General features: G+C 42.1%; 1 protein-coding gene across 1 annotated transcript; it reads left to right on the top strand.

The window, feature by feature from the left end:
* Positions 1–36,191: 36,191 nt before the first annotated feature.
* On the top strand, positions 36,192–49,553 carry FUNDC1 (FUN14 domain containing 1). Its single transcript, XM_089511898.1, has 5 exons — positions 36,192–36,502; positions 43,217–43,373; positions 44,462–44,537; positions 48,137–48,265; positions 48,938–49,553. The coding sequence occupies exons 1-5, from the start codon at positions 36,376–36,378 to the stop codon at positions 49,013–49,015; spliced, it is 567 nt and encodes a 188-aa protein (XP_089368024.1). The 5' UTR covers positions 36,192–36,375; the 3' UTR covers positions 49,016–49,553.
* The last annotated feature ends 22,536 nt before the right edge of the window (positions 49,554–72,089 follow it).

Genomic DNA, 72,089 nt, shown 5'->3' with positions numbered 1-72,089 from the left:
CCGACTCCTAATCTGATAGTCAAACCACTATACCACACTTTTCAAAACAGAATGACTAAATTCTGAAATCAGTTAAGAGATGACTGATTGTTGAATTTATGTGGTTTCAATTAATCTCTCTCTATGGCTGTGTGATTCTTCACACCCCACTTCTCCCTACAAAGATTGCTAGCTACTTATCCATATATTTTCCTTCACAAGACTGAGACTATAGAGCTTATCGCACTGCAATGGATTGGGGACGGAATGAAAGGGGCTGGGAACGAGTGCAGAATGAGTGGGGGATGCATTTTACCACACACAAAAGTCCCTGTTTCATTCCCTTCCGTTCTGTTCCCCATCCATCCCACAGGAGACAGTTTTTGAGAATGGTTGCTGAACAGTTCTCAAAAATTGCCTCCTGTGGGACGGATGGGGGATGGAACGGAAGGGAACGGGGACTTCCTGTGTGCGGTAAAATGCATCCCTCACTCGTTCCAGCCCCATCCCGGCCCCTTTTGTAACGCACAAGCCCCATTCCAAGAGCCTGTGCGATAACTCTTATGACTATTTGACTGTGAGATCCCAAATCCATGGACTATATAGTATGTCACTGATTGATTGGATCCAGACAAGTGCTGCAGTCCTATATCTGCTTACTTGAATGTATGTCCTACTGAATTCACAGAGTCATGCTTCTAAGTAGATATGTAAATTAAGTGGGCTTAATTCCAATTGAAATCTATGGGGAAAGCTTTTTCTTGCATTAAGACCTATTGATTTCTATGGGAATTAAGTGCAACTAACTTCATCTGGGTCAGTTCCAGACTTATTTGTTTTTCCTCACTCCAAAGACAGAATGCACCGATCCATCTGCACATAATTCTCCACAGCAAAGGAGTTTAACAATAAAATAGATACATTGCAGAGAGGAAAATAATTTAGTTTGTGTCTGAATTAACTGAACATATTCAAACTGATCTCTGATATTACTGCTACTAGTAGTAGTAATAATATTATATTACCAACTTAATGTAACATCCATTATCCTCTGTATTTAGCTAGGCAATTACAAATTTTTGAAGAACACTTTTTTCTGCTCATAAAATAGCAAACAAACGCCACTGTTCCCCATCCATCCCTATTTTTGCAATGACAAAACAGGAGGACACAGATTCTTCTCACTTAGGAAATCCCCACATAAATCTGTAGATTATTTAGGATACTGATGAATAAAAGGGAGATTATCAAAGATATGGACATATAATTCAGAAGGCTAACTAAATTAAAACAATGTGTTAAACAATGTACTGTATGTAATATGTTAAACAGTGTGTTGGCTCAGAATTTAAGATTAAAACAATGTATTTATTGCTGTACAGTCTATATTTGATTGGACATTATAGTGCTCTCTAAGCTGATAAAGGATCATCCAGATGTATTATTTTTGTGAGAGAAAATTACAAAAGCAGCGATACGTAATATATCTAATGATATATTATTAATGCCTATACTGCAGCCATTCACTCAAAACCACAAGGTTGCGAGTTCAAGACCAGCAAAAGGGCCCAAGCTCGACTCAGGCTTGCATCCTTCCAAGGTCGCTAAAATGAGTACCCAGACTGTTGGGGGCAAATTAGCTTACTTGCTGTTCACCGCTATGATCTTTGGAATAGCGGTATATAAATAAAACAAATTATTATTATTATTATTATTATTATTATTATTATTATTATTATTTTACAGCTGTTTCTTGAATAGTAATTTTAAGATCATGAAAATCCCAATAGTCTTAAGGACATGAAAATGTAAGAGCTGTTCTGCATCAGATGAAAAGCCCCTGTGGTTCAACAGCATGTTTCCAAAAACGGTCAGTCATCTGATTCAAGAAAGTCCAACAGGCCAGCAAGGGGCCCTTCCCTGTTGTCTCCTACAGTAACAGACATTCAGAACCATAAATTCAGAGATGGGAAAAGTTACATTTTTGAATTACTATTCCTCAAGTCCCCAGGGCATTTATAAGGTCTTAAGGACATGAAAATGTAAGAGCTGTTCTGCATCAGATGAAAAGCCCCTGTACTGCTATTACCACCACCTCCTCCTCCTCCTAGAAGGAAGCCTTTTTGTTTTCTGTATTTGCCTTGACTCTTGTTTTTTAACCCTATGGCTATTTTCTTGTTTTTGTACATTCCCCAATCTCCAGTATATATTCTGTTTCAGCTTCTCTTATCATGGTTTTACGCATCCTCAACAGATTTGACCCTCTTGGCTCTCATTTACAATTTCTGTTGAACTTTGATCCCTAATAATTTATTTTATTTTATATGGAATAAAAACTATAATTCTTAAGCACTGGATGGGTGATAGCTAACGACACTGCCAACATCCCACTCAAATCAATGGCAAACTGCCCAAAATGTTTAGCAGTGCTTAGCTGAAATTTTCATCAGACTTAAATTATGAAACACAAGCTACGTGGTCCAATGTCTAATAAAGTTGCTTTCTTCCAGTCTTCAGTCAGTGTTTTAATGCTAAACTGAAAATTCTGGAAAGAATCCCTCTAAAAAATTGGATATGCTATAGTGTGAGGCAGCTGGAGGCTAACAAATCTAAGCAGGCCTAGTGGTTGGCGATGGTCTGGGTACAGCAACAGGAAAAACATGAATATTTATGAACACATATGGTGGGATTATCATATGAGAGAAGAAACAAAGGCTACCCAGGAACTTCCAGATAGTGCAGAAAGGGGAGAATGAACAAGTCACATGGAAAATAGTTGAGGATACTGTGCTTACTGATACCTGGCTGAGCATGTCTTACTGTTGGGGACCATACCTGATGCAGATGGACTGGAGCTGTTGATGGGACCCCATGAGTCTACTTGGTTCCCACCACAATAAATCTGTTCACATCACAAACAGGAAAACTAACCTTCTGATCATACATGTTTATACAGAAGTAAATTATAATGGTTTCACCAAAATTCACCCTAAATAAGGATCCCAAGGTAATCTGAGGGAGATTTCTAGTCACAGCAAGGAATGCAGTCTGAACATACAGTTTTTAAACAATCACTTTCATGTCTGTATCCAACCAATGGAGGAGAAAGCAGCCCCATACTTGGGTCTCTACCACTGAGGGAGTCCTTGTGAAATGAGCATATTTAGTACACACCAGGCTGTCTGTTTGCACACAGGGAATGCCTCCTCCTTTCCCCCCTTCTTTGATTTGCTGTCAGATTAAGAAGAAGGACGCTGTTGACACCCAAATCTATTTCTCCGTATCTCGTTCGTCGGCCTCGAATTCTGATGGCATCTCTTCTCTCAATGAATGTCTTCAGGCGGTAATGGGCTGGATGAGGAAAAACAGATTGAAACTGAATCCAAACAAGACGGAGGTGCTCATGGTAGCGGCCCCGAAACCAAGAATTGGGTTGCAACCTCCAGTCCTGGATGGGGTCACACTCTCCTCCAGTGACTGTGTTCGCAATCTGGGGATGCTCCTTGACTCGTCGCTCCTGATGACAAATCAGGTAAATGCGACGGTCAGGAGTGCCTGTTATCAGCTTCGGCTGAAACGCCAGCTGCGCCCTTTTCTGGAAGTAAGGGATCTCGAGACGGTTGTGCACGCGCTGGTAACCTCACGCCTTGACTTCTGTAATGCACTCTACATGGGGCTACCCCTGTGCTTGACTCGGAAATTACAGCTGGTTCAAAACATGGCAGCCAGGCTTGTCTCAGGAACATCTAGGAGGGACCACATTACTCCGGTTTTGAGGTCCCTCCACTGGCTGCCTATCAGCTTCCGGGCCCAGTACAAGGTGTTGGTTATCACCTTTAAAGCCCTAAATGGCTTGGGTCCAAGCTATCTCAGGGACCGCCTCCTCCCGTATAATCCTCCCCGCGCTCTCCGGTCCTCTGGGAGGAACTTACTGCAGCCTTTAAAATCTAGGCTTGCGGCGACCTCCCAGAGGGCGTTCTCTGCTGTCGCCCCCAAACTCTGGAACGACCTGCCAAATGAGATCCGTCAGATAACATCATTAGACAGCTTTAAAAAAGCGGTCAAGACGGATCTCTTCCGGCAGGCCTTTCCAGACTAACCATCCCGGCCCAGGGTCCCTGATTCCCTCATTCCTCCCGTGGCCCCATCTTAGTGATGGTCGAGGATCAACAGAGGGATATCAGGGTTTTTAGTTTAATTGCTGTTTTTATGCTTGATATTGTGTTTTTAATATGTTATACTGTTTAATATTGTCTTAAGGGGGGGAGGGATAAAGTGTTTTTAATTGTTGTATATTATATTTTACTGTTGTCAACCGCCCGGATTGGTTTGCCACAGGGCGGTATATAAATAAATATTATTATTATTGTTATTATTATTAGGAAGAAATGCCCTACTACTACTGCCACAAACTAACAATAACTTTACCACAGGGCCAAATCCATACTACTGTTTGCGGCAGTAGTAGTAGGGCATTTCTTCCTTCTTAATCTGACAGCAAATCAAAGAAGGGGGGAAAGGAGGAGGCATTCCCTGTGTGCCAACAGACAGCTTGGTGTGTACTAAATATGCTCATTTCACAAGTACTCCCTCAGTGGTAGAGACCCAAGTATGGGGCTGCTTTCTCCTTAATGGGGGGAGAAGGGGGATGTTGGAGTTCACCAACCTACAACCTTTGGGAAGGCTACACAAATCCCGCCCTGAAAAAAAAATGAAAAAGAAGACCAAGCCCCCCATTAAGGCATGTTGGGTAGGGCATAAAGCAGGGAGGTGGAGTTAAGAGAGAGAGTGTGATGGGAACTGCAGTCTTGGTTGTGTGATTGAGAGAGGTGTGGTGATATTTGCCTTTAATGCGGTATGTCCCCATATTGTTTTACTAGTGTGACTGTTGTGAGAATGGGGTGTGCAAAAAAGTCCCCAGTCAGCAATTTGGTTACAGCATTACAGATCTGCTGGAGTTTCTGAACAGTTTCCAAATCTTAGCACTCAACTAACTTGGCTTTTCAAAGAGGAATTCCTTCTCATCACTGTGTCTCAGGCAAAATCAAGGTTTGCTTTTGGGATTTTTTTTTAAAATATGTATTTTCAAGCCTTGGATGGTTGAATCTATGGTTGCTGAATTCATGGATAAAACCAGACCTTGGAAATGATACTTGGGGTGGGGGATGTATCTCTCAGAATTTCCTAGACCTCACTGTCCATGCTGGCTGAGGGATTCTGGCAGGTGTAGTCCAAAAGATGTAATATATGTATATGAGGTAATGCAATACTTCTGATATGCTACAAGCAAAGTGACACCCATGACAATTATTCTGCAGAGCCAGAGGATTTAGCTTTGGTGTTTAGAAAGTCCTCCAAAAATCAGTCTGCTGAAAAAAAAATAATTAAAAATGGACCACAATTTATTTCTCCTGTCATTTTGTATTCCTCTCCAAAGAACTGCTTTATCAGCCACTGTTAAAAGCAAGACAGCTGAATGCGTAAGACTCTAATGGAAATGCCAGTGCTAATATTTCTCTATAACAGACTGATAAAATCTAAAGTGAATCAGAATGAGTTTAATATCAAGACTCTATTATTGTGGAGAAAGAGCCAGTGTAAAGGAAGCAAAACAAAAAACAAACCCCAAACCCTGTGACATGTGAAAGCATGTGCACAAAGCACATCATAGACCCTGTTAACCCTGTATGTACCCCTGTATATACATTTTAAAGCTGTAATTACAGTATATAGATGCTTGCATGATCTCCTCCACACAGCATGTAGGTAAGGGGGTTACATACATAAATGGTTGTATGGAGTGTCCATATGTAGGGATACCTCTCCTATTCAGATTTTTTGCTCTTCGTTTATAGCTAAGTGATGGTATTACGAAAAAAAGGCAGGGTTAGCATGCTACCCTCTGTGTGTTATTTCCACATACTTGTCTAACAAGTGAAAAGTTGCTGAAGAATGAGAGAAGGAAATTGCTATTGTACTCATGTGCTCGTTGAATTCCTATACACAATTGGTTGTCAGTAGAAGCCACTTCTGAACATTGCATTGTTTCTCCCTTCTATTTTTCTTCCCCCTTTTGTCCACCAAAATTTTGTCTTGCCAAAATTCCAAAGTGTAAAGCATCCTAAATAGAATAATGAGAATACAGCCACCCCTCCATTCTCGTAGACTTGCAATCTGCAGTCTTGAATATTCACGGAGAGGCGATCTCTGTTAATTTCAATGGGGCATGCCATAGGTTGGCAGGCATATACAGTTAGCCCTCCATATTTGCAGCTTTAACATTTGCAGATTTAATTATTTTTGGATTTGATTAATGTGTTCTCTCTAGGAATCTCTAGGACTTCCAGCGTGACTCTGCCAGAGGTTGAACTTTGAGGTGTGTTGAAGGACCTAGATTACTGGAGAAAACACTTGTATAGGCATTTGTAGTGCTTACACCTTCTGGAAGATCATGTCAACCATAGAATTGCTCTGGAGGATCTAGAGAGTCTTAGAGAGGTGTTTCCTTAGGTTAAAAAAAGTGTTTTTTATTTGCAGTTTTTCCTGTGTCCCTAACCCCAGTGAATGTGGAGGGCTAACTGTACACACAAAGATTTGAACTCTGGTGTAAATGCAAAATTTTAATCCGCCACACCACATTGGCTGTTTTGTATTAGGAGATGAACATATAGGCTGAACCTCAATATTTGTGTCTGCCTATGAAGCTGAAATAATGCGTTTGACACTAATTTGTTCAATGAAATGTTGGCAAGAGGACACACATCAGAGATTGGAACATTGGTTTAAAAAGATTTAACATGCTTCACTGAGTGTTGATGAGCTGAATTATCTAATGTGTTATGTTAATACAGGGTAGTAAAACATTTAGCTCATTAAACTGCCATAATGTTGATTGTTAAGATTAATGTTAGAAACCATTAGAAAAGCAAATACAATAGCCTGTAATTCTTTGGTTAATACCACTGCCTGCAAGTTACACATTATGTTGTTGTCTCCTTTAAAAGTACTCGTTTGGAGGCTTTTGTTGCTGTGCACTGCTGAGAGAGAGTGCTGGGGGCCTGGCACTTTTCAGATTTAGACAAGTTCCTCAATCCAGCTGCTAGCTGGAGGTGATGAAATTTGTAGTCCAAAACAACCCGAAGGTGCCAGGCTGAAGAAGGTTGTCCTAAAGTGAATTAATGTATTTTCTGGTGTATAAGACTACTTTTTACACCAGGTAATCTTCTCAAAAGTCAGGAGTCGTCTTATATGCTGGGTGTTATCTTATAGGGCAGGTGCTGAAATTTCCAAGCCAGACTGGGAGAATCTGCGGTCGCCGCATATGGTGGGAGGGGGAGTTAAAAACGGCCGTGGCTGCATCCCCATCGTATGAAAGCAGCAAGGGCAGCGCTGTACAAGTATGGTAGAAGAAAATCCACTCACTAGGATTCGTGGAAAGAAATGACTTAACACGGTCCTGATGACGAGGTGAGGGGGTGTCTCACCGGGAAGGTGTAAGTGACGGGCGGAGCAAGCTGCAGGCATCCAGGACACCTGAGGTATGGAAAAAGAGCTGTGTTTGCACTACCGCTCTGATAGTCTTGGAGACAGGGAGGGCTGGGCAGGCAGGGAGAGCTGACCAATCCAAGCAGGCTTTGTATACAACAAGGTTTCCTGCTGAGTACCTGCATGTCATAAGCATTTGAATTAAGATTACCATATTGAAATCAAATCTGACATTTTTAAAATTTTTATTTGGTGTGTGTTGGAAGAGGGGTAGTCTTATACGGCGAGTATATCCCAAACTCTATGTTTTAACTGGAAAAGTTGGGGATCATCTTATACGCCCAGTCGTCTTAAACGCCGGAAAATACGGTACATTTTGCTACTGATCTGCTGCATTTGTTTTCTTTCAACTCCAGCAACACGTATTCCATTCTTATCCTTCTAACACTATGGATTGTTTATGAGAAAATGACATATAATTTGGAAAAAAAATCCTATCCAAATGTCTCTAAAATGCTTTAAAATGCCCACTTAAAACATACACTAAAAGTAATTAGAAAGTATTACTTATTTCACCAAAACCTGAAAAGATCCTTTTTGCTCATTATGTTCCTTTTAAAATCTAACTCCATTATGACCTCAATTATCTTCCATGAATTCATTACAGATAACTGCATTACTATTATGCTTCATGTCCAATCTTTTTTCTATTCATTTGTACAAACTAGAATTTGGAACTGTTGTTTTTTGGATTTCAAATCTTAGAGCCTTCCAGCCTTTGGGGTCCAAAAAAGTTAATGTTTCCATGCTCTGGAACAGAAGAAGACCTTGTCTGCCATCCCTTCCAAAATACTTTGCCTGATTGTTGTGCTCATTGCTTGCAGCATTTTCCTGTAGCATCTGATGCTAATGTGCCAAGGGAAAATTCCTCCATCCAACTGGAACTCCCCTTGGCCCCAACTCTCCCAGGCTATAGGGATAAAAACCTAGCAGTGATTTCAATCCTGGAAGACATACCCTACTATTAGTGATCTTCACCTAATTGTAATTCAGCATAGAATCCAGCAATTTCTTATGAATAACACAGTTCAGCTCTTCAGTCTTCTCTTCACAAGGAGAATAATTCCCAGCATTTCTTTCTTTCTTTCTTTCTTTCTTTCTTTCTTTCTTTCTTTCTTTCTTTCCCAGACACCCTTTTGCCTTTTAAGCTTATTTTCAACAGTTATGGAATACATATGATACAACCTCACGCAGCTGGAAAATAGCCAACCAAACTATTTTACAACATGTATTGAAACAATGTCCAGCTAAAAACCTAATAGGCTATATTGGCACTACAGAAATAATCCAGGTTGATATCACTTGAACTGCCCTGGCTCAGTGCTATGAAATTCTGGGAACTGTAGTTTTGTGAGACATTTATCTTTCTCTGTCAGAGAGCTCTGGTGCCACAACAAAGTACAATTCTCAGAATTCCATAGCATTGCGGATGCAGCCTCAATGAAAATATTTTTTGAAAATGAAATAAGCTATTCAATTAAAACACTACATTTCAAAACAGTAAGGAGGATATGTGTAACTAACCACTTTTATAAGACTTTGCTGCTGCTGCTATTGCATATCTTCATTGTTTCTGACTTATGCCAACCCTAAAGCAAACCTTTCACAAGGGTTTCTTGGCAAGATTTGTTCAAAGGAGGCTTGCCGTTGCTTTATTCTGAGGCTGAGAGAATGCACCTTGCCCAGTAGGTTTTCATGGCTAAGCAGGGATTTGATCCCTGGTCTTCAGTCATAGGCCACTACTCCTACCACAACACCACATGTACTAACTACTTATAAAAGTAATTTTCCAAGTTCTCTCTCTAAACTTGTTTTCGTTAACTGAGGCCTGTTACAGACAGCCAAAATAAAGCTGCTTCGAGTCACAGTGGAGGTATGGCGTTTCAATGATGCATGCATCCTAAGAGTCCAGAGGTGTGGCTTCTGGACTCTTAGGACGCATGCATCATTGAAACACCATACCTCCACTGTGACTCGAAGCAGCTTTATTTTGGCTGTCTGTAACAGGCCTGAATCTAAGGGATTTGCAGGCCCCATTCCCACTGGTGGGTTTGCTCCTGAAGGAATTGGGAAATTTCGGGGGGGGGGGGGGCTCCAGAATCTCTCTGTAAGTGAGTGCCCACTACAAAATGAGGGGCATTTTAACCCGAATGCCTTCTTACAGAAATCGGGTTTAACATGAAGGCGCCTGTTGTCAATCAAGCGATTGTCATAGGTGACATTTGCAGCACTCATTGAGGCATTGAAAGTGTGCTTTCCCCCCTCCTTTTTTAAAAAAAGCCAGGCACAAAATGCACACATTTTGTCAAATTTAAAAACATCATATTGTGTGTGTGTGTGTGTGTGTGTGTTGTGGGCATTTTCAATTCCAAAATGCAAGCTAATGAATCCTGTATCCCCCCTCCTTGCCACCCCAGAATGCCTCTTACACATGTAATAATAATAATAATAATAATAATAAATTCATCACCTCAGAAATGGCAGAAAAGGATGCAATTGCCATGCTTTTTTTTTTTTTTTTTGCTCTTAAAAGCAATTCAGGGCTACCCCTGAATTCCTTAGAGACAGTAGCAAAAACATGTATCATTTTGCCAATTGGCCAAATTGACAAGAGCAACAAATGTAACATTCAAATTGTAGCATTCCATTCTCAAGTCTTGCCCATTGTAACATTTCTCCTTTGCTGGAAGCGAGCAAATGAAAGGGAAAGTGAACCAGCAGCAGCTACCCACGTTCTATCCATCTATATATCTGCCTCAAGCAAAAAACATGCACATATTTTGTCAAAAATAATTTTAAAAAATAAAAAAAAGGGGGGGGGGAGGTGCCTGATGCGAGCTCCGTTCGTGCCCTGCCTCTGACCTGAACTGCACTGACCCTTTTCCTCCTGCTTACATTCTCTTCAGAGGAGGTTTGCCATTGCCTTCCACTGAGGCTGAGAGAGAGTGACCTGTCAGTTCCAACTGACCCATGGAATCAATTAGGAATAAAAGGGAAATGCAGTGCAGGCATTCTGACTGTAGCATCCTCATATAACACTAATAATAATAATAATAATCCAGGAGCAAGAGGAAATAAAAGCACAAACAAGCACACAGACATGTCACCCAAAAAATCATGTGCATAAATTGTCAAAAATAAAAGCCTGATTTTACAGCCCGATTTCCCTACATCCCTCCTCCAGCTTGGCCCCGCAGCCCAATTTCCCTTGGCAATCCTCCTCCTCCTTTTTCCTTCCGACCCTCTGGGAGCTGCCCTGGTTCCTTCATCCTCCTCCTCCTGCTCCATGCCCTCCATGGCTCCCTTCTTCCCATGGCTCCTTCCTCCTCCTCCTCCATCACTTTCTCCACTACCCCCTCCCTCTGATAGCCCTTTGCAGCCCCCGTCAGTCACCCTGATTTCCCCTTTTTGCCTCCTGTCACCCTTTCCTCCAGATTCCCCTTTTTCCTTCGGCTCTTTCCTCCTCCTCCTCCTCCGATGAGGGGAGGGAATGCTTTGACCTCTGCCCGCCCTCTGACCTTAATCCCTCCCTGAATTTGCCCTGATCATGATTGAGGGCATGTTCATATTTCGCGGAACCCGGGCCTTTTCAGAAAAGACGAATTTTAGCCCGAATCTCAATAGCCCGCGCTAAGGGGCATTTCCTTGTACAAGCCTTGACATGGATTGTGACAGAATCGGGCCCAATATGAACTTCACATGGAAGAATCGATTTCAAAACCAGATTAAAAGGTAGTATGAATGGCCCCACAGTTTATAATCATATCAATTTTTGGATTTTCCCATTATCTTTATAAGTATGTAATACCAAGATAGTAGAGCTACAGTCTTTTTGTTGAGCAAAAAAGCATTGCTTTCTTCAGTGGTAATTATTAATGTAAGTACTTACAAAAACTGCAGATGGTTGGCAACTTCTTTGAAGATTTATTCCTTTTATAGTTTCTTATAGGATGGAATGCCTGCTGCAACAGAGACATGCAAATAATGTATTTTTCATCAAAACAATTGTTTTAGTCATAAGCAGGTTTATGCAGATATAATCAAAGAAAATTATGGTATTAATAATTGGTAGAGACACCAATTTTACCTTGGCTTTTGAAATGCATCTTTGCTGCTTCCTCTTGCATTAAGTAAGTTTTCAACTGTGCATAAACAGCACTCTGATAAAAGCTTGGTGGCACATTTTATGCTATGTCCAATAACACCTCAAAATTCAGAGATTCTCTGATTAAGTCTATCCATCTAGCATGCAGCCTTCCTCTCTTTCTTCTGTCCTCTACCTTTCCTAGCATTATTGTCTTTTCTAATGAGTCATGCCTTCTCATGATATGGCCAAGGTATGACAGACTCAATTTTGTCATCTTTGCTTCCAGGGAGAGTTCAGGTTTGATCTGTTCAAGGACCCATTTGTTTGTCTTTTTGCTGTCCATGGTATCCTCAACAATCCTCTCCAGCACCACATCTCAAATGTGTTGATTTTCTTCTTATCCACTTACTTCATTGTCCAACTCTCAAATCCATACATGGGAATGGGAAACACAATGCCTTGTACAATTCTAACCTTAGTGCTTTAGTATATCTTTATGGCTTAGGTGGATCTTTTCTAGTTCCTACATAGCTGCCTTCCCCATTCTTAGTCTTCTTCTGATTTCTTGGCTGCAGTCTCCATTCTGATCAATGTTTGATCCAAGGCATGGAGAAATCTTTTACTAATTTGATATCCTCATTGTATAGGTTGAATTTATGTAGCTCCTCTGTGGTAATTATTTTTGTTTTCTTTAATGTTATAATATAATAATATTATACTATTGTTTTAATGTCCAGAAAACATATTCAGGGGTAGCTGTGTTGGGCATGTAGCTAAGTTCAATGACATCCAAAACCCACAAAGCAATAATACCTTTATCGGTCCAACCAATATGCATAAAACACATGTTGCAAGCTTTTAAAGTTCCACTGGCTTGTACAGCCACATCTTGACAAAATGCCAGCTTGTGACAACACTGTCATTCCCCCACCCCTATATAATTTAAAACATATTTGCCTGATGAAGAAGCCAGTGGAGTTTCGAAAGCTTGCAAAATGTATTTTGTGCATTTTGGTTGGCCCAACAAAGGTATCACTGTTTTGTGGATTATACTAAATCTTTATGTGATAGAACAACAAATATTCAGTTCTTGCTGTATATTAATGAACTCTGTTTGTTTTTCTTAAAAATGCATTTATGATCTGATTCCCTAAGGAAGATATTGCAAATTAAATTTGTTTTTTAGATATTTTAATGTTTCATGGCATTAAGTATTATGCAAGTATATGATCATTAAAGCAATATTGCCCCAATGAAGTTTGCTAAAAATATACCTTTGATTTGCTGAATATATTCTCCAGCTGGAGCAGACCTTAATCTCCCCAAGAAAACTGACTTCTGAGAACAGATCCAATTTTACTAACCTAAAGAATGTTTTCTGTGTCTTAGTCTTCTGGAGAGAAAATGTTATTCCGAGATCTGTACTTGAGGAGGAAAAAACAACTACAGAGAAGAACTGGGGCTTTTTGGCAACAACTTTATAACCTGACAACTTCAAGGCTCATACTATTGGCAGTGCATCTGCTTTTAGATTCTAGCAGGAAGTGTCTCTAGGGTCCCTGCAACAAGAAAAGAAGCCACAGAAGATTTTTAGCAGATTGCCTCAAAACACTTAAGTGAGCTAAGGACAGGTCATTGGACTTTTCTCTGTTGCTGGCTCTGAATCACTAGAACAATTTTTCCTCTGTAGTCCGTTTTTAATTAGCAGTGTGCTTACTGATTAGATCTTAGGAACAGAAATCATTTTGTTAGGGTATATGCCAGCTATTCCCTCTCCACAGTTTTGGGCTGGGGATTAATGTAGCAGACTATACTGTCTAAAATACTGAAAGTGGTTTTTGAAGACACTTGGGATCCTAGCCCTTATTCACTTAAGAATAGTGGTAAAAGGGTAAAAGCAGGGAAAGTGTTAGTGACGGGATGGTGGTGGTCTTCTGAGTTTGGAAGGTAAAAGCAACCTAGGTCTTTAAGAAGGTCCCATCATACCAGATGGTAAGGTTGGTAATGTTGGCATTTACTTGAAGGAACATACTGTAACAACACAACAATGATGGGTTGAAAAAGGCATTTCCAACCATTAATTGCCAGAAACTTTCTTCCTCCTGAACTTTTCCAAAGCCTTGAACAAAAGGTCTGTGGTTTGGACAAGTAGCTGATTATGTGCAATGTGTCCTTCTCAAACATAGTTTATAGTTTTATAAATTATTCAGCTTTTATAAACCTGCTTTCTACTGTGAAACTCAGAAGAACGGAGAATTATAAATGTACTGTATATAGATAGGTGAGATGAAAATATAAAATGACCACTGTCCAGTGCTGCTACTAATGAAACAGTAGAAACATCTATCCAAAACAGTTGGACTTTTTCTCTAGCCAAATAAAAACACTTCTACAAAAAGGAGAGTAATTTAAAACAACACAGTGGTAAAATATAGTTTTATCTGTGGTTAGCTTATGATAAATTAGTCTCCGCTCAATATTTTTTTAACTAACTGTAGGCTACTCAGAAGTTAGCATATGGTAGAGGATTCTCTGCTGATCCAGTAAAAATTACATACACTTCAAACTAAAACTTGCCAACTATAATAAAATATTGTATAGTTTAATTTTCAGAGCAGGTAGATAGGATTTTGTACTACAGTGGGTTCTAGGGCATACACCAAAATTATATTTTAAACAGCTGCGTCTAAGTTTCCACTCAAGTTCATGCATTAAATATTTTTTTCTGGCAGCACATCAGGCCTCAGTAATTCCCATGATGATTTTTTAAAGGGAGGTGGAGTTTTAAAAAGAAATATCTCCAAGACCACAAAAACTGTTCTGGGTCTAGAGTTTTCTTCAGTGACCTCTTAACCGCTGTGGTTACAGCAAGCTGCTCTTTTTCTTGAATCATCCATAGTTCCTTTCTTCATAGCAGGAACTCTGCCTTCGCCTTTCTTAAAAAGCACTTAGTTCAGTGTGGGTGAACCCACAATCTAAATAATAAATGAGAATAATAAAGCAGATACAAGGTGATGGGCAAAGATAAAACAAGTTTTCTTTTAAAATTTAACAGAAAGTGCAGCAGACTCAGAGCAGAGCATGATTCACAAAGCATTACAAAATACATTATTAAAATGGAGGGAAAATCACTTTGAACATGCTGAGAAAAATAACTTATTAACCAAAAACAATCAAACTTCTTTTCTAGATGTAGACCTACAGCACATCAGACCACCCTGAATCTCTTCATCAGCTTTGACATTCTGCAGAATTGAATGCCTTGTTTTTATTTGCATAAATTCCCAGGAGGCAGGTGATTTAGATTCAATTTTATCTCAACAACCCAACCTTTATTGAGTTTTGGATTGTCCACGATTAACTCTAATGAGTCACAACAGCCAAACAACTTTCCAGACGAAAACATGATAGCACTTCTTCCACAGCAACACAGTGCTGAAAATGTACATTAATGCAGCAGCATTGGTACAGGTGGCATATATTTATAGAATTGCCTTATTTTAAGTGCTTCACTTCTTCATAATCATTGATGAGCTGAAGAAAAGGTTCTTTTTAGTGAACCCCACAGGAACAGCAATTCATCTTTTTAGATTTGTTAAATGCCAGCACTCAAAATCCGTGCATAGAACAGTCAGTCTATGAACAATGGAATGACACCCAGGTTGCATCAGCAGAAGGCCACTGGCGGGACTGATCTTTCCCTCCCCACCAGTAGTTCTCTGTACACTGGCAGTCTGCAATGAAAGACAAGAATCACCCCAAAACCAAGCAAAAGAAGTATAGTCAGCTGTTTGTATCCACTGCAGAATTAACACAGTTTAACACTGCTTTAACTGTCATGGATCCATCCTATGGAATCCTGGGATTTGTAGTTTATCCGGGCTTTGCCTTCTCTGCCAGAGAGCTCCAGAGCCACGATAAACTACAAATCCCAGGATTCCATAGGGTGGATCCATGACAGTTAAAGCAGTGTCAAACTGTGTTAATTCTGCAGTAACCCAACAGCTTATTTGTACGCAAGCAACTTTCTGCTTGCACAACCTTTGGATACAACCCCATGTTAAAAATTAGCCTAACAATGTGAATATTTTGCAAAATGGTCAATGGATTCCTGGAGAGGAGTTGAAATTATATTTACCTTTTGCCTTCTAAGCCTTTTAAGTCTCTTCCCAAAGTTAAACTTTCAACATGTTCAAGAAAGTGACTGTCCTGTGTTCATTTGTTAACTCATGCTACTATTTTACTACACAGCTACTTTACCACAGGTCATTGTGTTAAAGATTATTTAAGCTGCAGCTGACCCTACATTCACTGGATGCTGCATGTTACTGATGAATATGTCAGTTGGAACCTCTGTTGAAGTAATTCAGGGCAGGTCTCAGAAGCTACCCTAGACATCAGTACACTTGAGTCCCTTTTGGCTGGGGCTGATTATTATTATTATTATTATTATTATTATTATTATTATTATTACTACTACTACTACTATTTCTATCCTGCCTTTTCCCCTTCATTGAAACTCAAAATGCCTTACAACAATTAAAAACAGTGTTAAAATCGACTAAATATAAAATTAAAACACAATTAAACAATCAGAAAAAATTAAAACCAGGATAAAAGACATATCATTAAAACCCACACACCAGCAAAATAATTAGCAATATCTAGCACATTGTGTAAGATGGGCTTATATGATCACTCCTCAAATGCCTGTTGGAATAGAAAAATCTTTGCTTGTCTGCAAAAAGAAAGTAGGGAGGAAACCAGTCTAACTTCTCTGGGAAAGGAGTTCCAGAGCTGAGAAGGTCCTCTCCTATGTTCCCACCAAATGTATCTGTGACAAAGGTGGCACAGCAAGAAGGCTCTCCCTATTAAATCTCAGAGCAAGGGCTGGTTTGTAAGGGAAAATATAGTCATTTAAACAACCTGGATTTGAGCCATGTCTAGCACATAGCCTATCTTTACGCTAGATTATGGTAAATAATTTTAAAGAAAGACATGGTCTCCAGTTGTAGTACAAGATACAGTAAAATTAGTGTGCCTTCAAGTTGTTTCTGACTTATGCCAACCCTATCATTTTATTGGCATGTTTCTTCAGAGGTGGTTTGCCATTGCTATCCTCTGAGAATGCAACTTGCCCTGGGTCATCTAGTAGGTTTACATGGCCAAGCCAGGATTCAAACCCTGGTCCCCAGAGTTGTAGTCCAATGCTCAAACCACTACACAACTCTGTCTCCACAGTAAATATAGGCCAAGTCTATTGGTATTACTCCTCATTCCACATGGCACAGTTTTCCTTCCAGGTTGACCTACATTGGAGTTTATCACACGGGAGAAATTTCTCTTAATTTCGAATGAAAAGAAAGTGGGGCCAGAATGCATTCATGTGAATTCGCTAGTTCAGCAAATCTACATGAATGCGAACTGGCTTCCCATTGCCCCAAAATAGTGTGCCATTGCCCGAAATTGCGTGTGGTAGTCTATCACGCAATAACATGAAACCCCATGATTGCGTTCGGATTGCCATTGGATTATACTTCCAATTTCCCTTGTCTGATAACGTCTATGCTTCCTTGTAGAGAGGGAAAGGGAAAGAAGAAGAAAAAGAAGTGGAGGTAGCAATATAGAAGCGACTCTTTGAAATAAGTCCACACACTACAGGTATAAAATCTTTCTTTAGAGGCAAATGTCTCCTAGGAAACAGCACAATAGGAACAACTCTGTGAAAGACTTAGATAAGTGGATAAAGTCAATACACTATTTATTTCCAGTCCCCATCCCAGAAATGCAGAACAGACTTTACAGTGACAGTGTCCACTAGGGAAAAGAGTGATAAAAAATAAAACTATCCTCATAGTAATCTACCTATAAATGCATGGGTTGACCAAACCTTGTTTTAAATTGGACTCTAAAATATTTGAATGCTCTACCTTGCCATTTTATTTATAATATATTATTAAATGCTACAGCAATATGGATTTTATTTCAAGATGAATATAAGCATTAAGCCTTGAAGTGAAAGGCAGCACAGAATTATTTTAATAAATAAGAGAAATCTATGACTATGGGCATGAAGAAAGCAAACTGTACCACTCTCATAACATTATTAGTTCAGTACCATGAAGCCCTAAATGTTTTCTAAGGATCCACTGTGGTCTTCAGCACTTCTGATAGACTTGCCTGCCAAAGAGTCGGGTATAAATGCTTTGAATGAATGAAGATAAATAACCCTATCTTGACACTGACATTATTTCCCAATAAAGCTGCTTGGGAACAAACCTGGTGGGAGATGATTGTTTTAAAATTAATATACATTTTGGTTTTGCACACACAGACACAAACTGTGATAAGCTGTCATGATTTAGAGAAAGGATAGCATGGAATCATTCATGGCTTAGATTTCACAGCAATACCTAAAAGGGCCAATGCATTTATTTATAGTATAACCTCTTGGTGGGGAATGGTGGCTGACTCATGATTTACTAATGTTTATACTGGCACACATAAGATTCTGGGATCATTTATATAGCACAGAACATTGTTCCAAGCAGAAGTAACTACATCAATTTTCCCATGGGAATTGTTCTCTTAATGTTGTCTGTATGCAACATCCCAGTGAAATACCCTCAGAAAAGGCAATGAATTGTTAAATGTATTAAATAAATAAACACTATGAAAATTAGATCAGTGATACTCATCACTGGACTAATTTCTGCTCTGCTACAAAGTTTGTTTACCTTTTTATTGCCTGTGGTTTTAAACAAATTAATTTTTTTACTTTAAGTTGTTCTGCTAATCTTATAAATGAAAGAATTACAGAATCTAATTGCTGAGAAAGAGAAAGTTGTCCATCTGCATTGCCAGAAAAAATAAAAAATAATCACATGGTCTTAGATCTAGGAACCTCCTGTCATTCAGAAATGCACACTTAAAGCACTTCTGAACTACAGTATTTATTTATTTCATGGATTATATTCCATCCTTCTCCCAAAATGGGATGCCCATAAAACCTCTATTTAAACACCTCCAGAGGCAAGAGTCTTTAACCCTCCAAGGCAATCTGTTCCACTGTTGAACAGTTATCATTGGGCTCATTCACACTAAAAATAACCCCATGTGGAAACCAGGTTATTTCTATGGTGTTCATATTTCACTGAGTGCACTCAGTGCAGTTTGCAGCGGGGGGGGGGGGGTGCTGCATGAAAACCCACTTATGCCGATATATTCAATACTGGATTCTTTTCTGCATGTTTTGAAAACACGTGGATCACTGCAAATGAGAATGTGCTGATGATTTGATTCGGAGCCCTCTGAACTGATTCTTCCAAAACAGGAAGAGAGGAGTTATGTGCAGAGGGGCAGAAGATACACACCCCACCTAGTCTTGCCTTCCCACTGGATCTATAAATCTGGTCAGTATTTCCACCACTGCCTCCATTTCCCTCAGTTAATCATCGGAAGGCATTTTTATACATTTATACACTTTTTGTGTTTGGATTCGAACTACCCACAACAATTGAAGCAGAGTCACATCAGCAACAATGTAAACAGTAGAAGAATGATGAAGATGTGCATCACTTGATTGACATTATAAAAAACCCCAAGAATGATCAAATGCGTTCAAAATGGAGACTCCATTTTAAATTGATATGATGGCCGTGAAAATGGCAATATGGTTAAAATGCCATGGAGAAATCTGATCACAGTAAACGTAGTGGGAACTTCACATTGGTATTGCATCACCAGAGAGATCTGGAACTCCTCGGTATAAAACCATAAGTGTGAATGAGCCCGTTATTTTGTTTCTGTGTGCCTTCAAATCATTTCTGACTTATGAACCTATCATGGGGTGTTCATGGCAGGTTTTTCAGAGGGGATTTGCTATTGCAATCCTTTAATACAGTAAAAAAAATCTTCATAATATTAGGGTAGAATCTGTTTTCCTGTAATTTGAATCCATTGATTGAGGTTCTAGCCTCTGGGGCAGCAGAAAACAAACTCGTTCCATCTGACTTCCCTTCAGATATTTAAACATAGCTATCATGCCACCTCTCAGTCTTCACTTCAAGCTAAACACATTCAGCTCCCTAAGTCATTCAAGGCTTGGTTTCCAGACCTTTGATCATGTTGGTTGCACTACTCAGGACATGTTCCAGCTTGTCAATATCCTTATTGAACTGTGGTGCCCAGAACTGGACACAGTATTCCCAGGGGAGGTCTGGCCAAAGCAGAATAGAGTGGCACTACTATTTCCTTCAATCGGAACACTATGCTTTTGTTGGTGCAGCCGAGAATAGCACTGGCTTTTTTGACTTCTTATCACACTGTTGAGTCATGTTTAGCTTGTGCTCTGCTAAGGTTCAAAACACACTGCAGAAATAATCCAGTTTGAGACTGCTTTAACTGCCCCGGCTCAGGGCTAGGGAATCCAGGGAATTGCAGTTTGCCATAGAACCAGAGCTATCTGACAGAGAAGGCTGAATGTCTCACAAAACTACAGTTCCCAGGATTCCTAACATTAAGCCAGGGCAGTTAAAATGGTCTCAAACTGGGTTTGTCTGCAGTGTTTCAGCTTTTGGATTTTCTGCACTGTTTTGGATTTTTGGACCCATGTGTTGCTTTCAAGCCAGGAGTCCCCTGTCCTGTATTGGTGCATGATATTTTCCTGCCTAAATGTAGAAATTTAGATTTATCCCTGATGAAATTAATTTTGTTTGTTTTGGCTCAGATCCCCAAACTGTGGAATTTATTTGAATTCTGATCTTCTTCTCTGTTATACAGTGGGCCCTTTGCATCTGCTGTAGTTTGGATACCAAAATCCTTGGATGCTCAAGTCCCATTATATAAAATGGCATAGTAAAATGGTGTCCCTTATATAAAATGGCAAAAATCAAGGTTTTCTTTTTGGAGTGTGTGTGTGTGTGTGTGTGTGTGTGAGATATTTTAAAGCCATAGATGGTTGAATCTGTGGATACGGATGGCGAACTGTATTAGCTTATCCCACCCCATCCCAATTTGATGACATGTGCAAATATGATCTAAGTTAGTCATAAAGATGTTAAATAAATAAGGATCTCCACTAGTCTCTTCTCTCCAGGATGAAGAGCAACCATTTATGAATACTCTCTGGGTTTGGTCTGTCAACCAGTTATAGACCTGCCTAACACTGGTGTGGTACAGACAGTGTACCCATGCCGGTATTAGGGTTAGGGAGCGGGCACTATGTACATGCTCCCTAACCCTAGTATGTGCCGGCGGCAGCATAATGGCAGCGCCCTGTGTACACGAATGCTGCCATTATGACATCACGGCTGCACCACGTCCAAACAGTGTGGCACAGGCATGACGTGTTCGTGTCACCCCAGGCCACTTATGGCGGCCTAACAGCGGCCCGAGAAGGAGCTCCAAAATGGAGCTCCTTCGCCTCATTCCCACAGTCACCAAACAGCTGCGGGAATGGCACCAGGGAGAAAGGGGCCAAGCTGCCCCTTTCTCCTCTAGCTGCAGCTGTCGGGGTGTCCAGGGGCATAGGGTCCCAAAGATACCCCTTTTCCAGACCACGGAGAAGCAGGATTTTGCCACTTCTCCATGGCCTGGAAAAGCTCCGGGTTGGAGCCACAGGGGCTGCCGGTGAAACTGCTTCTTCTTCGTGGTCTCTGCGAATCAGACAAATGGGTTTCACTGCGCCTGCGCAGTGCTGTTCGGAAACTTCTGGAATCACTGGGCAAAGTTTACTTTGCAACATATAGAAACTTTTTGGCGGTAACTCCGCCCACCCGTTATAAGGCCCCTGCCTTCCCGCTCTTTCCCCAGTTCCTTTTTTCCGCCGCGCTAGCTGCTTCAGGGAACTTCGCTCGCTTTAGCTTGCATTTGGAATCACTTTCGCTTTTGACCTCGGATCGTCTCTTGACCATTCTTTGTCTCCCGCCCCTGGTAACTTCGAACTCTCGGACTGTTGACCTCGTTTTCTGGACTTCCCTTTCAACTTGTCGACTTCGGAAAATGCCTGCTCCATTTAAGAAATGTGATGTCTGCGGGGGCAAGGTGCCCATCCAGGACCTGCACTCCTCCTGCCTCCTCTGCTTGGGCAAGGAACATGACACAAAGGCTTGCCCGCTCTGCAAGTCCCTCTCATCCCAGGCTCGCAAGAACCGTGAGTCCTGGCTGACCTCGGCCATTGCTTTGGGCAAGGTTCAGGAGGGAGGCCCCGTCCATCATCAGCTCCTTCGGCCCCGCCGCCTGCCTCATCTTCCTGGGCGAGTGTATCCAGCGTGGTGTCTGCCCCGCCGATGGCAGGATCGTCCACCACCACCGATGTGGCCCGTGGTTCGCAAAAACCCAGTGCCACCGACAAGCCCTCCAAGCACCCCCACAAGCAGTCGGGGTCTGAGGGTACCGAGCCCAGGGCAAAATCCGGGAGGAAGCCGTCCCCGGAGGGCTCGCGCGTGAAAGATCGCGTGGAGGCCTCGTCGGTCCCGACTCCGTCCTCCAAGGCGTCGTCGAAGTCATCTCAACACGCCTCCAAGTTGCCCGAGATGGGGGCATCCTCTTCAGGAAAGGCTGCAACAGTGGAAAAGGCGAAGACATCTAAGCCTCAATCCACGGGAGCCGTTGTCCTCCTGGACCTGCCGGAAAACCCTTTCTACCCCCCCGAGGATCGGACCGAGACACCACGATCTTCCAAGAAGAGGCACCACAAGGAGGCGACGGAAGGCTCCACACCAAAGAGGTCTAAGCCCTCCAAGGACCACACCGGGTCGGAGGTTCCCTCCAAGAGAAAGGAACACGCTTCCCACAAGCAACGCTCCCCGATGAAGAAGGCTCCAATACCAGCCTCTTCGCGCCCTGATGGCTCGTCTGCCTCGCATGCGGCCGCTCTCCTGGACACACCGCTACCGTCGACGGTCGACTTTGCCCACGCCGATGAGTTAGCGGCTGAGCTCCCTCGGAGATTGTCACCTTCGCCTTCCATCCATTCGGAGGTCGACGAACCAAGGGAGAGGGACACTGACATGTTTTTTGACCCCGAATCCAGGAGATACTACATGTCAGTGCCGAGGGAGACTGCCTTCAGGGAGTTCACCCGGCTCAACCTGAGCCCGGTGGCCCCCCAAGATGACGAGCCTGCTCCTTCCCATGCGACGGCCTCAGCCTCTGCACCACGCCGCTCCCCAACGGAGCCACCGGCCCTGCAGATCCCAGCGCGTTCAGCAACTCGAGTCAGGGTCCCGGACATCCCACTTACTTCGGACACCGACTCCGAGGGGGAGCCCTTGCTGCCATCGGGGGAGCCCTCGGACGACGACGACACCTCCGTCCACACATCTCCACAGCGGATGCACCACCCGGAGCCTTCCTCCCGACGGATGATGTGCGCTCCTTCAATGAGCACATCATTAAGATGGCAAGGGCCATGGACATTGAGCTCTCCTACCCCGAGGAGGAGGCCCGGGATCCTGTGGAACGTCGGGTGCATGGCCGGGTGCCCACGCCTCCCTCCATCCCACTGCTGCCCTCCCTTGAGTCCATTGTCCGGAGTTCGTGGGAGGCACCAGCTTCCCTCATCGGATCGTCCAGGAAGATCGAGTCCCTCTACCGGATCTCCCCGTCGAGTTGCTCTTGGTTGGCCGAACACCCCAAGCAGAACTCGGCGATTGTAGAGGGGGCTCAGCAGGGCTTCGTCCCCAAACAAGCAACTTCCCCAGTCGACCGGGAAGCTAAGAAGGTTGATGGTCTGGCCAAGAAGGCCTACTCGGCGGCGGCCCTCACAGTCAAGGCCATCAACTATAACGCCTGCATGGGGGCGTACATCCAGACCCTCATGGAGGGGATCTCGCCACTCGTCCCGGACGTCCCAGACAAAACCCAGCGACGCCTGGTAGAGATCCGTGATGAGGACCATTCGATCAGCAGCTGGCTCATCACTGCCTCCAGAAACGTGGCTGACTGTGCGGGACGGGCGATGTCGTCTTCATTGGCTTTGCACTGGCATGCGTGGCTGAGGGGTTCGGACCTCAATGCCAACGTCAAGTCAGCCATAGAGGACATGCCCCTGGATGGTAGCGGCCTCTTCCACGCCGAGACTGACGAGCGCCTGAACCGCAAGTTCAGAATGAAGGCGGCGGCGAAGAAGCACGGGATGTCATCGGCTCTCATCTCGCCCTTCAGAAAGAGGCCGTGCCTGTGGCAGCCGCAAGGTCAGTCACAGGGGACCTTCCAACAAGACCGGCAACCTCAGCAGCAGGGCTCCCAGAGACGCCGGTACCCCTCTCAGTCCTCCTCCTCCTCTGGCCGTCGCAACTTTCCTTCCCGGTACCGAAAGTCCCTCCAGCAGGACACCGACCAGGGGAAGAAGAGAGCTTGAAGGGTTGCAGCGCACTTTGTCTCTCCTTCCTTTTTCTTTTTGGACATTTTAAGGCCCTTTGTCACCACCTGGGCCTCCATTACTACGGACTCGTGGGTCCTCAACATCGTCTGTAGGGGTTATGCCCTCGAGTTCCAAGAGCTACCCCCAACCGGAGCCTTCATGTCCACTCACCCCTCGGACACCCTTCTCGACGAAGTGCGCACTTTGCTGGACAAGGGGGCAATCTCCCCTTTACCACCCGAGCAATGCTCCAGGGCCTTTTTCTCCAGGTACTTCACGGTACCGAAGGCGGATGGGGGCATTAGACCCATCTTGGACTTGAGGGAGCTGAACTTTTTCCTCGAATACTGCCAGTTCCGAATGGTAACCTTGGCTTCTATTCTGCCGCTTCTCCACCAGGGCCTGTGGTTCGCGACGGTCGACTTGAAGGATGCCTACTTCCACATCGGAATTCGGGAGTCCCACAGGAGATTCCTCGTCTTCACCGTCGACTCCACCGCGTACCACTACAACGTGCTCCCCTTTGGCCTTACCACGGCTCCGAGGGTCTTCACGAAGTGCATGGCACCTGTGGTGGCATACCTTCATCAGAAGGGCTACAGAGTCTTCCCGTACCTGGACGACTGGTTGTTTGCCGCCGACTCACAGCACGAGCTCCGAGAGGCAGTCTCATTCGCCTTGCACCTTTTGGACTCCCTCGGACTGGTCGTCAACGAAGAGAAGTCCCACTTCACTCCGACCAGACAGGCCAAGTTCATCGGAGCCATCCTTGACTCCGAAAGATGCTCCGCCTTCCTCCCTCCGGACCGTCTCCAGGCGCTGGTGGCATCGCTGAGGCCTTGCATCTCTCACAGAAGGGTGAGGGCCAGAGACGTCCAAGTGGCTCTGGGCCACATGGCGTCAACGACGTTCGTGACACCGTGGGCAAGGCTTTGCCTCCAACCACTGCAGTCCTGGTTCCTCTCAGTCTTCTCTCCGATGGAGGACCCTCCGTCCAAGTGGCTCACGGTACCGAGACCGGTGGCCGCTTCACTGAGATGGTGGTTGGACGGCCGCAACGTCTGCATCGGGATGCCCTTCCATCAACCTCAGTCTCAATTGACAACCGACGCTTCCCTGGAGGGCTGGGGCGCCCACCTGCTCGACCTGGTTGTCAAGGACAAGTGGTCGGCCCAGGACAAGCATCTCCACATCAATGCTTTGGAGATGCTCGCAGTCGAGAAGGCTTTGAGGGCATTCGAAGGCAAGGTGGTCCTCCTCAGGACGGACAACACCACCATGATGTATTACATCAACAAACAGGGAGGCACCAGATCCAAGACCCTGCTCGAGATTACTCTTCGCATTTGGGACTGGTGCATCCAGAGACAGGTGCTCCTCCAGGCGATTCACCTTCCAGGAGAGGACAACGAGTTGGCGGACCGCCTAAGCAGATCCCCTTCGGTGTGCCACGAGTGGAGACTCCATCCAGAGATGGTCAGCGACCTGTTTGATCGGTGGGGAACCCCCCAAGTCGACCGACTGGAACAGCCACTGTCCCCAGTTCTGCTCCAGGAGTCGAACGGACGGATCCCTCGGAGATGCGTTCGCCTTCCCTTGGTCGGGAGAGCTGCTCTACGCCTTCCCTCCCTTCCCTCTCATCATCAGGGTGGTGTCCAAGATGACAACGGACCGTTCAGATGCGATCCTGATCACTCCGTGGTGGCCGAGACAGCCCTGGTTCGCATCCCTTCTCCACCTCTCCAAGAGATGCTTCCTCTGCCTCGACTTCCGTCCGGACCTGCTGTCGATCCAGGACGGCCGGATTCTGCACCCGGACATCGAGAGCCTGCTGCTGGTGGCCTGAAGAATCCAGCCCTAGCCGCACTGCCGGACGCGGTGAGGACGGTGATCCTGGCTGCACAGAAGCCATCCACCCAGCGATCCTATGCCCTGAAATGGAGGAGGTTTAGCCTCTTCCTTGATCGAAAGGGCTTGTCTCCTGCTCAAGTCTCTACTCCAGTGGTGCTGGAGGTTTTGATGGCACTGTTGGATGAGGGGTTGTGCCTCACATCCATCAAGTGCTACCTCTCTGCCATTTGTTCCAGGTACCAGTTTGGGGGTAGGGCTTCCTTTTTTAGGGACCCCCTGGTGAAGGGGTTCCTGAAGGGATGTGCCAACCTGTACCCTCCTGTGTCGGTACCAACCCCGGCTTGGAGCTTGGAGGTGGTGCTGGCCGCGCTCCAATCCAAGCCCTTTGAACCGATGGCCACAGCGGACTTGAGACTACTGACTTGGAAAACCGCCTTTCTTGTGGCCATCACCACTGCCTGCCGTGCGGGCGAACTCTGTGCCTTGCGGAGGGACCAGCCTTTCCTGAGGTTTCACAAGGACAAGGTGGTCCTTCGGACAGACATTACTTTTTTGCCTAAGGTTGTGTCTGCTTTCCACATGTGCCAGGACATTGTGTTGCCTACCCTCACTTCCAATCCGACCTCGGATGTGGAGCGAAGCCTGCACTCTCTTGATGTCAGGAGAGCGCTGGCGTTTTACCTGGACAGAACTGCTGCCTCCAGTCGGTCCGAGAGACTTTTTCAATGCTACTCGGAACCGAAGAAGGGGTTGCCTGTGTCTGTGCAGAGGTTCTCCAAATGGGTGGCTGGTACCATCCACCTCTGCTATGAACTGTTGGGCAAACCTCTCCCTGGCAGGGTTCGGTCCCACTCCACGAGAGCAGTATCAGCATCCTCTGCATTCCTGTCGGGCATTCCCTTGGAGGATGTCTGTAAGGCTGCTGTCTGGTCCCAGCCATTGACTTTTATAAAGCACTATAGGCTGGACACCAGAGCCATCCGAGACACAGCTTTCGGGAGGGCTGTGTTGGTTTCAGGGTTGCATTGATTGCAATACTGATGGTTTGTGTTTTCAGTGTTTATGTACATAATGCCACCGTTTTTACATTCTGTTGAATGTGGGTTTGCACAATTCCAATGGGACTGGTCTTGCATGACCTTTGATCCACTTCTCAGGTTTTGCAATGTTATTGCTGTGTTGAGTATGTGCAGGAACAAAAAGACTGACTCTTTTTATGGTTCAAGGTGTTTATTGTTGCAATAAATATACTCTTGGTTTACCATAGCTTTGGTTTCAGGACACTCCCTCCGCCGCTTACCTAAGCTTGTCAGTCTAAACCCATTTGTATGATTCGCAGAGACCACGAAGAAGAAGGACAGGTTGCTCACCTGTAACAGTATTTCTTCGAGTGGTCATCTGCGAATACATACAAATCCCACCCGTCCATCCCCTCAGTGTCCTGCTCTTATTGGCTCTTTCCATCGCCTGCTTGGTGGAAAAATTGCGGAACTGGGGAAAGAGTGGGAAGGCAGGGGCCTTATAACGGGTGGGCGGAGTTACCGCCAAAAAGTTTCTATATGTTGCAAAGTAAACTTTACCCAGTGATTCCAGAAGTTTCCGAACAGCACTGCGCAGGCACAGTGAAACCCATTTGTATGTATTCGCAGATGACCACTCGAAGAAATACTGTTACAGGTGAGCAACCTGTCCTTGCCTCCAACCTGGCAAGAAAAGGGGCGGCTGCAGACCACCCCTTTTCTGCCACCTGTACCTTGCCTATAACACTGTCTAGCCTAGAGTTAACAGCTTGCATGCAAAAATATTTTGGGTGGCCTTGTCAAAAGCCCTACTGAAATTGAGCTTATAACTCTAAAAAGAGAGAGAGAAGAAGATTAATTTGGCATGACTTGTTTTTGAGGAATCCATGCTGGTTCTTTTTCTAAGTGTGCACAGACAGTTTAGTGATCAGTTCTAGTACCTTTCCTGGTATCAGTGTCAAGCTGACTCGTTTGTAGTTGTTCAGGTTTTCTTTTTTCATCTTTTTGAAGCTAAGGACAATATTTGCATGCCTCCAATATGTTGGGACCTCTCCTGTCCTCCAAGAATTTTCAAAGATTATTGACAGTGACTCTGACACTCCATGTTCAAGTTTCTTTAGCATAGTTGAATGCAGCTCATCCAGCCCCAGAGACCTGAATTCATTTAGAGTAGCTAATATTCCTTTACTACCTTTTTATCCATTCTAAGCTGTAGTCCCTTTACTGCATGATTTATTCTATTTTCAGCAGTTAGAGCACTGTTTTCTTTTGGATGAAGACTGAGGCAAAGAAGGTATTGAAGACAGTTTGGTCTTTTCTGTTTCTATTAGTATGCCACCATTTTTTTTATTCGGTGGCCCTATCAGGTCTTCGTTCTTCTTGTGCTGAACATTGCCAAACTCTCCTTTATTATTTTTAACCTTTCCAGCTAGTCTGAGCTCATTCTGAACTTTTCCAACTTTTCTCTGCAGGTATTGACTCTTTATCTGTATTCCTCTTTGATGGTTACTCCTTTCTTCCATTTCTTACACATGGCTCTTTAAAATCTCATCTCATCTGAAAGTTCTTTATACATCTATGCTGGCTTCTTTGGACACCTTGTACTTTTTCTCCCCCTTGGAATTGTTTGCAACTGTGCCTTCATTATCTCACCTTTAAGAAATTCCCATGTGTAATGAGTTCTGTTACCTTTGAGCATTTTTGATCACCCAACATTTCCCTTAGTTTACTGAAATCAGCTTTCTTGAAGTCCAGAGTGAGTGGTTTCCTCTTCCCTTTGTACAACAAATCCCAAGAAGACATGGTCAATCCTGCCCAAGGACTGCACTGTTTCTGCACCATTGATCTGTTCATCTCTATTGGCTATAATCAAATCCAAATAACTGATCCCCTTGTTGCTTCCTCAGCTTTTTGTACAATGAAATTATTAAAGGCTAGTGAGGTATTTGTTGGACATTACACTCTTGAAAGAATATAACCTCCAACAAATGCCACAGTAGTTAAAGCCTCCCATTACAACTATATCTCTCTTTTTAAAAAATATGGTCATTTGTTTTAACAAGGCATCATTCAAATTATCAGTCTGATTAGGGGGCCTATAGTAGATGCCTACAGTGATATCACCATTGTTTCTATCCCCTTTTATTTTTTTACCCAATGGTCATCAACTATTTTACATGCTGTAATTCTTGGATCTCCTCACAGATGTACACATGCTGGATGTATAAATGCTATTCCTCCTCATTGCCTATAACCTATTAAAAATAGTTTATATCCTTCAATTATTACATTCTAATTATGAGACTCACCGCTTGTGCCTTTCTGTGTTAAGATTTCAAGCTCATTTCAATTATTTCCCATCTTCTTTGCATTAGTGTATAGATATATAGGACCACAGGTCATTCTCTCCATCTGATTCCCTGTTGTTTCCCCCTGCCCCAGTTTGACTCAAACTGGTTCCTTGTTGTCCACCCCACCACACACACACACACACACACACACATACACGCTGTTTGACTCTTGTACTCTTCATCCAATTTCCCCCAGTATCATTAGGGCTATTGTCCCCAGTACTTGCTGTCCCTCTGTCCTCTGCAATACTGTCTCCCTCCCCAGATACAGATAAACTGTAGCATATCAGTTTAAAGCCCTACTGATCAGATTTGCAAGACTCCTAGCAATTACATTCATTCCAACTGCTGTGAGATACAACCCATCTCTTGCAAGTAGTCCTTCTTCAAAGTCCAGACCATGGACCAAGAAGCCAAATCTTTCTTGATGGCATAATCAGCAAATCCAGTTCTTAATTTATAGCATTATTCTCTCTATTTGTAGTCCACATCACTCAAAATGAAGGCGCGATGAAACAGCAACCTGTGTGCTAAGGTTCTTTAGCTTCCTCCCCAGAGCCTCATAGTCCACTCTAATATGTTGAAGGCTATATCTTGCTGTAGCATTTGTTCTAACGTGGATCAGAAGGAAAGGTATCAGTGGGCTTGATTAGTCAGCCTCTCATGAATCTTCACCCTAGGAGGCAGCATACTTCATGAAAAATCTTATCAGTCCCACAGACCATTGCTTATGTTCCTCTCAACAGGGAATCACCTAGTACCACCATCCGTCTCTTCTTCTTTTAGAAATCGATAGTAGCTCTTCCTTCCATAGAATAATCTAAGATCACCTCTATGACTTCAAAGCTGTGAGGTTCTTGTTCCTGAATAAGGCGAAAGCTTGAAATTGGTTGTGTAAGTCCAAGTTTGAAGCATGGTTCTTGATAGTTCTGCTTCTGGTATCACATTCCTCCAAGTATCTTCCTCCTAGATTTCAGAATTGTTGTGTTTGAGAGGCATCCCCCACTTCTTGCACTTCCAGAAGAATCTGTTCCACGCTTTCCCCTTCATCCTCCTTGGTATGCTGAAGTGTAGATACAGATGGCCAGCTGCTGCACCATCTCTTCTAACTGGGCTTGAACTTGCTGCAGTTGTAGCACAGCAGAAGCTAGTCTAGCAAGCAGGCCCGTAGCTAGCGTAGGGCAAGCGGGGCAAGGTCCTGGGGCCCCCAGTCAAAGGGGGCCCCGCACCGCCCTCCCTTGCCTCGCCAATCTCTCTCTGTCTTCCCTGCATTGCCCACCCAGCCTCTCTCTCCCAACAACAGGGAACTCAGGAGGGGAAGACTCTAGCCGTGGCCATGTGGGGCCTGAGGGGGAGGTGCCAGGCTGGCAAAAGGGAGCTCTGGAGGAGAGGGAGGGAGGGACGAGAGGCTGAATCAGGCTGCATCCACACTGGAGAAATAACCGGGTTTGGCAGAGCTTTAACTCTTTTTCTGGCTCAAAGCTATGGAATTCTGGGAGTTGGAGTATGTTGTGGGGCCCAGATATCAAGGCTTGACTGTTTTTCTGGCTCAAAGCTATGGAATTCTGGGAGTTGACATATGTTGTGGGGCCCAGAGCTCAAAGCTTAACTCTTTTCTGCCCTCCTTTTATAGGACACGTCCTACATTTCAGACTTCTGCCCAGAAGGAATTTGAAAACATCCTCTGTTTTTTGTAAGATGAGCAGATGTCCTCCTTTTCTAGGACATGTTCTATGTTTCAACCTTCTGGCCAGGAGGAATGTCAAAATGTCTTCCATTTTTGGTAGGATGACCACACATCCTCCTTTATCCAGGACACGGCCTACATTTCAGCCCTGCCCAGGAGCAATGTCAAAACGTCCCCCATTTTACCAGGGTGACCAGACGTCATCCTTTATCCAGGGCACATCCTACATTTCTGCCCAGAAGGAATTTCAAAATGTCCTGGTTTGTTCAGAGAGTTTGCCTTTGCCTGTCTTTCCTTGAGGCTGAAAGTGTGTGACTTACATGCCTAGTGGGTTTTCTTGGTTTGTTCAGAGAGTTTGCCTTTGGTGACTTGGGTGTGTGCGAGTGTATGTATGTGTGCCTTCAAGAGGTTTTCGTTGGCTCAGAGAGGGTTTGACTTTGCCATCCTCTGAAGCTGAGAGTGTGTGACTTGCCCAAAGGTTTTCTTGGAAGATTTGTTCAGAGGGGATTTGCCTTCACTTTCCCTTAAGGCTGAGAGAGTGTGACAAGCCCAGTGGGTTTTTTATGCCCAAAGAAGGGATCGAACCTTGGTTCTCCCCTCCACCACTGCCTCCTGCCACACTTCCTCACATGCATTTAGTCTCAGAGGTGCTCCAAAATCTCTATGTCTTTGAATTCTGTTATTATTATTATTATTAGTAGTATTAACTGAAAGAAAGAAGTTGGCAGCATGAGCTTTCCTAAAGTCTGCTTCCTCAGATGCATTTAGTCTCAGAGGTGCAACAAGATCTCCACAATATAAGCATTTATTTTACTTTTTTAAAATAATAATAATAATAATAATAATAATAATAATGTTTTTGGCTTTTAGTTGGTTATGTCCTCCATTTTTCTTAAATGTCCTAGATTTTGGGGTAAATTTTATACTACATTTTTACTACATTTTGTCCCGGTTTGGTGGTAGAAAATTATGACAACCGAGCCATGATATGCGGCTCCTTTATCCCTGCAACAGAGGCAGCATAAACACTCTGGAGCAGCGCTGTGACGTCCCTCGTGCGCTGCACCATTTGGACATGGAGCATGAGCCACGTCATTGACACGCGCCCCATGTAAATAGCGGTGTGCCAAGAAGGCGCCCGTGGCTTGCGGTAGGACTCAGGACATAAAAAAATATAGGGGCCCCAAATGTACTTTCTGCCCCAGGGCCCCTAAAGGCCTAGCTATGGGCCTGCTAGCAAGAAAAGAAACAAGGCACAAATGTTACAGGTTTACTACAAATCCATCACTATCCATATTCATCATCCTATATACAAAGCAGTATATAGGATATACTAGGGATGCAGTGAATTAGTGTTTAAGACACGGAACCACTTTGATCACCTCAGAAAAGCGGTATAAAAATAAAACATATTATTATTATTATTATTATTATTATTATTATTATTATTACCAATTCTGACGACTGGAAGATCAGATGGTTGGTAGTTTGAGGCCTGAGTGCTGCATGATGGGGTGAGCTCCTGTCACTAGTCCCAGGTTCTGCAAATCTAGTAGTTCAAAAGCATGCAAATGCAAGTAAATATGTACCACTTCGGTGGGAAGGTAACAGCATTCGGTGCAGTCATGCTGGCCATGTGACCACCAGAGCCGTCTTCAGATATGGACCTGTTTCTTAAAGACTTACTTTAAAAAAAAAAGTCACACATTGTAATAATTCTTTTCCTTCGTGATTTTATGGCATTGAAGGGTACATTTAAAAGTTTGCTGGTACACTTCTGCAGGCCGACATTACCAGCTAGATTTACAGTGGTACCCCGGGATACGAATGCGCCGCCTTACGAAATTTCCGGGTTACGAAAAAAATCCATTGAAAAAAACATTTCCGGGTTACAAAGGTTATTTCGGGTTACGAACAAAAATTTGGTGCTTTTCGGCGCGATTTCACACGGAATCGCGGCTTTCGCTATTAGCGCCTATGGGCTTTTCGGCTAGCGAAAGTTTCCGGGTTACGAAAGCGGCGGCGGAACGAATTAATTTCGTAACCCGGGGTACCACTGTACTTACAAAAGATATATCATGGTTTGAATGATGACATGGATCATAGTATCACTTACTGGAACTCTTTATTCAAAGAACAGCACAATAACCTGGTAATGTCTGTTCTTTAAAGGGCAACTTTAAAAATATAATTTTAAACACTCTTCGTAAGTCATTCTTGGCTTCATGGACCATTTTAATTCAGTCAGATATGGTCAAATGAGAAGTCAGTGGATAATATTTGACAGATCAACTGACCAGCATCCAAAACTTAATCCGAATATGCTGCATCTTGCTCTTACTTCTTTAAGCCCCTTACTTTTCTATTATTTTCCATCAACGTTCTTCAGAAACTGAAGGCAGGGGTTGCATTTTCAGGAAAGCAAGGACTTGAGAGGAGAGAATCTATATGTTTGACTAGGCTGCATGGCAGGAAAAAAAATCTGAAAAACATTTCACAACAATAACCGTTTCATTAGTGATTAGGTACAGCCGCAGCTTTCTTATAATTTTGCATATCTCATATGAATAAATGAGCGTTTAAACTGAAGGAATAACATTGCAGTATATGCAAAAAACAACAACAACAACAAAAAACCAAGTGGAACCAAACACATAGAAGTTTATTAATAAATGAATCTGAGTGATTCGTTTTATTTGCTTTTCTTACATCATCCAACACATATCCTTCAGTTTAAATGTCCATTTGTTACAGTCAGGCAAGAGAGCTGAGATTTAGAAAGGATGCTGAATTGCAATTGTCTTTATTATCTACTTTGGGTCCCAGGTTTGGAGAAAGGCAGGGTATAAACTTATAAATTTATATTCATCCAGAGGTTAATTCCCTTGGGTCATATGTAAAGTGGTTTTTCCACAATGAAAACATGACATAGTATGTGATAAGTCAACCTCTCTATGTTGGATGTAAATATAAAGGAGGACCCAAGGATAAACTGGAGTAACACTGATCTAACGTCTTTCAAGCAGCATGGCATATAGAGGTTTCAGCCTTAGACTAGGTGTGCATTTGCATTGGAGAAATACATTGGGCTCTTGGTATCCACTGAAGTTTGGTTCCAGGATACTAAAATCTGTGAATTCTCAAGTCCCATTATGTACAGTAGCATAGTAAAATAGTGTCCCTTATAGGAAATACCAAAATCCAGGTTTGCTTTTTGGAATTTATATGTTTTTGTGAATATTTTCAAGGTGTGGATAGTTGAACTGTGGATAAAGAATCCATGAATAAGGAAAGCTGACTGTAGAGAGATCTTGTAGTACCTTTGACACTAATTGAAATGAAGAAGTTGGCAGCATGAGCTTTTGAGGACATCAGTCTACTTCCTCAGATGCATTTCAATGTAGCCAAGGAAGTAAGCTGAAGTCTACAAAAGCTCATGCTGCCAATTTCTTTCTTTCAGTGAGTCTCAAAGGTGCTACAAGATCTCTCTACATGTAATGAAGTTAGGTGCAAAACACACTGCAGAAATAATCCAGTAAGAGACTGCTTTAACTGCCCTGCCTCAAAGCTAGGGAATTCTGGGAACAGTAGTTTTGTGAGTCATTTTGCCTTCTCTATCAGAGAGCTCTGGTGCCACAATGAACTACAGTTCCCAGGATTCCTTGACACTGGGCAGTTAAAGTAGTCTCAAACTGGATTATTTCTGCAGTGTGTTTTGGACCGAATGGACACCATTTTAACTGTCATGGCTCCATCCTATACAGGATCCTGTGATTTGTAGTTTGGCAAGGCAGAGGAGGCATAAAGATCTTGTAAAGCTACAAACCCCAGGATTCCATAGGATAAAAGTGGTGTCAAACTGCATTATTTCTTCAGTGTAGGGTCCAAAACCTCTGGCTTCAGTGCAAGGGAAGCCTGGGAGTTGTAGTTTTGTTGTGTTACCGGAGCTCTCTGACACAGGAGTCTGTGTCTCACAAAACTACAGTTCCCAGGATTCCCTAGCATTGAGCCAGGGCTGTTAAAGCGGTCTCAAACTGGATTATTTCTTCAATGTGCTTTGGACCTAGGACTCTAGTTTCCACTCCCAGCTGGCCATCGTTGGTCGAGTCACACACTCTCGGCCCCAGAAAACCCAGATAGGCTCGCCTCAGTGTCGCCATAAATCGTAATTTAAACAACGTTGAGGCACAATTAGCAAGCATCGCCAGGGAGGGAAAGAGAGGCCCGCCTGAGGGGAGAAGGGGGAGGCGCCAGTCTGGCAAAAGAGAGCCGAGGAGGAGAGGAAACGGCGCCATTCAGAGGGCTGCTTGCTTCAGCCCCTCAGTCTGTCCCTCAGCGCCATGGCGGAAGGCTTGCTCCCAAGGCGCCAGAGGAAACGCCTCAGAGAAGCCCCTCATGCAGTTATTATGACAAGCCCACTGTGTGCTTTACACGCTTGAAGGGGGGAAAGGGAAGGCCATTAATGCCTTCTGAGGCGCTCTGGGATAATGCCACAGCCACAGAGACACCCCCACGTCCTCCATTATGCAAGGCACTTCCTACACTTTAGCCTTCTGTCCAGGAGGAATGTCAGAACGACCTCCATTTTGGCAGGGGGACCACACGCCCTCCTTTATCCAGGACACGCCCTACATTTCAGATTTCTGCCCAGGAGCGATTTCAAAACGTCTTCCATTCTGGCAGGGTGACCACTCGTCCTCCTTTTGTAGGACACGCCCTACATTTCAGCCCTGCCCAGGAGGAATGTCAAAGCATCCTCCATTCTGGCAGGGTGAGCACACGTCCTCCTTTTCTACGACGTGTTCCATATTTCAGCCTTCCCCAGGAGATATTTCAAAATGTCTTCCATTCTGGCAGTGTGACCAGACGTCCTCTTTTTATAGGACACGCCCTACATTTCAGCCTTTGCACAGGAGGAACGTCAAAAACCTCCTCCATTTTTGGTAGGATGACCAGATGTCCTCCTTTATCCAGGACACATCCTACATTTCAACCTTCTGCCCAGAAGGAATGTCAAAGCGTCCTCCATTTTAGCAGGGTGACCAGAAGGCCTCCTTTTGTAGAACACATCATCCATTTCAGCCTTCTGCCCTGGGAGGAATTTCAAAACGTCCTCCATTTTGAACCTGACTCAAAAGTATGTATTTATATGAGTGTATTTGGTCATGCCCTCCAGTTTTCCCCAAATGTCTTCCATTTTGAGCATGACTAAGATGCATCCATTGATATTTCTATGAATGGTGTGTTGCTTTTTAATAGCTTTTATTTGGTCATGCCCTCCATTATTTTTCCCTTCTCGAACGTCCTCCATTTTGCCGTGCCTTGTCCTCCTTTGCAGTGACAATTAAAAAACTACATTTCCCATAATTCCTCCCGGGGGAAGGGGAAGGGTCCGTGGTGACGTCACGCGACGAGAGCTGGGGCCGCCGTGCCAGAAAACCTCTCCAGCGGCGTGGGAGGCCTTGCGTTCTTATGAGCATGCGCAGAGTATGGCACCTGTGGAGCGTCTGCCAGGCGGAGGGGGTTGTGGTGCGGAGCAGCTGGCGGCCGGCCTCCCTCCCTGGCTCCTCCCCCTTGTTGCCAACATGGCGTCCCGGCGATCTCGCTCCGCCTCAGGTCAGTGAGCGCCCCGTTTCATGCAAGGATTCTGTTGCCATGGTGCTCCTCCTGCCTCCCGGAGCGCGGAGGCCTCGACTGCAAAGCCACACTCATCCTCTTCCTGGTGGGGAACCTAAGGGCACCCCGCCCTCCTTGGGGCTCTGGAGGAAAGGGCCCCGCTGGGAGGCTGCTGCGGTGGCTCCGGGTCCTTTCCTCCAGGCCCCAGGTGGGGAAGGAAGGAAGGAAGGAAGGAAGGAAGGAGAGCCCTCTCTAGGGGGAATGCCTAGGAACAGGGCGAGATGCTCCTCTGGGCAGGACTGCTTGCTCAGGGCAATATTGTTCCTGTGTGCCTCATTCCAATTTATGGAGACCCTAAGGCAGTGATGGCGAACCTTTGCGTGCTGGGGGCGGGGCTTCTACCCCCCCCCCCATGGGGGCTGGGTGTCAGGGGCAGGGCTTCTGCCCCCTTTCCCTCTGAGGATGGTAAATGGGCCTTGGAGGACTGCGCCCAACTCCTCTGGAGTTTGCCAGCCTCTGAGGACCATCATTTTAACATAGGGTGACCCTAAGGACTATCATTCCACCTTATAGCAACCCTAAGGACCATCATTCTGCCTTACAGGGATCCTACGGACCATCATTCCATTTTAGGGCTACCCTAATTCTCATCATTCTGCCTTATGGGGACCTTAAGGACCACCATTCCCCCTTAGAGCAACCCTAAATCCCATCATTCCAAATTCAGGCAACCCTAAATCAGACCTATCATGGGGTTTTCTTGGCAAGATTTTTTCAAAGGAGGTTTGCCATTGCGTTCCCTGTGAGTTACCCATGACCACCCAGTGGGTTTCCATGACTAAGCTGGGATCTGAACCCTGATTTCCAGACTCATGGTTTCAATATTCAAACCCCTACACCAGACTGACTCTAGGCCTCACTAAACTATAAAATCTTGAGTTCCACAGGAGGCAGACATAGCAGTTAACAGATGGCATTTCTCCCCTCTTGCAGCAGCAATGGACTGCATGAGGGAAAACAAGCTCAAGCTGAATCCAGACAAAATGGAAGTACTTACAGTAGGGTCCCCAAACCAGGTATCAGGCTGCAACCTCCAGTCCTAGAAAGGCTCATGCTCCCCTCAAAGGACTGTGTTTGCAGCTTAGGGCTGCTTCTTGACTCGTCGCTTCAGATGAGAAATCAGGTGAACGCAACAGTTAAGAGTGCCTGTTATCAGCTCCGGCTGATACATCAGCTGCGCCCCTTCCTGGAACGGGGTGACCTCGAAACTGTAGTACATGCACTGGTAACCTCTAGACTTGATTTTTGCAATGCACTCTACATGGGGCTACCCTTGTGCCTAGTCCGGAAACTTCAACTGGTGCAGAATATGGCAGCCAGATTGATTACAGGAACAACTAGGAGTGACCATATTACAGTGGTACCCCGGGATACGAAAGCACCGCCTTACGAAATTCCCGGGATACGAAAAAATCCCAAAGAAAAAAACTGTTCCGGGTTACGTTTTTTTTTTCGGCTTACGAAAAAAATTTTTGGTGCTTTTCGGCGCTATTTCGCACGAAATCGCGGCTTTTAGCGCTAGCGCCTATGGCATTTCGGCTTGCGAAGGCTTTTCGGGTTACGAACGGCGCCGCGGAACGGATTAAATTCGTAACCCGGGGTACCACTGTACCACCAATATTGAAATCACTCCACTGGCTGCCTATTAGTTTCCGAGCACAATACAAGGTGTTGGTCATTACCTTTAAAGCCCTCCATGGCTTGGGCCCAACCTATTTAAGGGATCGCCTTCCACGTAATCCGCCCCATGCACTCAGATCCTCTGGGAGGAATTTGTTGCAGTCCACAAAGACCAGATGGCGACCTCCCAGAGGACTTTTTCTGCAATCGCTCCCACTGTTGGACGAGACCCTTCAAATTACCAACCTTGAGAGCTTCAAGAAAGCTGTCAAGAGGGATCTCTTCCGGCAGGCCTTTCCGGAATAGAACCCGACCACGTAAACATCCCCCACAGACATATACAAGTGAAGACTCTGCCCACCATTATTCTATTATTGTATTATTGTTTTTAGATTTTATTTTCTGTAATTTTAATGTATAGAATTGTTTAATCCTTTTTTAAGGGGGGTGGTGGAAATTGTATATATTGTATTTTTAAAAGGTTGTACGCCACTTTGATTGAGGAAACAAAAAGCAGGATATAAATTAAAGTTTTATTTATTTATAGTTTTTAACATGAAATAATAATACTATAACAGTGTAGTGTGATATTGTCCATTGTAGGTAAACACCACTAGATAACATCACCCTGGTTTTGGAAGCTAAGCAGGGCCAGCTCTGGTTAGTACTTTGATGGGAGACACCCAATGAATACCAGGTACTGTAGGCTGTATTTCAGAGGAAGGAACTGGTCAAATCTCCGCTGAATATTCCTTTCCTAAGAAAACCCTATGAAATTCATGGTGTTGCCGTAAAATCGACAGGCGACTTGAAGGCGCACACAGATCAATCATTAAACGTTTATCTAGTTCTCCATCCAATGGCCAACAAGATGCCTTTGGGAAACCCACAAGGAGGCCAAGAGTGCAAACAGCATCCTTCCATTCATGTTCCTCAGCATCTGATGTGTAGAGCCATGCTCACAGCTTCAAAAAGCTACTTGTTTGGATCACAACTGTCAGAATCTGAGAGTTACAGTCCTGCAGAGTACCCTTTCCTAGTTCAGAACCAACTGCCTCTAATCCTCAGGTAGCAAATACGGTGGACACTTGGTATCTGCTGCAGTTTGTTTGCAGGACCCTCGCTGTGGATACCAAAATCTGTGGATGCTCAAGTCCCATTATATACAGTAGCATAGGAAAATGGCCTCCCTTACATAAAACGGCAAAATCAAAGTTTGCTTTTTGAATTTTTTCCAACATGATCATTTTTGAACCATGGTTGGTTGAATACGGAGGGCCAACTGTAGCCCTTTTCAGTAAAAATCATCAGAGGATAAGGATGCCTTAATGTCCCAAAACACTGCAGTGATATGTTCTAGTCACTAAAAGAAATTAAAAGACAAGAGTAGTTCAATTTATTTGAGAAAGGGAAAGGCCATTAGTATCTTGTGTCTTGTTCTGTCTTTCCAATGGAAATATTATATTTCAGTCTTTAGGTATATAGCAATTCTTTTATGGGTACACCTAAAATGTAAAGTGTAAATATGACAGACAGATATGACATTGGATGTGTGTCATTCTGGTGTCCTCCTCTGAGAGATGGGATTTGTTGAAGCTCTTTGTGAAGCAACTCTGTTTTGACTCTTAGCTGCATAAAGTCCCTTAGGGTAAGACTATGCATTGACTAAGATATCGCAGAACCATAGAACTGGAGGTATCCCAAGAGTTGTCTGGGCCAACCTCCTACCTCTGCAGGGACATTAACTGTAGACTGAGCATGGCTCCATATGGAAAATAGTCATTTGATATATGTTAGATGAGTGCCATGTCGTTTCTAGGATAATGAAAAACTGAAAAGAATACACTGTCCCCTGCTTTGCATTATAGTTGGCTCATACTTGTTTAGTTTGTGCTAGTGAATACCTGTAGTTGTTCCAAATTAAGAAGCACTGTGTATCAGCATGCTATTTTGCGTGCATTTACATTCCCCTTTTATTTCATCTTCCATCTGGTTTCATTTAGGCCACAATCCAGCAGTAGTTGCCAGCACTCCTAGTTGCATAGAGTAACATTTACCTTAATATTTTTGTCCTATATGAGACATTTCATTCTGACAGAAGGAAAATGGATGTAAGACCAATACAGTTCATGTTCTTGGCCACAATTAGGAAGGCAGGGGGCCCACATTTGATATTTCTGACTAGATGCAATGGCCTAAATCCTATTGAGATGAGATTAGACCTTTGCAACTAGAATGCACCCATTGAGTCACTGGGAATTTAGTAAATCAACACCTGTAATTTTCATTAACTCAGGGGATCTACTCTAGTTAGAGAATGTTTAGTTTTAGGTCGCTGTGCTCCAGAACTCAAAATAAGCAACATGTCCTCAGCACTTACACAATGTGTTTTAAAAATAATGAATTACTCAAAACTAGACTAATGAATATAATGACTTGCTGAAGCCACCCATAACTGTTCAGTAATGTCATGCTTGCTGTTGCTTGCTGATGGGTGAGTCCAGCATGACATACTCAGTTTTCCTTAAAAGCAGCCTTCCAAGTTTTACATCCACCATATTTGATACCATTTCATTCCCCTTCCTTTTGAGTTGGATATGATTCTTCTTGATCCTGTTGTAACTATTAGGACCACTGCTGTATTAATTATGCAAGCTGTTAAAGTTGTTAATGCTTAGAATAAGTTAGAGAAGATTCTTTTATTTATACACATAAATATTTTAGGACTGCATTCAGGAATGTATTTCTTCACGATTATTTGAACCATAGATTATTTAAAGTCCACATCATTACCGGATGAGCTGGATGACTCAGATGTCAGTCATCTAATATCTTTAAGAAATAAAGTATTTAAGTTACATATTTGTGTATAAGATAGAGGGTGGCCTATGATGTAAGATCCAAAATACACGGCAGAAGTAATCCAGTTTGAGACCGCTTAAACTACCCTGGCTCAGTGCATGGGAATCCTGGGAACTGTAGTTTATTGTGATACTAGAGCTCTCTGACAGAAGGCTAAATGTCTCACAAAACTACAGTTCCCAGAACTCCCTAGCACTGAGCCAGAGCAGTTAAAGTGGTCTCAAACTGGATTATTTCTGCAGTATGTTTTGGACCTAAGTGGGAGGATACCCCCAAATTATCAGAGAGAAGCACCCTTCCCTGCTTGGACCACAAGCTGCCATTGGTTACACATTTACAGTACAGTCAGTTTTACTATATAGAAGTTTGTGTGATGCTTCATTTAATTGCGATCTTGTTCTTACTGTTTTATGGCGTAATTATCTTCTTTTCAACATACATAGAAAATATGGACAAATTATTGCAAAAATAAACAGTTCCTCCCATGGCGAGATTGCCTAATTTTCATTTTAAAGCTGTGAGAATTCCAGCTTATATTTCCTTTATTTCTTTTTAAATTGCATTTTAAAGTATTTAAAATACTGTGATAAACTGTCTACTGTAGGTACTATTTAGCTCTGTTTTGGTAGATTCCAATTTCTGCCTTTGGTTGTCCTTTCCATTGTATACAGATACACCTCAATTAGCAAAACAGATGTGTTTCTGAGTGTTATTTCTTTAGCAGGAATTTGGTAAGTGGGGCAAAAATAATATGGAAAGAATAGGAACAGGCTACTATACCACAAAAAAGAAGAGAAGGTCAATATCTTTCAATAATCTTTTTAATCCAAAACTATCAATATGCACATGTGAAATGAAACCACCAGATCAGGTTAGGCTTCCATAAGTAAAAAGCAAACAAACAAACAAACAAAAATATTGTCAGCCTTTGGGAGACTACTTGAAAGCTTCTTCCAAAATGTATCCATGGAAAATTATTGCTATTATTATTCAGGAGGGGGCTGATATTTACCTTCCCCATCGTAGACGAGTATACACAGCTGAAGTTGGATTGGCTAAAGTAAAATCCTGCTTTCTCTAATTTTAAACTTCATTGGATTGTTTACTGCAGATATGCTACTGCAAACTGACATTGAAAATCTGTGTTTCTCCAGCCATTCTTCACCATACTTCCAATGCTGATGCTGCTAAAAACCTCCCAGCTAGACAGAGGATGAGGAAAAAGGGCTGTGCAGGCATAAACAGACTGTAAAAAGGAGTTTCTTTGTCAGAGGCTTTGTTAACTGAGGTATGCCTGTATACAACTTGTCCCCAGTATATGCCCCCCCCCACTCTGCATTTTACTAATAATACAGGTGGCTGGGTCTGTGCACACCCATTTGAAAGTGCCTCTTTGTGTTTGTTTAATGTCTAAAAGACCTACTTTTTAATGGTGTACTTGCAAATAAAGTTGTTGAAAAGGCCATATTGGTAGAATATTCAAGTGATTGTAAAAGTGAAAAACATACCATGCAGGAGAAAAAAATGATGATGCATTCTAATTTCTTTATAATATGTTAATTGCCAGTACTGCATGTCCTCCCCCCCCCCCAATTGACCACTGAAAACATGCTTCGATTAGGGCTACATCAAACATTTTGGATCCATCCATGTAAGCAGTACTTCTTTCACTGAATGGAAACCTGGTGACCAGTTATGGAATAATATTCAAAGCATAGCAGGCTTTGGTCCAAAGCATTGCAGAAATAATCCATCTTGGGACCACTTTAACTGTCCTGACTCAGTGCTAGGTAATTCTGGGAACTAGTTTTGTGCAACATTTAGCTTTTTCTGGTCTGGTGCCACAATAAACTACAATTCCCAGGATTCCCTAACACTGAGCTAGGGCAGTTAAGGTGGTCTCAAACTGGATTATTTCTACAGTGTGTTTTGGTCTTTTGTTGCCTTCTCATAATGCTGTTAGAGAGCACATTAGAATATTGTTCATGCTCTGTTACTAATAAAGCGCAGTAATTCTTGTTTACTCTTCAAGACAACCAAATTAAAAACATGTTATATGTTAATCTTCATAATCTAAGGTTATTTGACAGCTGCAACTTTTGTGTGTCTTGATTTTGTTTAAAAACAAACAAGCAAACACAGGAATACTAACTCTCAATTTCTCTTTTAAAGACCATGACAGCGATGATGACTCATATGAAGTACTAGATTTAACAGAATATGCAAGGCGTCATCATTGGTGGAACCGCGTGTTTGGCAGAAATTCTGGACCTATTGTAGAAAAGTATTCTGTAGCTACCCAGATAGTAATGGGTGGTGTAACAGGCTGGTAAGAATACATTACTTCAGGATATTGTAATGTGCTTTTATTTTATAGCTTTAATTCATGTCAAAACTGTTTTTAAAGCGATATAAGTTTTGTTTCAAATTTCAGAAAATAGGATCAATAATAATTGTAAAGAAGTCCCAATAATTTTTGCAAATAGTTCTTGAAATCTGTTAGAGAAGAAATGTCTCATCTCTGAAAGTTTTAGTTAAACAGGACAACGGGCACTGTTAATTGTCAGTGTTGTTGCTTGCTGATAGTACTAACTGTACAGCACATTGTTGTAGGGCAGGAGTTGGCAGCTGTGAGAATTTAGGGGACTGCCTGCCTGGAGACCCTGGAGGACTGCATCCCCACACCACACACCCCTGCAAAAGTATTTAAAAATTATTTTTTGAATTTTGAAATATTTTTTTTAAATACATTTTTACTAGAATTTTGAAATAGGTTTTGACCTTAGAAGGCCCTGGGAGTCACAAAAATTGTGTTGTAGGTACATGTAGCCCATGGACTCCACTTTCTTCACTTCTGTTGTAGTATGATCTACAGGTTCACTAACATCTGTCGAGAGACTGGAGAAAGCAAAAGCCATAGTATGAGATGGAGGGAATTCCAGACCCTGAATCCAGTTTTCTTAGTGTCCCAATTGTGCTTTCTGTAATTCCTCAAATACCCTTCTCCATGACCCAGTTGCTTTTGGTCTCTCCCAACTTTTGTAGCCACTGTAAAAGGCTTCTCTTAAGGCTTAGTTATTGACAGAAAGAGCCTTAAGCTAAAATACGCTGGTATTTTTGGTCCTGTCTTTTGCTCTGCCCGCCCTGGGTATCCTCTCCTCAATATTGTTTGGTCAAGATTGCTTGCATGTATCCCAAGTTATGGGGTTCCTTCAACTTTCCAGGATCAAGCTACAATCATAGAGTTTAAGGTTTCAGATACCAAGGTTTGGAATGAGAATTGTAGAATATAGTATAGCAACCAGTGCTACGATCGTCTCCTTTTCTATACACTTGCTTATATTAGGATGGAAGAAGATATACACAGATTGACAACTTAATTTCTATTTCACTTACACACACACTCTTTATTTTAAGGTGTGCAGGATTTTTGTTCCAGAAGGTTGGAAAACTTGCAGCAACTGCAGTAGGTGGGGGTTTTCTTTTGCTACAGGTATGTCAATTTAATTTACAAAACATTGTCATTTCAATATAAATTAATTGGTCTGCAAGCAGAAAGAGAGGTGGCATCCACAGAAATAGCTAGAAGTTGTCTGTAAACATTTCTTTAGAAGCAGGGATATAGTCCTTTGGAGATAGTTGATATAGACTCCCCTCATACTGGTGAACCTCTGGTAAAATCAATGGGAGCAGGTCTATAGATTGTCTGTAATTAGACATTAAATGCATTGGTTTGTATTCAGTGTTCAAATTCTTAAATTATAAGTACACTTTCTTGTAAAATTAAGGGAGCCATCCAAAATATTGAGAGTAGATTTTTGTTTAGTCACTGGGACTTCCCCCTTCCTTTCTTGTACCCACTCAGTGCAATTCTTTTCCTCTGGAGGTGTGGAGAACATTTCAGAGAAGATTTAGGGGGCAAAGTAGGTGCTAAAGGAAGAGGAGGAATTTATTCTAACATCAGTGCTGGTGGATGGATGCAGTGGAATATTGCCCAGTAGGTTCAGTGAAAATCACAATGTATTCGTACTGTACATTGCATCACCCATCTTGAACCCAGTTAGCATGAAAAAAACTTTTCACAGCAACTGTTCTCATTTCCGCTAGAGACAACATTAACCACAGGGGGGATCTTTAAATGTAACGTACTGCAAAAATCATTAGGAATGGAATCCAAATAAAGTTTCTGTAAATAAAAGGTATTTACTGGCAAATTGGGACCTAAGTTGAAAGGTAATAGGGAATTAAAGCCCTTAAAGACAATTTTAACCTTCTAATATGTCCTAGGCTTTCTCTACTATTTTAGTTTAAAATGAAATGTGAGCACTTGTTAAATACAGTGGTTTCCACAGAGACAAAGGTGTTTATCACACTGAGGTTTTTGCAGCTCAGTTCTGGGGTGACTCCTGGTTCAGCTATGCGAATTCACATTATAACACACTTGTTTTATCACACCTGGTTGCCCCTCCGTTGCCCTTCCAAATCAAGGGGGAATCAAATCCAAGGCAAGTCACGTCTTCCGGGGTGAAGAAGGGAGCCTGGTTCCACTTTCACGTGAATGCTAGCCTCACATGAATGAGTGCTTCACATTTCTTCCTCCCTTCTATTTTCCCATCCCTGGCAGCCAAATTCAAATGGGGTCCTCCATGTCAGAGCCTCCATCCATTTCAGCCACATCTACATCTGTTCTGTCATTCTCCTCATCTATTTCAGCCACATCTATCTACATCTATTTTCCTGTCATTCTCCTCATCCATATCAGCCACATCTATATCTATCCTCCATGTCAGCGCCCCCATCCATTTATTATTGTTGTTGTTGTTGTTGTTGTTGTTGTTATTATTATTATTATTCACTGCAAAATTATCAGTGTAGAAGCTGCAGGTTTACTTGGAAGTAAATTCTTTTGATCTGAAGGAGACCCATTTTGGAGGATTGCAGAAATGATCCGGTTTCCCTTATTCTCCATGCTCCCTAAAATGCCACCTCCCTGAATCCAATCCACTCTCCTTCCCTTTGTAACAGTTGCCTGCTCTTTAGTTGCATCCGCACTGGGGAGATAATCCGGTTTAAATCAATTTTAACTGTCCTGGCTCAGTGCTATGGAATTCTGGGAACTGTAGTGTCCTGAGACATTGAGCCTTCACTGCCAGAGAGCTCTGGTGCCTCAGCAAACTAATTTATTATTATTATTATTATTATTATTATTATTATTATTATTTTAAAAATAAATTATTATTATTATTATTATTATTTAAAAACAATTTTTTGGTTTTTTAAATTATAATTATTATAATTATTCTCCATGCTCCCTAAAGTACCACCTCCCTGAATCCAATCCACTCTCCTTCCCTTTGTATCAGTTGCCTTCTCTTAGGTTGCATCTGCACTTGGGAAACAATCCGGTTTGACTCCACTTTCACTGTCCTGGCTCAGTGCTATGTAATTCTGGGAGTTGGAGTTTGTTGTGGGATCCTTGGTTTGAGGCTTTGGAATTCTGGGAACTGGAGTTTGTTGCTCCCCCCAGCCTCCGATGGCCCCCTCCGTTGCTCCCATCTCTCCCCCCAGCCTTCTGTTTCATTCTCACCATCCCTGTCATCTACCCTTCTGAGCAACAGAAGTAACTGGGGCAAAATTGCAGTGCAGCATCATGGGAAATTTGCCTCTTTGGAGGTTTGGGATGGGGGTGTACCGGGATGGAAGCAAAGTTGCATTCCCCACCAAATCAATTCGGAATGAAATTGAAATGAGCTTGAATGCGAATTCTGTGAATTCACTTTTTACCGAATTCACCAAAATGAGGAGTCACTTTGGAATCACAGCAGAAGCACCACGGAAGGAGCCTCCATAGAAAGGAATTGCATGTGATAACACATCATGTTATCATGTGAATTCGCATCGTTGGACCTGCAGTCACGTCGGATCACAGCTGCAAAAAGCTGCAAAAACCTCCATGTGATAAGGGCCTATGTCATACTAACTGGGGAAGCTGATCTTCTATTGTAAAGATATAGGCAAGCGTTTGAGAGAGCAATCCTGCTTTCAAAGGCACGAGGAAGTATTTTTGGTGGTGGGGAGAATCTATTTACAAAGCAAGTGCCACATCCTGTGTCCTGCTATTTTGCTGTGAGAAAAGCAGGAGGAGATAGTTTCGCTTTTTCTTTCACTTTAATTACAGTGGGAGAGAATTAATGGTGCCACAAGGCTAGGCTTGCCATATCCCGCCTGGGGGCGGGACTTTCCTGGTTTGGGGCGGGGCTGCACGGTCATGGCCCGGTTTGGCCCCGCCCCCGGGATTGCCCCTGCTCCCGGGCGAGATATAGCAAGCTGAGGGAGGCTTTCCCTTGCCGCTTGGGCCCAGGCTTGCAGGGAAAGCCTCCCTGAAGGGGATGAGTCTCTCTCCGCCTGGGCTCCGCCCCCTCCGAGGGCGGGGCCCAGGCCCAGAGGGAAAGCCTCCCTGAAAGGGAGGAGTCCCTCTCCGCTTGGGCTCCGCCCCCTCCGAGGGCGGGGCCCAGGCCGAGAGGGAAAGCCTCGGAGGCTCCTATTCAAATGTAGGACACAAAAAAATGTGTCCTACATTTGAACATTTTGTCCTACATTTGTCCCGGTTTAGATGTCCTGATGAATGGCAACCCTACACAAGGCCAATATAAAGTCTATGCCAGTTGGCGTGTATTAGGAACCAAAAAGGCTTAGGCTGTAGTGTCTTTGTGCTTGCCTCCAGAAGGCACCATTTCTCCCCTCTCTTCTAGCAATTCATCTGTGCCAGTGGAAATTTCTGTGAGCGGAATAAGGGACTTCTAATGGTGTTACTGTCTTTCCACTGTTATGTTTCCATCTACATTGACAAGATTACAGATGCCCCTTAGCTGGCTTACTAGTGCAAGGAAGATTGTTCCCTTAGTAACAAAGAAACTAGGATTCCTTCCTTACTACGATTAATGTAACTGCCCCCACAATATATTGCGTTCACTGTAAAGGTTAATAATAATAATAATAATAATAATAATAATAATAATAATAATGATGATGATGTATGCATATATTTTGTGCTTTAGTTTTCTTGATATGTCTCTCTTTTCCTTTTCTTAGATAGCTAGTCATAGTGGCTATGTACAGGTTGACTGGAAAAGAGTTGAAAAAGATGTAAATAAAGCAAAAAAGCAGCTCAAAAAGCGAGCAAACAAGGCAGCTCCTGAAATCAATACATTGATTGAAGAGGTAAACATAAATTTTATTTTGAATATACTTGTGGATGTCTTGGTGTGCATTTTAAAAAAGTATTCAGGATCTTAAGATAGATGATAAACTTATTATGTGAAGTCAAAGGCTTTCACAGCCAGCATCCATAGTTTTTTGTGGGGTTTTTGGGCTATGAGGTCGTGTTCTAGAGGAGTTTCTTCCTGATGTTTCACCAGCAGAGAATGCCAACATTCTCTGAAGATGCCAGCCACAACTACTGGCAAAACATTCATTTTATTATGTTATACATGTTTTTTAAAAAGTTCTAATAAAAATTAATTTAAAAAAAAAAGATAGCTGGTAAACTGTAGTTCATTGGACCCTCGGTATCCATTGCAGTATGGTTCCAGCACCTCTGTGGATACCAAACTCCATTACATACAATGATGTAGTAAAATGTTGTCCCTTATATAAAATGGCAACATCAAGTTTTGATTTTGGGATTTGTATGTGTGAATATTTTCGAACCATGGTTGGTTGAATTAGTAAAGAATCTGTGGATATGGTGAGCTGTTACTTGGACATCCACAAGCAGACCACACAATCATTAGCGGAACAACAACAGGGTTTTTTGCTTTTGCTTTTCCCACTAGTTTTTCATTATGTATATCCCAGTTCATTGCCATAATCTCTCTCTCTTTTCCTTTTCAGTCAACAGAATTTCTCAAGCAGAACATAGTGGTATCTGGTGGGTTTGTCGGAGGCTTCTTGCTGGGCCTTGCATCTTAAGGACTTCTTTTTGCTGGCTTAAAATATGGTGAAGAAAAATGACAGGACAGGCTTTCAGTGAGGCAGTTGCAAATCACTCGCTAATCATGCCTGAGCAAGATGGACGGATTTGCAAGACAAATCAGAGTATTTTGCATTTAGGCTTTGCCTCCTTAAACTTACCTAAACAGATTTGTTGAAAATTCTGTTGTGTGTTCAGTAGCATTGCTGAAGGAAAAAAAAACCCAACAAAATATCTAAATTTTGTCATGACTTTTTATTACTGTATTTCCATTCAGAATCCATCATATTTAATATGTTTTCTCTTGGCTCTGTATGTTTTCCAAGTGTAGGGGTATATATATTATTATTAATATTATTATTATTTAATGCTATTTCATGCTGTGGCTAATAATGCCAATGATTAAATGTATAGGATATTGTGCTTCAAGTGCAGGGCTAGCCATCTTCTGTAGAAATCACCGCAATAATAATATAGTAGTCTGTAATATATTTTTTGCAAATATGAAATAAGCAATTGTGAACTTATTAAAGAATGAAAACCAGTTCTTGAGTAATTTGTGTTTTCTCCACACTTCTTATCTGCTTGTGGGGGAAAGGGGGATTCATCAGCAATATCCCATGTAAATACATAGCTGAAGCAAACCAAATATATATTATGTTATAAACAAATTGCTTGACTGACAAATTGCAAAGAAACACTTTTGTGCTATTAGCATGCAGAAGTGGTCCAAGAACTATCCTGGGGATGTAAATTTATTGTTTTCAGATGTGGCCTATGAAATACATTTGGTATTCTTTTCCTAATATATCAGAATTACTGCAATGAAAATTTGTTATTTGTTATTGTATGCCTTCAAACTTCTTTCTGATTTATGGCGAGCCTAAGGTGAACTTATCATGGATTTTTTTTCAAGGTTTATTCAGAGGAGGTTTGCCATTGCTTTCCCTTGAGGCTGACAGCATGTAACCTGCCTAAGGTCACCCAGTAGGTTTCATGGCTGAGGTGAGAGTCAAACCCTGGTCTGCAGAGTCCAACACTCAAACCACATACACTTGAAAACAGGATTACTGGGCCTTAATCTGGCTTAGTGACCATCTAAATGATTCTTATCTCAATCATGAACTTACTGGATGGTCTTACACAAATTATTCTATCATGCTCAGTCATCTGCAGTTGCAGTGGTATGGTTAATGTTACTGACCTACCTCGTTTTAAAAACTGAGATACAGAGGAGATTTATAAGGGTAAGGGTAAGCAATTTTAGATATTGGATTGCAACTTGCCATTATTCCATAGTAGAGGCTGCTGGGTCTTGGAGTCCAATAATTTCTGTCAAAACACAAATAGTCTATCCCTGTGGGATATAATTCTAGCAGGAGATTCTTGTTTCCTTTTCTGTCTATCACTTTCGTATCTGTTTAATTGATATGGTTCCATGTTACAGAATCCTGGAATTTGTAGTTTGGTGAATCACATAGAATTCTGTACTAGAGAGCTCTACTGTCCCCTGAACTACAGCTCCCAATCTACCCAGAATGGCTGACAATGCAACAGATTTAAAATTATTCAATTCTCGGTTCTTCTCTTTTTGGGATACCTTCTACATACCTCATCAAATTATAAATCCTAGGATTCCTTAGGATGTAGCCTTGACAAAGTGTTTTAAAACTGGTGTAACTGTAGAGCAGGTGTATCTCAAATTCCTCAGAATAATTGGGATCCTCTAGATTACATTTTGCATTTTAACAAATATCAGTAAAAGATTTTGGCAAGACGGAATGTGGGAACAGGGCCTGAACTGGAAATTGGGTGAACCAAAAAAAAAGGTCTGTCTGTAGTCCTTTCCACTGGGTCACCAATCAAAAAGTTGTACTAAGTAGGTAGGTTTCTGATGAAAAGCTAGTTCTCCTGCCTTAAAGACAGAACTCTTAATAGTCATGCCAGCAAAGGACAGGATAGGTACAGGCAATGTGTAGCCAAAGGGCATTCAGTAAATAAAATGTGGCCTGAAATAACTTTTCTGAAGATGAAACAAGTGTAAAAACAAATCCTGTGGCAATAGCAAGGAAAGAAGGCTTGAAAAGGTAGTGGGCAGGCCTCCCATTGTGATAGAGAGGAGTGTTGAAGTGACCAGAACTAATTTCTTTATGGAAAAAGTCTCTCTACCCAAGCCTTGGGTTTTATGGTGAAATGATTTCACCTCAGTGAAGCAAGAGGTCTTAGCAGATGAGGTAGCCTCCAGGAAAGTAATGTTCAATAATAATAATAAAATTTATTTTTATCCCGCCCCTCTATGAAACGCAATTGGGTAGCTTACAGCATTAAAATATACATTCCCAAACCATCCTTCCCACCCACCCCTTAAAATACAATTAAACAGATTAGAACACGGCTGCCATGTTTTGTACTAATTGAAGTTTCCAGGTCAAGCACAACTATAGCCCCATGAAGTGTGCATTACAGAAATCCAGATGGGAGGTTACCAAAGATGTACACTCGGCCCTCGGGTTACGAAATTAATCCGTTCCGCCGCCATTTTCGTAACCCGGAAGGCTTCGTAAGCCGAGAAAGCCATAGGCGCTAATGGAGAAAAGCCGCGATTTGGTGCGAAATAGCGCCGAAAAGCACCAAAAGGTTATTCGTAACCCGGAATAACCTTCGTAACCCGGAAATATTTTTTTTTTTTTCCGTAACCCGGAAATTTCGTATCCTGGCGCATTCGTATCCCGGGGTAAGAGTGTACTATGGTTTCAAGGTCGCTAACTTCAGGAAAGGGCGCAGCTGGCGTATCAACCAGAACTGATAACAGGCACTGCTGACCATCGCATTTACCTGAATTATCATCAGGAGTGACAGGTCCAGGAGCACCCCCAGACTGTGAACACAATCCTTGGAGGAGAGTGTGACCCCATTCAGGACTGGAGGTTGTATCCCAATACCTGGGTTTGGGGCGGCTACCGTGAGTACCTCTGTTTTGTCTGGATTAAGCTTCAATTTGTTTTCCCTCAACCAGTCCATTACTGCTTTAAGACAATCACTGAGAGGAGAGATACCATCTGAAGTCAAAACTGTAGACCAAGACATGGAGAAATATATCTGGGTGTCATCAGTGTTCATCAGATAACACCCCGCCCCATGCCTCCGGATGATCTCTTCCAGCGGCTTCACACACACACACACACACACACACACACACACACACACTAAATAGCATCGGGGACAGGATGGTGCCTTGAGATGGATCAAGATAATCGGTTTCTTCCAAGACAGTTTGGAAGAGTAAGCTGAAATAAAGGTAAGAGCCAGAACAGTAAAGCCCTAGGTTTTCCTAACCTTCGAAAAGATCCAATTTTGGTTAGGATGTGTTCTTCAAAGAAAAAAAGGATCCACATTAGATCAGGATGAACAGTAGTTTTAATATTGCAGATTTTGCTGTTCAAAATCTACATTACATTAGTTATGTGGAAGGAGGAGGGAACCCCTTTGCCAACTGTAGAATGTCTTGAGGGCACATGCTAATTCCTTTTTGCTGTTTATCAAGTGGGGGGGGGGGGGGGCTGTCTGATCTTGGAAGCTAAGCAGAAGCAGCTCTAGTTAGTACTTGGATGGGAGACTGCCAATGAATACCAAGTGCTGTGGAGGGAGGAATTGGCAAAACTAGCTGTGCGTATTCCTTGCCTATGGAATTCATGGGTTGCCATAGGTCAACAGGTGACCTGAAAGCACATTTACGCGCACGCACACAAGGCAATTTCAAATACTTTTCACTGTCTCATATTTTTCAGCATTTTCTTTAGCTAGAAATTGGGATGTTATTCTGGGTACCCACCATTAAGAGTTACAAATTAAATAAAGGCGGGTTACAGACCGTCATTTAGCACCCCCCTAACCCTAGTACGTATTCTGTACGTACAATATGGCGGCGGCCGTTCCACATGGCCGCCGCCATATTTACATATCGGACGCTGTGTGTCCGCACGTTTCACGGCGTCTATGACATCGCGAGTCCGACCCTGGCACCTTGCAACGTCATAGAGGCGCCGCTTAAAGAAGCTCCATTTTGGAGCTTCTTTTTTGCTCCCTAACAGAGCCGCGCGGTTTGGCTGCAGCGGCTCCCTTATGGAGCAAACAGCGGCGGCGGCAGCAGATCGCCGCAAAGCGGCGGTTTATAACCCGCCAATGTGACAATAGGAAGGTTTTTGCATAAGAAATTCATTTCTTTTTAGTTTTATGGAATCACAAACTTAAAGTGGGGAATATAAGCTGCATTTCGTAATATTTATGAAAATATACTTAAAATATTATCCTGAGGTATGATACTACAGGAAGAATAACCTGTTATGGCTGTTGTCATAACAGAAGTTCAAGCATAAAATGTTAGCCTTTTATTGTTCTCTGCTTTCAGTTGCATAGACAGCAACATCATAAGACCTGGGATATGTTTTGCTGATGAAGAAGTTAAATTTGGAAATGCCTCCTAATTGAATTAAAGTAAATAAGCTGCTAGAATGACTGGTAGTTAATGAAGCACCAATAAAGTTGATCATTATATCCTAGAACTGCAAATTGGGAAAGCCTAATTTCAATTAGCCTTTGTTTCTTCCTTCAAGGAACCCTGTTGATCATCAGAATCCTGAGAACTAGGCCAAGAAGCAGCTGCAAGTCCATTGCAGCCGACTACTTGATAAGCATTATTGCTGATCTAGGGTTTGAGCGTGGGTTCAAAACCAACATTGCACCATCCAAGGTGGGATGATGGGAGGCACACACAGACCAACACATCTGTATTCCACACTCTATCCATTTTTCTATAGACTGGTATTGCCTTGGATTCTACTGAAGCTTCTGAAAAGAAGCTGATGATCAGGGGTGGAAATCATGCAGTCTTCCAGATGTTGAACATTTAGTCTCAGCAACTATAGCCAATATATTTAATGTGAAAGAATTCAAAGACCTAGCTGTGTTACTCTGGAAAATTTGTATGTAAAGGGATCTTGTAGCTTCAAGATTCCTCTGCATACCAATATATCTAATGGTGATGCATGTTGAGAATTGCCATTCAGCAATACATGGAAGGCCACATAATTCCCACTCTTACTTTAAATCATACAGTGGTGAAGTGTTCCATTTCTCAGTGGTAGAACATTAAAGATAGTAGAAGGGGGTGTGTTGTGCCATATTCTGGTTTTGTTTTGTTTTTTAGAAGATGGAAGGGGAAAACACCAACTTTCTGAAATGCTTTGCAGCTTTAAAAATTCCAGCAACATTTATTTCAGAATTAAATGTTCATTGTACCACTTTAAAACCTTAGTTTTAGCAAACTAATGGCCTGGTTTTTTTTTAAACGAGGAAAAAAAGGGCTGAACTCTAAATCAAGGTGAACAAAGTGTGCCCTCAGATGTTGTTGGAGTTCAACTCAAAGCAGCCCTAGCCAGAAAAGTCAATGGCAATGAATATTGGCAGCTGCAACATTCAGAAACATCCAGAGAGCTATGCTTTGCCCATTTTCTTCTCTAAACAGCATCTTATTTCAAGAAATGTGCATAAAGCTTTGAGGAAGAAACATTCAAAGAAATGAAATAAGCCAGTCTTCTACTGGAATGAATGAGGCAGATCTCATTAGGAAAGTGACCTTTTGATTATGCTCTCTCTCTATGTGTGTGCATGCACACATGCTAGTCTCTTACCACTTTTGCAGTCCAGTCCATAACACATATAAAGAAATAATTGCATTTCAATCAATTTAGTTCAATTGAAGCCAATAGGATTAAGCTGTCATCGGTCCAAGTACTTTAGTGTAACTTGGCTTCAGATTATGGAAATCATTCATTCTGCCTGCAGATAAAAAATCTGTTGTATTAATAGCCACGATTTACTTAAAAAAAACCTTTACTTTTTTCAGCAACAAGACAGATAAACCTCTGCAACTTCAGTTAAGGATTTTTATTACAGCAAAGCCTTCAGACCTTTGGTTCACTGGGTAAAATTCATAGATGATAAGTGACAGTGATAAATGAAGTATAATTAATGTCTGGCACATGCATTCTTGGGGAACAAATATTGTGTTTCCAAAGGCATGAGGCCAGTAATGAAATAAATCTTTGATGCCTTTGTCAGTCATGTTTAGATATAGCTGAGCTTCAATACATTTTCCAAGTTACCAACAACTCAATAAAATGGGTGTTGTTGGCATTTTATTGTAACAATGTTTATGGGATGTTTACAAGGAGGTGCTGAAAAGGTCTTGTCCTGACCCACTTCCAAACATCTGATCATAATGTTGTCAGTGTAGCTTGAAAGAATGTACTTTTCTATTGTAAATTGTCAATTTGCAGGATCATCACTCTAATTTCTGATTTTTTTCAGATCAACAAAAAGTGAGAAATTTTCAAGTGCTAAATTCTGAGCCACCATGAAGTTCCTGTTCTTGCAGAAGAAAATTTCAAAGGAAATCCATGAGTGTATGATGAAAATATTGAGTGACAAGTGTGCCTGTCATACTCAACTGCAAAGAACTGTGTACTAATTTTCAGCATAGAGATTCTGAGATGCAGCAAGGTTTGGGAGGCCATCAACAGTGTCAGCTCCTGAAACTGTTGACTGTGTTCATGGCCTGGTTTTAGCAGATCAGTTAGCCAAAAGAATTGCTGCGATGCTAGAGATATCCTGGGAATGCACTGGGTTTATAATTCATGAGCAATTGGTTATGCAGAGGTTGTCAACCAAGTGGGTGCCAAAATGTTTGAATGCTGACCAGAAACAAAATTGAGCAGATACCTCCAAGTTGATTTTGAAGCATTTGAGTGATCTAATTATAATTTTTTGGAATGACTCATCATTGTTAAAGAAACATGGTTACATCACTCTGATCTGGAGACTAAACAACAGTCCTTGCAGTGGCAGCACTCAGATTCTCCACTGCTGAAGAAATTCAAGATTCAAAAGTCAGCAGGAAAAGTCATGGGCATAGTTTTTTGGGATAAGGAAGGTATCTTGATGACGTGTGCCAAACAGTTAATGCAAATACTACTCCTTTAGAGTAGTGAATTATTAAATTCACTCCAGACTTTATTCTAGACTTTAAAGCAACTGCCTAAGATGCTGAAGATACTTTAGGGGGACATTTCAACACCCTAGATAGCTCCTTTCCCAGAGTGGATTTACTGCCCCAGTGACATAGAAACCACTGGTCACCTTGTCCCCCAGAATGGTACTTATTAAGGTCCTTTGTGGTATGAAGTAGAAAATCATCACTGAATGCATAAGAAAATAGGAAGATTCTTACTGGGCTTGCCTTGGATACTATCTGAATGGTTCACTAATTGTTTTCAAAAAGCTCACAAGCAGGCTCTGTTGTAATTTATTTCCCAGAAACTGGTCTTCAAAGCTATGCTTTCTCTGAAGAAGGAGGTTCAGTTGAGCCATTACAGAAAAAAAACCTTGATAAACAAAATGTGAAGTTGTCTAATCCCTTTAAACCAGTCAGAAACACACAGCTGCAATATGTGGCAGTTATGTAATTATGTAATTATGTAAACTAAATATGTGCAGGCATCTATAGATTGTGGGCAGACTTATTTGTTATGTGCTTTCAGGTCCAGCCTGACTTATGGCCTGGTACAGACGGGCCTCGTGGCACGTCTTGATGATGTGCTAGGGTTGCTTTGGGGCGTTGCTCACAGATGCCCCGCAACCCTAGCACATATTCCATACATCCAAATGGCGGTGCCCTGTACAGGTGGGTGCCGCCATTTTGACATGATGGATGCTTAGCGTCCCCATGTCATGGCACGATACTGACATCATGAGTGTGCCATTGGCACACTGCGGCATCAGTATCGTGCTGCAAAAAGAACCCACTTTTTGTGGGTTCTTTTTGCTCCACAAGGAAGAAGCGCGGTTTGTTCGCTGCAGCTTCCTTGTGGAACAAAACAAGGTGCTGGCAGACCGCCCTTTTTGGGTGGGCTGTATGATGCCTTATGATAACCTTATTAGGATTTTCTTGGCAAGATTTACAGAGAGGAGGTTTGCTCTGGTATCCCTCTAAGGCTGAGAGGGTGTGATAATGATATACTATGTACGAATATATATTTACTTTCTTAGACTTGGAAACTATGGTTGTATTAATGCAGACAAAGATAACAGTTTTTATTATTTATAATAATAATAATAATAATAATAATAAGTATCCTGCTCTTTCAAAAAAATCTCAAACCTGGGACTCAAAGCAGCTTACAATTTAAAAAATTAAAGTACAGTTAAAAACTTACCAAAATGATGGATGAAAATAGAATTAAATTATTATAATATTAAAACAGTTTACTCATTAATGTTTGCCTTCTTTGCTGCAGCATCACATTGCTGGTTCTTGTTAACTTTATGCTGAAGAATAATCCCAAGATCCTTTTAACATGTACTGTTAATAATAATAATAATAATAATAATAATAAACTTTTTATTTCTATACCGCTTTTCCTCGAGATCAAAGCGGTTCACATTCGGTAAAATTATATGACATATGTCATATTACAGTAAAAACAGTTACAACATCTAATTGAGACATGTAGTCTCTTAAATTCAGTTCATCTGAAAATTATTAATACATCCACCCTAGTTTCCTTAAAAACCTCCTAATTTTCTTACTCATAGGAATTGTTTACAACTGAACCTTCATTAACTGACATTTAAGAAAGTATCATGAACTCCCTTTAGAGCATTTCTAACCATGGGGTGTCACCCAGTATTTCCCTAAGGCTACCAAAATTAGCTTAAAGTCCACCTCTCTTCTTTGGTCTGTTTCTTTGCAATAAGTTGTATTATTCCATTACTGCATTCCAATTATAAGACTCATTCCACCAAGTTTCAGTGGAGCATATTAAATTATATTTGCCTTCCTATGTTAAGAGCTCAAGATTTTCTTATTTCTCATGTTCTGTGTTTTGGAATAGAGACATCAAGACCATAAGTCATTCTCTCCAGCTGATTCCTGTTTTGTTTTGTTTTCTGTGCCTGCTCTCTGGAATACTGCCTCCCACCCTATGTAACTCAGTTTAAAGAACCTCTGATCAGGTTTACAAGATTTTCTCACCAATTCATGTGAGGTGCAACCCCATCTCTTATAAGAAGTCTTTTTTACATGAATGTGCAGACTATGGTCCAAGGAGCCAAATCTTTTCTGAAGATGCCAGCCACAGATGCTGGTGAAATGTCAGGAAGAAACTCTTCTAGAACATGGCCACATAGCCTGAAAAACCCACAAAAAACTATGGATGCCGGCCATGAAAGCCTTCAACTTCACAAATCTTTGTTGTTGGCATATTCTGTAGAGCCAGTTGTTCATTTCTAGTATTCTTCTCCATCTTTCTGGGCCACATCCTTTAACAGGAAGGAATGATGAAATAGCAACCTGTCCACCAAGACCCTTTAGTTCCCCCCCCCCCAGAGCTACATAGTCCCTTGCAATATGTTGGAGGCTATATCTTGAAGCATTATTTTTCCAGTGTGGATTAGATGGAAGGGGTAGTAGGCTTTATGAATCTTGTCAGCATCTCTGTTACAGCATGGATTTTCACCTTTTTGTAAACACACCTCTTCAGAAACCTTATCAGAACTACATATCGCTGCTTCTGTTTCTCTCAACAACAAATCACGTACTATGATATCATTAGGTTCCTGAACACAGCAGTGGTAGTAATGCTTTTGATTAGTATAGCTGACACATTTTCATTACTGAAACATTACTGTGATACGAATCATAATCTCATTTGTGCCCTCCCCCTCCTCCAAAAATCTCAAATAGGAATAAATAGTGTTATCCTATTTTTAGACTTGGCATAGTTGTTGAAGTGGCTGAGGCTATGAGTTAGCGACTTCTGCAAGGCCAAGCAGTAACCTTAACAGCTGAGGAGAGGAGGGATATGCATCAGGAGATGCAAAAGAAGCAACTCATGTCTCTGAAACTGTAATTAACAGAAAAAACAAAAGTAGACAAAACTAGTACAAGTTACTAGTGCGACATGATGATGCAACAGCATAGAAACCAGGGACAGCTGGTTCTGTTCTGCTTTCATCAAACCTCATCTGCAGCAGTGTGTCCAGTTCTGGGCACCACAGTTTAAGAAGTGGATACATTTTGACTAAGATGTCAAAAAGTTTGGAAGTTAAGCCATACAAGGAACAACTGAGGGAGCTGAGTAGGCCTAGCCTGGTAAAGAGAAGACTGACAGGTGATGTGACAGCCCTGTTTAAATATTTGAAGGGTTGTTGCATGGAATATGGTACTAGCTTCTTCTCTGCTATTCCACATGGTAGGATCTGACAAGAAAAGAGTTTCTAACTGAATATTAGGAAGAACCCCTTGACAGTTACAGTTGTTTGACAGTGGAAGAGATTAACTTGGAAGGTGTGGACAGCAGAAATTAAAAAGCTGCCTGTGAAGGATATTTAGTCATGAATTCCTGCAATGGCAGGGGTGGGAATAGATGGAGGTTGCTTCCAGATCTGTGATTCTATTATATCCTTCCCATGCACATTCTCACTTTTCATCCACATTTGCCTTTCTTCAACTTGCAAGGTAGTATTCTTCAAAAATTATAGGTTTGGCAACATAACAAAACCACACAAATGTTTTCCTCTTATGTTTCCTCATGCTTCAGGTATAATCCTTCTAATTTTTAATCATAGAGACTTGCGATATGAAATCTGGATAAAGTTGTGAGAGTTGTACAATTGGGATGCAGGCTGCTGCATCAGACAGCTATTTGGCTTCGCACTTGCAGTTATGTTTATTTTCAACAAATTTATTATAATCTTTTTCCATTCATTCATTCATTCATTCATTCATTCATTCATCTTTATTGTTTCTCTCCCTTCCTCACAAATATATTTTTAAAATATGCCCAAATATATTTTTTAAATATAAGAATGATATAAAAAAACAACCCTGCTAGATCCTTAAGGGTTCTGCTCATACACTGTTTTGACAAGTGGTAAAGCAGATATTTAATTTAACCCCATGTTAGATGCAGTAAGTGCTAGAATGTGGGTTTATTAACTGGATGTTACATGGGTTCCATCACTTCCTTTTGTTCAGCAATTACAGAACAGAGTTTGGAAGCTAATCATAGGAATGGCAGTGGTAATGAGAAAGTAATGAAGCTACATCTCAAAAGTCATTTTCTTTGTGTAGGTTCCAGCTACTTGAAAAGTTAATTTTTAAAGGGCATTTTAAAAACATACTGATCAAATTTCTTTAGATTTTATACAGCGGTTTTATCAGTTCTACAGTGTTTGTGTGTATGTGCCTTCAAGTCACCTGTAGACTTATGGTGACCCCATGAATTTATTAGGGTTTTCTTAGGCAAGGAATGCTCAGAGGTGGTTTTGCCAGTATCTTCCTCTGAAATGCAGTCTACTGCACCCAACCTTTGTTGGTAGTCTCCTATCCAAATACTAACCAGAGTTGACCTCCTTAACTTCCAAGATTAGACAGGATCTGGTGCCTATAGGGTATTTAAGATGGTCTCCTACCTACAGTATTCCCCCTTAACAACAACAACAACAAAACATTAACAAACTATGGAATAAGCAAAGCAACAAGCTACCATTTAATTACTGAATTATTTTTTTAAAGTAATTGCCCAATCTCTGACACTCAGCTACGATTAACAGCTGTATTAGTTAACACTGTTCTCCATATTGTTTTCATGTATAAACTACCATTCTCACTGGAATATCCTCTCCTCCACAGACACTTATAGTGAAAACCACAGGAGACAGAAAATGTTTAATTAAAAATGCAATTGAAAAGCTACTGAGCTTGACAGAACTAAAACACGTAGATTCCAGGTTGATGGTATCACTTTGGAAACGTAAAACAGGCCATGCATGTCATGGTTGAACCCAAGCCATGACACAAACTGCTATGAGTCGTGTGTGTATGTGCCTTCAAGTTGCCTGTTTTCTTATGGTTTCACCATTAATTTCATAGAGTTTTCTTAGGTGGTTTTGTCAGTTCCTTCTTCTGAAATATAGCCTACAGCACCAGGTATTCATTGGCAGTTTCCCATCCGAGTACTAATAAGGGTTGACTCTGCTTGAATTCTAAGATCAGACGCAATAGTGCCATGCATTAATTGATTAACTGATTTAATTTTCAACTGACAAGGGAAAGGGCTTATTTGAATAAAATTATGTAATGGGGTGTATGTGTCAGTAACACTTCAGTCATAATCTGTATCCCCCCCACCTTCCCTCATTTTGAATTTAGCAAAGTGCAAAAAAGTGTCCATGGCATTCTTTCCCTACCAGTCCTGCTCCACTTCAATAAAGGATTAATACAAGGTTTCTATTCTGCAGCTTGCTCTGAATGCTGGAAAAAAATTCTTTAAATAATAATTGCATAATTTTCAAGGATATTGGTATGTGACAGAACCATTATTAACCTGTTCACTTCAGAGGATAAAACAGCTTGAAACCCAGAAGGTGAGTCATGAGGAGGAGGGGTAGAGTTTAGTTACAAAATGAAATTGCTTTAATCGACTTAATGGGTATGTTTTATATAGAGGAGAACCCTGAATCAGCTAGTCTATGGAAAGCAATTTTAGCTGGACTGATTTTTTTAAAGGCAAAAGGAATGTTAAATGTTCTACTTTTGCCTCCTCGTTGACTCTATCAATTAGGCTATGAGCAGTGCAGTTCTACATAGAAGGAAGTCTCATTGAATTCAGTAAGACTACTCCCAGGTATGTGAATACAAGATTGCAACCTTAGGGGCTTCATATGGCCTGAGGTATGGTCCTTATATTGGTAGACTGCAATTCCCCTCACCCTTAATCATTTGCTATGCTGGCTAAGGCTAATGAGAGTTGCAGTTCAATATCTGAAGGGCAACACATTTTGCATGGCTGATGTCATCTGATTCTGATATCTTGAATTTGCCCATGAACCCTTTGTAGATAAGTCAGAAATAAACCTCATAATTCACAGCATCCAGGAATACACAATCTAGTCAGTGTAAAATAAGAGGTTTTATGGAGATATCATCAGGGCTTCCAACCCCCTCCCCACATTCTATTCCTTCTGTTCACCAAATCTACAAGTACAGGGACTCTGTTTCCCTAAAAGCTGGCCCAAACAAGAAGCATTGGCCCAAAAGGCTTAATAATAAATAAATAATAAAAGTTTTATTTTTATACCGCCCTTCTTGCAATCAGGGCGGTGCACAACATATCAATGGTTACAAATACAAATACAGTAAAAATACAATTAAAATCCACATTAAAAACCCAATTCTGGCTTTTTGTTGACTTAATGTTAGACTCAGGAGAGAAACTGCCAATGTTAATGCCATGAAGTATACAAGTATACTTTTTAAAAATATCTAAAAATAATAACAGCAACCCCCCAATATGGGACTGAGGTTTCCAAATTCTACTAGCATAAGCAGAACAGATCACATAGTAATTAATAAACCTGCTATATAATCAAGGAAAGTTGAAAACATAAGACTGGCAATTTAGAACTGGAGCCCATATCTGTAAAATTGATTGGGACTTGGAAAATTCAGAATCTAGTCTTCAGTGATTCATGAAACTGACTGGGTGTTTTGATCCGCACAGGGTTGTTCTGGGGTTAAAGACAGGAGGAGGAAAGCTTTGAGCTCATTGGAGAAAGGAGAGTATGTAAACATGTACAGTGAACCAAGTGAATCACCACAACTTTAGTAATCTGGAAAGTATATACCACTACCATCTCTTTATGTAGCTACAGCCAGAGTTTTCTGTATCTGCACTACCACTGCATCACTCCATCCTACACTATCCTGGGATTTTTAATTTTGTGTCACTGTTAGAATTCTCTATTGGAGAGTTCCAGTGCATTCCCCTGAATTGTGGTGCTAAAGCTCTCTGAGATCTCTAAGCACCGCTCACCAAATTACAAACATCAGAAACCCAAGATGGAGTTACGGCAGTTAAACTGCTAAGCAGTGTAGTGCAGGTATGCTTATCGTGAAGCTTCACTTGCTGACTTGGGGATGGCAGGGGGAATACTATTGAATGTGAGAATGCCAACTTTTGGCCTTCTGTCATTTTTCTTCAAATTTATTAAATATAAGTTCTAAAAGGGAGTATTTGTGATGATACTGAATATCAACGATCTGGAACTTTTAACAGGCTTTCAGTATATGTGCTAATGGCAGCTACATTGTTTTAAATTTTGCTTTGTCCTTAAATGTTTACATTTGAAACACAGTAGTTGCAGCTTGGGAAAAAACCAACAACTGGTATTATATAACAACACAATCACATCAAAGTTACTGCAAAGTCGCTAAATAGTAGAATGGTGTTTAGAGATCAGGATTTGCATGAGTGCGGTTTTCTTAGCTACATGAAAATTAGTGAACCATAAAAGGTCCCTGGAGCATGTGACATTTGCAATTTCAAGCTGTATGTCTTATATATGTCTCATACATTTCCTTTGAACATAAGGACTTGCAGATCAAACTATTGTTCATTTACTTCAGCAGACTCCAAACTGTTAAATAAGACTAACTTACAAATGTCTGTATGTCTTTAACACTTAAGCCTTCATAATTCAAAATAGTTTTACAGCATCCAGTTACAATCCATGATGATCCAATATTTTTATACAATATGTGTTAAAGCAATTAATTTCCATGTGCAAAAGTTGTGCCATTTAGTCCACAGTTATGAGCCAGATATCTGTGCAATCATTTGTTAGTAATCTATGCACAATCCATAATAGATTGACTCTCTTTTATTTAACAAACAAGGTTACAATGAAAGAACAAGGACAGTTTTAAAAAATTTAACATATATTAACTTGTTTCATTTGACTGGAATTGGCCCTAAGGGTTTAGGGCAGTTTAAATGACTCAGACATAGAGAAATTAACATAAAATGTAAATGTGCAGTCTTCTGGGTGGTGCAGAAAATAGCCTGGGAGTTCTATAGTAATTGGGGTTGGGGGAAGAGTTGGTTTGATGTAAACTTTTATTGTGGGAATAGAGGAAATGTTTTGTTTTTGGAATAACTCCCTGAATAGCTGGTAACCTGACCAATTCCCCATAATTGCACCTCAAAAATCTCTGGGCAACAGTTCAAAAGAGAACCCTCCTCACTTAACCTCAGTTAACAGCATTACATAATCAGTACAAACTGTCATTGGCAAATCATATGTTGAGGCCTTGAAACAAATTGGAGCATGAAAGGTTTAAAATTACACTGCAAGCAGAGATCTAAATCGCTGTAATGCTCTGTAGTCAAGCAAATCAGCACAGTAGATAAGAAAACAGAAAATAGTGTTGGAATACATCAAATAAAACTTTAGATTTCGCAGCATGGAATGTACATACCATAGGCTAAATTCAACTGTAGTTCTGGTTATAGTAAATCTATTAAAATGAATGGATTTTGGGGACAGTTACAAGTAAGTCCCATTCATTTCAAGAAGTCTACTTTAATGTTGGATTTAAGCCCAGAAGCAAATACTTCCTCAATAAACTGTTTCATTTAAACCTCTGGACATGACTATAGTATTCTGCAATGGCCTTCTAATCTTAGAAATTAAAACTCAAGGAGAACAGATAGCTAGGGTAGTATTTTTTGCTGAGAAACATCTTCAGCAAAGAGCTAACTGGATATGGAATTTTAACTGGTTACCTTCTTCAAACTAAGAAATTTTTGAAGTTGAAATTTTACACACACTCATTCCTTTTCTAGCAAAAGATGTGCATGACTAATGAGCCAACAAGTTTTAGGACTATAGATACTTAGAACTTAAGTGCTGCCAAGTATGGATTTAAATGCATATGTATGACCAGATCTTTTTCCAGATTGGTCCCCATTCACGCAAAAGCTGTGTGTATGGAAATACAAAGACCGTATCTTCCAGCTATTCTGATTTGGCAGGGACAGTCCTGCATAATCTGTGTTATCCTGCATGCTGAAGCTGCTTTTAAAATGTTCCCGTTTCTCTTCCACCCACGTTCCCTCTTTGTACTCAGCATGCTTCAAGAGCTGCACACTGAGATCAAGGTGCAAATATAGTGTCCAGTCTTAACCCAGCAGAAGAGAGAGAAGGTGGCAGAATCTTGCTCTTTTCAGTAGGTTCAGATAAAAGCAAACTGCTGCAGCTTCTCGTAGTTTGTGTATTATTTTCATCTGTGAAATATTGGAGAGTACAGAAGATGCACTGAGTCCAGGTGCACCAACAGTCCAGTAATATATAACTTTGTTCATCAGGTTAGTGTGTATGTGTGGGAAGATGAGTCCTTCCTCTTTCCCATTTCAATAATGAACTATAATGAATCATCAGGGAGATTCTGAAAGAGCTAGATTAACACTATAACTGTTCTCTCTCAAAATATTGGAAAATATTAGTCTTGTCTAAGCAGCATGAGAGAAAATCTGGGAGTGGTAAAATATACAAAGAGAAAGCATAGCTGCCATCTATGTGTTCACTACTTTCAGGTTGACATGGGAAGTAGAAAGCCCATTTCTTCCCCATAAAGACATGTCCAATTGTCTCATAAGAGAGCCTGGATAAGTTACTTGTTTGGACTACAACTTTTAGAATTCCTAAGCAGCATGCCCACTGGATTCTGGGAGCTGTAGTCTAAAAGAGTATTTTCCTCTACCCCCAAGATCTGTGACAGCTTCCTGCATGAGAAATCCTTTAGGATCCTCAGGGATGAGCAAATGCAAATGGCAGGAGCCATTGTCCCTTTCTGTACCCACCTGAAGTAACATGATGTCATTTAGCATCACGTTCCAGCGCACCTGAAGTGTTGGTTATCACCTATAAAGCCCTACATGGCTTGGGCCCGAGTTACTCGAGGGAGCGCCTCTCCCTACATAATCCGCCCCGCACACTCAGAACAACTGGCAAATATCTATTGGAATATCCTAAGGTGAGATTGTATGCAACTCACCAACGAGCATTTACATCTACTGCTCCTGCATGTTGGAATGGACTCCCTGAGGAGATTCGTCTCTGTTCTTCCTTGGAAGCTTTTAAGACAGCGTTGGACTCACCTATTCTGCTTGGCATATCCCCCTGATCCTTCATAGAGATAATTATCCCCCTACCCTACCATCCTCCAAAGTTATGAGTATCTGTGATGTTAATTTGTAATTATGAGATTGTAAAATGTGAGATTGTGAGTTTTTAATATGTTTTTATAGGATGTTTTTATACTAGGTTTTAGTGGAATGTTTTTATTGTATATTATGCTGTAATACGATGTGTTTACATCTGTATTCGCCTGTGAACCGCTTTGATCTCCAAGGAAAAGCGGTATAAAAATAAAGATTTGTATATTATATATTTATAACACGATGTCATTTATGGTCAACATTATGACCATTTTCTCTCTTTTTTCTTGTCTGTCTTGTGGCAGTGGGAGAGTGTAGGGGAGCAAACTATTGCCTTTATAGGTGGTTTTGAGAGATATGGGGAGGTTTGGGGCAAAAAATATCACCCCAAAATCACTCTGAACTTTTTTTGGGGGAGCCTGCCAAAACCCCACTTAATCCAGGATAATTGATATTGGGGTTTTCTCCGAGGTTTTTTTAAAAAATTCACATCTCCAGCAGTGTGAACAACTAAAGCGAACAGATCCAGATTAAAGTTTGCATGCTTTAAATGGGTTTTGAATACATTTTATCGTTGACTTCTTTGGGGATGTGGCTCCTCCCGGACAGCCTTATGATGAGACCCTCCTCCTCTTCCTCTTTCCCTCCACATCCGTTGCTTCGGGCTCACTTCTCGAGAGGAAAGTGCCATCTCCTCCCCTCTATTCAGACCGTGAAGGATGAGCCCAGGCCCAGCAATAGGGACCCTCCTACCTCAGTTGCTGGCTCCTTCTCCAAACTCAGAGATGCAGATCAGTGCTGTTCCATAGTGTGAATAACAAACATGCAAAGTGTGAGTGAGGTTATTTGCATTGTTTTACTACAAAAAACCAAGTGTGAATGACCCCTAAGTGTACCCCCAGACCCAAACCTTATTGTTACCATTCAAAAGATGTTGCACAATTATTTTGCCCAGCAGAATTTCTGTGGGAATCATAAGGGTAGAAGAAGCAGTGGGAACACATAGTGCCACTATAAATTGATGGTATAATTAGGACAGCTGGTTCCCATGCCCAAGAAATTCTGTTGAATGAGGCAGCATAAACAGTCTGCCTGGAAGCAGTCTGAGGACCTTATCACACTTGACGAATCCTGGGCAGAAACAGGATTTCAAAGTAAAAAACCCCTGCAAATCCAGGATGTTTTTCAGATGACGTGTCTTCCAAAAAGCAATAATGCAAAAATAAAAGCGAACGAAAATTTGACAAAAATGACACCTTTTTACTTTTGGGAACTTCCCGAAAGTAAAAAGATGTCATTTTTGTCGACTTTCCATTCGCTTTACTTTCACATTAGTTCTCTTTGGTGCACACGCGTCCAAAAAACACCCTGCATTTGTGGGTGTTTCTCTTTTTAAAATCCCATTTCTGTGTGGGATTCGTCAGGTGTGATAAGGTCCTGAGACTCTCTGTTCTTCCAAGGTTTTAAAAGAATGCTGTGCTGACCAGTTTACTCCACCAGGTGGAGATTGTTTTCACTCATTCTCTGTAATATGGGTTACAGTTATCCCACCTTTCCTCCAATGAGCTCCAGACACACGGACTGCATCCTCCATTCTCACAGCCAGTAACAACAAGAGAGGCTAGGGAAGCTGATACAACTTACTGGTGTGTGTGTGTGGGGGGGGGGGGGGGCGTCTAGAATCACACCTGAATCCTGACTAAGTTGCATACCTTTTATCTTTCATAGTACAACTGGCTCTCAGTATCCACGAATTCTTTATCCACAGATTCAAGCATCCACGGCTTTGAAAATATTCAAATAATATATAAATTCCAAAAGCAAAACTTGTTTTTGCTATTTGATGTAAGGGACACCATTTCACTATGCAATTATATTTAATGGGACTTGAGCATCCACAGGTTTTGGTATCCATGGGAGGTCTTTGAAACAAACCCCAGTGGATACCAAGGGCTACTGTGATATCATTATTTGTCACTTGTTTTTAACTCCCATTGTAAGACTGAAGTATTTCAAATAAAAGAATAATGATGCACAGATGTTGAAATCCTATGTTAAGATTTTAACCTGGTGCATTAAAGGCTCATGACTGCAACTGGACAGGTCAGAAAAAGAAGCTCATTAGGAGACATGCGGTGTAGCAATCTCTGCGGTTTTCCTGGCCCACAAAATCAGGGACAAAGGGAGAGGAACAGGAGGAAAACTTTTTTCTTAGACCCCATTCCAACTGGCTTATAACGCGGATCAAGAATCAAATTATGGATGCATCATTGAGCATGCATCTGATCCTCATTGTGCCGATTTCGTTCCCATTGGAATTCGGATCTGATCCCCATGTATTTGATTTTTCTTTGGAAAACCCGAATCAGTGGTGGATAAACCGGTTTAAAAAGGGTGCAGAGCTTTTTCCTGCACCTCCTGAGTCCGATTCGGGGCAAATGAATGGGAACGACAAGGGTGTCTGATTTGGGAACTTGGGGATGGGAGGAACAGTGCTCAAGGGGCTGGCCTGGGGGTGTCATCCACTTGTTCTCTTTCCTGCATTACTGGCGCCATTTCCCCCCATTTGCATAGCCTTTCCCTCAGTGGAGTGGGAAACAGGGTAAGGCAATCGCATGTGTAGACAAATTTATTTATTTTTAAATTAAGCTTTCGATCACTTAGGCCAGGGGTAGGCAACCCTTTTGAGCCGGGGGCCGGGTTGCTGTCCCTCAGACAACTAGGGGGCCGAAGCCAAAAAATAAATAATTAAATATTTTTTAAAAATTTAATAAATAAATAAACCGGGACAAATGTAGGACACAATTTTCAAATGGAGGGCACTTTTTAAAATAAAAAATGGAGGACACGTGAAAAAATTTGCTGATTTTTTAAAAAATGTTAAGATAAATGCATGTTTCTGAGGCTTCTATAGACAATTGCCCCACCATGCCCCTCGCGCGAGACGCCAAAGGCCCCGGCGGCAATCGGCGGCAGGGCCAGGCTGGGGCCGGTCCCAAGGCCTCGCCGGGCCGCATCCGGCCCACGGGCCGCAGGTTGCCTACCCCTGACTTAGGCGATGTCAGGTGTCCAAACATAGCAAATTGCTACATTGACCTCCAAATATGGTAAACACATTATGCCCTCCTGCAACCTCCTCCCTGCTCCACATGCATAGATCGATGTGTGAGGAGACCCATTGAACACCATTTTAAACTATTATTTTTTCTGTTTTTTTACATGCCTGCTCGATCGCCCCCCAAACAGCCCAGGGAGCAATGGGGGAGGCAAAGGGACTTGGGAGAAGGAGGCTCCCTTTTGCCTTTCCCAGATGGAGTCTGGGAAGACACAGGAGAGCCTGGGAGGCAAAGGGACATCGGGGTAATAGAGGCTCCCTTTCCCCTTTCCCAGAGGCACTCTGGGAAGACATAGGAGAGCCTGGGAGGCAAAGGGACATGATGGGAATAGAGGCTCCTTCTCCCTTTCCCAGAGGAGAAAGTGATTGATTGGCTGTGACGTCAAGCGCTTAGGCACTTGATTGACAGCTGTTTTTTTAAAAAAGAGGTTCTGGAAGGGCAATGGGAACGGGGAGCAAAAAAGTCAGCTTCAAATTACAAACAAGAAAATTTCAATGGGAAGGAGAATATGGGTCAAAAACCCCCGAGTCCGTTTGCCCCCTTTCGTAATGGGAACAAGGGACCAGATTCGAATATGACTCGGGGGGGGGGGGGGAATCCGAGTCAGAGTCGCAGCAATATAAGCCATTTTTTTGCCCAGTGGGAATGGGGCCTTAGCTCCCTCTTCCTCTTGCATAGCCAGGAGCCCTTCTCCTGCTCAGCCCAAAGCCACCATCCTTGTCCAAAGATGCTTACCCAGACATTTAGATATTCTGCATTTGCCCATTAGAGTCCACTGCTCATTGCACAGATCTGCTTCTGATGAAAATCTGGGGAGTAAACCTCTATTCCCCCCCCCCCCCCACCTGGGACTGAATGTGATCTTTATTGTCTTGCTCATAGCTGCCCTGTAAAACAGGTGATGAGAATGACTGGTTTATGGTCACCCAGGCTTCATATATACTGCAGAAGTAATCCAGGTTGACACCACTTTGACTGTCATGACTCAGTGCTATGGAATTCTGGGATGTGTAGTTTTGTGAGACATTTAGTCTTCTCTGTCAGAAAGCTTTGGGGGCCGCAACAAACTAAAATTCCCAGAATTCCATAGCACTGAGCCACAGCAGTTAAAGTGGTGTCAACCTGGATTATTTCTGCAGTGCAAATGCAACCCCACTGAAGTTCATGGTTGAGTGAGGGACAATATCTGCACCTTCCAAGTTCTGCACCTCCCAAGTTCCAGTCTGACACCTTTAACCACTATATTGCATTGTCTGTCTGTTCAACTTACAATATATTTTTAAACATTTACTTTGCCACAAAAGAAATGCTCATGTGTGTTACATACCACACCGCAAGCTTTTTATATGTAATGACACAGGCTTTTATCAAGCAGCTGCAAACTGATGTAAGAGATTTACAGAGGCACTGTGAAAAAAATCATCCAGTCACCCAGTCTACAGAACACACTGATGTGCTCAAAAAGCTCTGTCGGTAATAATAGCCATAACATATGTGGTGGTGACAATGTGCCAATCGAAACAAAGTCATTTCAAAAATTGTTTAAAGGGCTGTACCAGAAGCTATATAAAGAAGGGTGATATACAAACACACAAATGACAGTATTATCTTTAGGGTCTTTGATCTGAGGTAACCTTAAACTGATACATGAAGCCCTAATTCAGACTACTGCAAAATATTTTAAATGTTTAAGAGTATACCCAAGCTGCTATATAGCAGTTTTATTAATTCTGATGGCATGACTTTCCCCAAAGATGTCATGACTTTTCTCAGCAAGTGTGCTGAGAATTTTCTCTCAGAGATTTCAGACTGTCCTTGTAACAATCCTGGCCTTAAACTTGGGGAAATTGTGGGACTCCAGGTATTGACACTTCCTATCACTCTGAACCATCAGGGCTAATTTCAAAGGATGCTGGGAGCTGAAATCCACCAACATCCACTGGACCATCACAGGTCCTTCTCCTAAACTATATGGCATCACAGGCAAAAAATGTATTACCCTCCATGGATTTTATTAAAATATTCATTCATTTTAAATTCCTCATCTTTACTGAATTTGTAGCCATTTGCACGGCACGGTTTTTCTTTGTCATATAACTTCACATGTTTGTGTGAATCACATTATACATGCACATTCTGAAATGGTCTTTGAAGTGGTAAATTTTATTGCTAATAAATACAGCCATACAGCTGATCACAGAAATAATAGAACTGCAGAGTTGGGAGGCACAAGCATAGGTCATACTCTTACACTCCTGCCAGTGTAGGATATCCACAGCTGAATTTGTATCAGACAACCATGCAATCTATTTACAATCCTCCACTAAAGGAGCATCCACCATCTTTTGAGGTAGTCTGTTCCACAGTCAAGGAGCAATTGCCACCAGGAAGCTCTGTTTAGTGAGAACCTTTTAGACCCCAAATCAAATCAAAGCTTTAAAAATCTGTGGGTGCAGCAAACCCCTACCAGAGGGAAGGCTTCAGACTGGGTAGGCAATGGAAGCAGAGCAGGGGGACTAAGTGTGCAACGTTTTCGTTATCGTTGAGCTGCAACTCCCAACAGTCTTAGCCAGCATCACCAATAGAGAAAAATACTAGGAGTTGCAATTCAGCAACATAACAAAAGCCACACAGTTCCTACTCCTGACGTAGAGCAACCACTGACCAGCTCCTTATAGCAGCAGTAGCACTACTGAGTGGGTTGTGTCATGCTGAGTAGAGCTTCTGGGAACTGAAGTCCAAAACATATTGAGCGCAAAAGATTCTCAGCCCGTATAAGGAGTATCAATAACTGTTTGTTAGAGGAGTTAAAACAGAAGAAATGGGAATATTTGAAC

This window comes from Sceloporus occidentalis, unplaced genomic scaffold, assembly GCF_023333645.1.
Source record: "Sceloporus occidentalis isolate IW3139 unplaced genomic scaffold, rSceOcc1.0.p SCAF_2, whole genome shotgun sequence".
In the NCBI taxonomy this organism is placed as follows: domain Eukaryota; kingdom Metazoa; phylum Chordata; class Lepidosauria; order Squamata; family Phrynosomatidae; genus Sceloporus; species Sceloporus occidentalis.
This window is presented reverse-complemented; position numbering and strand designations above follow the sequence as displayed.

Bases quoted from the DNA above. Each gene is read 5' to 3' on its own strand.
- FUNDC1 (XM_089511898.1), top strand. From the start codon at position 36,376: ATGGCACCTGTGGAGCGTCTGCCAGGCGGAGGGGGTTGTGGTGCGGAG. The intron at 36,503-43,216 runs GTCAGTGAGCGC...TCTCTTTTAAAG, and splicing joins GCGATCTCGCTCCGCCTCAG to ACCATGACAGCGATGATGAC. The intron at 44,538-48,136 runs GTATGTCAATTT...TCCTTTTCTTAG, and splicing joins GGGGTTTTCTTTTGCTACAG to ATAGCTAGTCATAGTGGCTA.